This window comes from Sceloporus occidentalis, unplaced genomic scaffold (assembly GCF_023333645.1).
Source record: "Sceloporus occidentalis isolate IW3139 unplaced genomic scaffold, rSceOcc1.0.p SCAF_2, whole genome shotgun sequence".
Taxonomy (NCBI): domain Eukaryota; kingdom Metazoa; phylum Chordata; class Lepidosauria; order Squamata; family Phrynosomatidae; genus Sceloporus; species Sceloporus occidentalis.
The window spans coordinates 217,729,525-217,801,613 of record NW_028316982.1 but is presented as its reverse complement, the minus strand read 5'-3'; positions in this window follow the sequence as shown (position 1 = coordinate 217,801,613).

The window sequence follows — 72,089 nt, the reverse complement described above, 5'->3', positions numbered from 1 at the left end:
GAAACTTAAGACACTGGGAGAACCAAGGGCTAAGTAAATAATTCTCAAGATGGCTCAAGTGACTGACCCTGTCAGGATGGCTGACTGTTGATTACAAGATTGGCAGGTTGGCAGTTCGAGGCCCAGGTGCTGTGTGATAGGTTGGGCTCCTGTCACTAGTTCCAGTTTCTGCCAACCTAACAATTCAAAAGCATGAAAATACAAGTAGATAAATAGGTACCACTCCAGTAGAAATGTAAACAGTTTTCTGTGCAACCATGCTGGCCACATGATCACAGAGCAGTGTCTGACAACACTGGCTCTTCATCTTAGTAATGGAGATGAGCACCAGCTCCTTTGGTCAGATACGACTTGACAACCTTGTCAGCAGGGAATACCTTTACCTTTAGGGATGAGAAGCCTCAAACTATTTAAGATAAGACAGGAGAAGATTCCTGTGTAACCCAGTGGCCACATCTTTCAGTATAGGTCATGGTATAATTTCAGAAATGTAGGAAATAATCTCTATTTGAGAGAACAGCTAGGAAAAAAATATGTTCTGTACCTTTATTGGGTCTCTGTTTTTAATGAAGTTGGTGTCAGGGAGCATTGAATTTTAGGAAATTCAGGGGACAGGGACAGAATCTTTGGATTCATGTAGGTTGAACACTATGCAAACTTTGAGTAACAAAGCACTGGAGGACTTTTCATTTATTTTATTGTTGCTCTTTGTCTCCCTTAAAGAAAAAACACCACTCTTAAATGAGCTAGCATTTTTCCATGTTCATTATGGCAAGGGAAAAAGTAGCTTCTCCTATGGGCCATATTCAGAAGTGGTATTTTATTTTATTTTGAGCATTTATACCCACCTTCAGTCAAGACTTCCAGAGCAGCTTAGAAATGGTTAATATGACAATTCTTTGCCCTCAGGCTTACAATCTAAAAAGACATGAAGCACAAGGAAAGGGGGATGCCAGTGGGGAAGAAGATAAAGTTCAGCAGATGCTGTCCTTCTCTCTTAGAAGCCACAGTAGTGGCAGCAGGTATGGAGGTAGGGCCATTCCCAAACTACTGGAATCAGGGCATAATAGTGCTGTGTATGGCTGTCATTCACTCCCTCCTTTTGTTCCTTGAACTACCTAAAAGTTTCAAAAAGCAAAAATAATGACTGTGTAATTTAAAATTAATTCATTTATTGTAAGTAACAATTACAACCTGAGCTCCAGTGAGCTCAAGACACCATACATGAGTCTCTTCCTCCATACCAAATTTTTAAAACAGTCCTGTAGGGCTGGTAAAACTGACTGGCCCAAGGAAATCACATCAGTTCATGGCTGAGTTGAAGCAAGAATTCCCAAGCACTAGGCCATATTTTAACCCAGGGGTCGGCAACCTACGGCCCGCGGGCCAGATCCGGCCCAGCGAGGCCTTGGGATCGGCCCCAGCCTGGTCCTACCGCCGATTGCTGCCCCTGCCGCAGCTTCCGCCCCGCTCCGGGTGCCATTTTGAGTTTGGCCCCCCAGTTGTCTGAAGGACAGCAACCCGGCCCCTGGCTCAAAAAGTTTGCCTACCCCAACCATTACCCCATACAGTCTGCTTCCTAATATATAAAGAATCAAAGGATATTAACCTTCAATATTTAGTCTTTTCCCCCTCACAATAGATGGTTGTCCCACTCGGCTTTACTTAAAGTTTTTTTTTTAATCACCATATTTTATTGCTTAAACCAATGGTCCCCAAACTGTGCCCTTTAAGAGATTTTGGACTTCGGCTCACAGAAGTCTCAGCCATGTTGGCCAATAGTCTGGGATTCTGGGAGATGAAGTTGAAAATCCCTTGAAGATTCCTGACTTAAACTATTTACAAATACACCACCATTAGCTGTGTGTGTGTGTGTGTGTGTGTGTGTGTGTGTGTGGATCCATCCATGATAAAAGCTTTTATTAATTTAAAAGAGGTATGCTATTGTTGTGATTCCACTACTGTGAATGGCTATAACACTATAGTTTTGTCTCCACTTGTTATCCTCCTGGTGCCTGGGATTTGAGAAAAGAATGTTAATGTTCTTTTAATGGCTGTCCATGACCCCTGAATGGGAAGCTTGCCTGGGGTCTTAGCATCACTGCAGGGTGGAGTTTTAGATGAGTGCTTGGCATATTTGTATGAGAAACAACAATTTAGCCATTTTGATTTAACTGAGACAGAGATTGAGGGTTGAAAATGCCTAGGCTGAACTGTGGCATGCTATATAAATACCCTTCTTGCAATATGGCACAGATTTGATGTCTGCTTTTCAAACTGTTTTTGCCTTCTTTACTAGGACTTGTTTATGTATATTTGTAAATCAAGAACATTTAAATTGGGGTCATGGGTTGGGAGAAAGAGGAATGACCATTTGCCCTGTATTAATTCCTTGGCAGTTCCCATTCAACCTGCCATTAGCTGAAGGAAAATGCTCAAGAGATTTTAATAAGTCTGTCAACCAATAACAGAAATCTTAGGCATTAATGGTGTAAGTTTAAATCAATTAAAATAAATATGCAAGTGAATAAAAACAGTTGTTCTGAAGAAGTAAGTGTATGGTGTATGTCTTCCTTGCCACTACACAACGGTGGCAGCATATGCCTTCAATCTGACTCCAACTTACAACAATAGCATTTACATTTCTATACCACTTCATAGTGAACTCAGCACTGTCTAAATAGTTTACAGTATGTATGAAGAGAGATCTTGTAGCATCTTTGAGACTAAGGACCTGTCCAGACCGGTCTGAAAGGCTGGCCTGAGGGCAGAGTTGGGGCATAGCGTCCTGATGATTCCTCTGACTCCACTCCCCCCCCAGGCACCCTGACTGTGAGTGCTGCTCCAGACAGTGCATGGTGTCATAGCATGCCTTGTCACTGCACTCAGATGATGCAGCGCCGAAGGAGCACCATATAACCATGCTACCATGGCTATGGTGCCCTTTTGAGGGCACAAAAAGGAGCCACTTTAGACTGAGGGAGAGTGAACCTCCCCAGGGGAACAAGTGGATTGGTATGGCTGAGCAATAATTCAAACCCATGTCTCTCAGAATCCTCGTCCAACAATCAAACTACAATTCCACATTGGTTTGCTACCCCCATGCCTAAATGCATTTGTTAATTTCACAATCCCATGTTGAGTAGATCAATCAATTCAACACATATATTAACAGATATGGATGTTGCATTTATATATGCTTGAAACAGATGGACCAAAAGGTTCAGCTTCTGGCTGCTTTGGGGATGAGGTGGCATGCAAACAATGCATGCCCCCAACATGACCAAAAGCTGCTCTTAGATAGTGATGGGACGATTATTCGTCATGCTTTGCTAACACACGAATTGTGGATTTCTCATCCCTTTTAATTGCCTTCTGTATGAGCCCAGAAATTTGCCATCTAAAGACCTAGGTGTGAGAATTTACATATGGTGAACTTGTAAATGAAGTAATAGGATAGGAAATATCCTTTGAAGTTTGTTCTTCCAAACATCAGTGCTTTACGACATAATTGCAACCTCCTTATTTGTCAAAGCTGTGTGCAGGGGGATAACAGGATTCTTCGGCTTTCGTTGGGACAGCTGGTTTCTTGCATAATTTACATTTAGGATTGTGTTGTTTATACCCATTTCAGATTTTTTGAATGCTGAATTTAATCTTGCACTAACTAATTTACTCCTGTGGTGCATGCATAAGATTAATGCATAGAAGTATAGTCTCTGGAAGCAAGTTTAATACGTAGAATTATAGACCCTTAAGGCAACAGTAGGACTCTGGAGACCAGGGTCTGAATTTTAAGCTGATGGATTTTTATTTGATGGCCCTTGGGGGCCCTTCCAGCTCTAGGATTCTATGTATTCCTTCATGGCAGAAGGGGGTTGGCCTGGATGGCCCTTGGGGACCCTTCCAATTCTAGGATTCTCTGTATTAATGCATGGCAGAAGGAGGTTGGATTGGATGGCTGATGAGGGACTCTTCCAGTTCTAGGATTCTCTGTATTCCTGCATAGGAAAAGGGGGTTGGACTGGATGGCCCTTGGGAGCCCTTCATACCTAAGATTCTCTGTATTCCTGCTCCTCCTCTGGTGCCTTGGTTGAGATATGCCACAGGACCAGAGATAGATTATCTGGATCAAGAGTTGCAGAGATTACAAAATTTGTGTGTGTGTGCGCGCGCGCACGCACTCACACGCAAGCACCTTCAGAAAACCCATCAATTTAGGGGGGGGAGCTGTAAATTTCCTAGGGTTTTCTTAAATGAGGAATCCTCAAATTTTATTTTCCCAGTTCCTTCAGCTAAAAGCTAGCCTACAACACCTAGTATTCTCTGGCAGTCTCCCATCTAGGTGTTAACCAGGACTGACTGATCCTGCATGGCTTCCAAACTCCAGATGTTGTTGGACTGCAACTCCCACCATTTCTCAGCATTGGCTACACCAGCTAGGGGCTGCTTGCAGTCCAATGAGTTCAATGCATTATAGTATGTGCTGGAGAAAGAAGGGTAGAGAAAGAAAATTGCATCTTGGAAAATTTTTGGGCTACAGTTCCCACAGTCTTCCCTTCTGGCTATAGAATTTGTAGACAAAACTGATCTCAGCTCTCTTCTTCATTCTGTCCTCTTCATAAACTACACCAAGCTACATCCCCCTCCCCATCCCTTGTGTGACAGTTTCTGTTATAGCTTGGCTAATTTGAATCTAGTCATTGCAAAAAGAACTAACAACACACAGTCTGAACACCTTATTGGCAAGACAGCTTTACCTTCACTAATGTGTGAAAAGTAACATCTGCTTGCACCCCTGGGGTTTTATTGCACTGATGTTTGGAAGAACAAGCTTCAAATGAAATTTCTCACCCCTGATTGGAATGGCTGATTGCTGACCATTGTGAGAGACAAGACATTGTAATTATCTGACATTTTTTAGGTGGGGTTTGTATGTAGAGAACAGGCAGATTTAGGCTAGTGACAGCCAATCAGGAGTCAGCTGGCGACAGCTGATAGAATGTTGGCTGGTTGGAGATAAAGGTTTGTGTTACTGACAGTTCAGGCCAGATAGGGATTTGGTTTCAGACCAAGAAGGTTCTGCTACATCCAGAGAGAGACAGATAAAGTTAGAGTCCAGAAGGACGGGACTTGGGACACATACAGGACTCTGGGAAAGGGAGTTGCTGTAGTATAATATCCTGCGGGATATTGTTACCTGTACAGAACTAAGGTGGGGTACAGACCGCCCAAAAAGGATGGTCCAGATGGACCTGCACAGCCGTGACATGCTCGCGCCACTGGAGATAGTTTGCGGTGGCGCTAAAAGGAGCCGCTTTTCAGTGCTCCTTTTATTTCTGCATAGCCATGCCACGCAATTTGGTTGCTGTGGCGCAGCTACGCGGAAAAGAGGTGGCTCCTGGCCACCTCTTTCTGATGATCTGTATCCCACCGGTCATAAGGACTGAGTGGGTCCTGGATAGAAGTAACTATTGATCTCTGGAGAGAGAGTTATAAAGTAAATTGTAACTGTAACAAAGTGAAACCAAGAAAATAAGACTGTGAAGTAGGAAATGTATAAAACATCTCAACAAGTGAAACATTGTCAAACCACTGTTTAAATAAAGTTTTTGTTGTTGTTCAGGGAACTATCATCGGGAATTTGAATATTTACCATGCTACTTATAATTCAAATGGATTTGAAAAGTCAAACAAAAGTGACAGGAACACAGGTTAAATAAATTAGCAGTCATAAGCAAGTCATTTTGACATAAGTTGGTGGCAGTGGAGGGATAAAAAGGCCCAGGGTGCTGCCATCAAAAGAAACTAAGTGGGGGTAATTCAAGTGATCGTTATGGGGGGGGGGGAGTAATTTTATTGCCCAGCATTCTTCAGATACGAGAAGAATTATTCTGTCATTTCACAACACTACTGTGAGGCTGCATGAGGCAGCCTGAGGCCACTGAAAAAAGAAGAGGCAAAAATCTGGTCCCTGCTGGCAGCCCATTTAGGACCATGATGCTGGCCCACTTTCAGAGTGGGCTGTCTGGTTGCTGCAGTCTCCGACCAATCATGGCTGGAGCAGCCAGAGACCACTCCAAGCCACTTGTCTGCTTTGCCCCACAGTGGTCAAGTGTAGTTGGAACTAACTATTGGTTTTAGGCCTATACACTGGCAAGAAATATTTTCTACATAAACAGTTTTCTTTTCTGTGCTGATATATTATTCACCATATAAAATGCTGTTTCATGGACTGGATGTTATTTTCAGGGGGGTTGAGAGAGAGAGAGGGAGGGAAATCTTCATCTGTGCAGCATTCTCCGTTTTGTATTTGTTTGTTGCTTTGAAAATGGAAAATAATTTGATTTATTATTGAATTTGTGGAAGAGCACTGTGTGAAGGACAAGGTGGAAATATTTCAGCTAATAAAAGTCACGGGGACAGTTTATTTCAAAGACACAGTTATACAATAATTATTCACTATATAGTAGTTTTGTATTACAGGTCCCCAGAGTGGAGGGGTTACATTTGCCATCAACTAAAGAAAAATAGGTTTTTTAGGCACGGTACAGACAGCACCAAAGGGGTGGTCTGTCAGTGGCCTAATTCCCTCTGGAGGGAAGCTGCAGCCGCCACACTGCACGGCTTCCCTCCAGAGTAAAAAGAACCCAGAAAAAATGGGCTCTTTTTGCGCCACAGGGCAGACGTCACGAGTGTGCCAATGGTGTACTTGTGACGTAAGCAACGCGTGGCACAGTGCGGATGCCGCATGGCACTTATGTCATAATGGCAGCACCTGTGTACACGGGACACCACCGTTTTTATGCCGCCCACATGTACAGGGTTAGGAACTGTGCTGTTGCTGCACGGTCCCTAACCCAAGTATCATTGCTGCCACACCACAAAGGGCCCATCTGTCTCAGACCTTAATCATGTAACATTATATTATTGATTTTTTTAAATTAAATTTTATTTTCTTGATTATGTTGTAGAATATAAAATTATGTATGATAATACTATCACTCCTACTTTTTAATATATTGTTTTAACAAAAAAGCAGTGCTGATCCAAAGACCTATATGGTTCATTATCCTTAATCAATAATTGAATTAATGATTTCTTAAGAAAATAAGAAGTAGCTCATGCAGTGGCTCGGTGGTTAAGATGCTGATTCAGTTGATTGCAAGATCAGCAGGTCAGCAGTTTGAGATCCAAGTGTTGCATGACAGAGTGAGCTCTCATCACTAATTCCAGATTTCTGTCAACCTAGCAGTTCAAAAGCATGTAAAAATGCAAGTAGATAAATAGGTACCACTTCAGTGGGAATCTAGCAGTATTCTGTGTAGTCATGCTTTGACAATGCTGGCTCCCTTGGCTTAGTAACAGAGACAAGCATCAGCTCCTACAGTTGGATATGACTTGACAGCCTTTACCTTTACCTTTAAGGAAATTATGTTTCATCATTCTTTTATTATTTCTATCCATTGTTTTTATTGGGGCACCCTTTTTTGGTCCACAGGTGCCCATTTTTGGTCCGCAGCATTGCCACAGAAACCAAATTGGGCGGCAATGCCGTGAACCAAACAAGGAGCCACCTTTTTGGGACGTTGTAAGGGTTGCATCACAGCCCTTATGACATTGCTTCCTGTGCATGATGTGTGGGCGCTGTGAAGCCCACACATCATGCACAGACACCCTGTGTGAGCCAGGTGTCGCTGTAATGGTGCTGCTCATACATTGTAGGGCTCGGCAGCATCTGTTTGGTGCACACTGCCAAGCCCTACCGTCGCCGCCAGGACATTGCATCCTGGTGGTCTGTACTGGGCCTCTATATCTTGTTTTTAATATAGATCATTTTGGATTTATTTAATCTTCCATTTAGGAATTGTTTGAAGTAAATATCTCCTTAAATTCTAGATAAAGAGGTATATGAGGTGTGATGCAGCATGAGAAAAATTCAGGTATGATACAAATATGAAGCTTCTGAAGCTACAGATTTTGGTCTGAGTTATTGCTCAATAGAACAGTCTGGAATGACAGTAAATAGGTTATGGTTACTTCTTCAGTTAACTACACACTGATAATGATGGGATTACTGCATAATTCATAAATTTCCCCAGGTTCAAATCCACCTTGTTTCCCGATAGTGTTGAAAATCTCAGAAGTCCATGTTTTATCAGTCCATCCCTGGCTTATTAAGCATCTTTTCTATAACTAGGTCATGGAAAATCATTCTTGTGAACACACAAACATAAACATTTTCTGCTATTGTATCAGGGAAAAATACCAGCAGATTATGCAAGCTCAACTCTTTACCTTCCCATTTTTCTTCCAGTAGACAGAATCAAATGTAACAATTTATGTTTTAAAAATGTTTTGCTTTAGAGGAGTGGAAAGGCTTTGGTCTTGCTATTTAGCATTAGATGAGAAAGGACATTTCCTCCCTTGTAACACATTTATTTTAAAAAATGTAAGTTGTTTTCATTGCTGAAAATATACTGCAGAAATACAGAATAGATTATCTCTGGATTACCTATATACTTCAGAAAGTCTTCTTTGTTTGATAGAAATGGCCAAATTTTTTAATGTATTTGGAAATAATCCTCAAAAGTGCAAAGTTTTAAGATAGCCATGAGATATGAGTCCGTAATGGCCCATACTGAAAGGCACTGGTGGGTGATCTCATTGACTAATAAAGGAGGAGAGGTGAGAGAACCTACACACACACATACACACACACCTAAGGAAATACAGTGTTGAAAGACTGATGGGCTACAGACTTATTATAGCTTCAATTAATGCTGTCATATTACACATATCAGTGTGATCTATAATCAGTGGATAATATTATATTCCTGTGCTAACATAAGGTGGGTATCATATTGCTGTTTCATTTAGGGTTGAACTGAAGTGGCCCCTCCAGTCCTGTAGGTCTATCACCAAAGAGGTACACGAAAGAGGTAACTGAATAAAATCTAGTCTTTGATGTCTTCCATGTCTGCAATAGATACTTTCTCACATAATGGTTATTAAAACTTGAGTCAGCTTTGGCTTTTTCATAACATAAATAACCATGCTAACCAGTACTTTCCAGTCACAAGAACTTTTCATTCAAAAGTGTAATCCATTCTTTCAAATTAAAATTCTACAAAATGGATTCTACAAAATGTTGCTATGATTATCAAAGTGGAATCATATCATTATCACTGTGGAGTGTGAAAGGGCAATGGTACCCAAAATTTTACCCTTGGGACCCCCTCTTTACATCTATGTGTGGACATCACCCTACACACACACACTTAACATAGTAAATGAATAAAAACATTGTGCTTATTTAGTGTGCATATTTTCAGTTGCACATTCACATATATTCATATTTTAACATTTTGTAAGGAAATAACCATTCAAATTAGAAAAGTTGTATTTAAATAAATTCAATATTTAACTTAATGCTTGTGTAAATTTGCACATTAAAATGTTTGGGAAAAGGAGGAAGAGGAGGAGGAGGAGGAGGAGAGAGGGGATCAGGGTCTCCAGGTCTCATACCACTCTTCAGCAACTCGTGCACCCACTAGGGATTGTGCCAGATCATTTGAGAACTATTGTGAAAGGGCTGAAGGATGAGACTAGGGAGATTATCACACATGTGTTTTTGCCCAATCTGGGTACGGGCTAGGCATAGGCTTGAATGGATGAAAACAGATCTTATTGCATGCCTTTTTGCCCAACTCAGCTGCATCATGTATTCGATCCAGACTCCTGGCATACTTTTCAAACCTACAATACTTTTCTGTCCTTTGAAAAGTATTCCAGAAGTCTGGATAGGTACGTGATGCTGCTGAATCAGGCAAAAAGGCATGCAATAAGATCCATTTTCATCCATTCAAGCCCATGGCTAGTCCATACCCAGATTGAGCAAATACAGATGTGTGATAATCTCCTAGGGGGAAAAAAAAGTTTTTGCCCTTGTTTCAGCCTGCCTTTTTTTAGGTGGTATTGAAGAAAAATGGTATACTGTGAAGCAGGAAGCACAATTACCACTGCTGACAAGGCCAGATAAAGCTAGCAAAAATAAATAAAAAGTCAAAGGTTTTTGTGCATCTTCATTGCATATGTTTGTTAAAGTTTTAATGAAAGCAAATTTCCTGACAAGCTTTCAATCAGCTCTTGCTTAATAGCACTGAAGAAAAGTTTTAAAGTACTTACTATGTGGATAAATTTGTATTACAGAGTTTAGATTCCTAATTTCTTCCAAAGGAACAGTACTATATTTTAGCAAAACCATCTGTCCAATATCATAGAATCAATTTTGTTTTCTTCATTCTGTATATATTAACAAAACACTTCTTGTTGGAGGGTTTTTTTTAAAAAAATCTTCATATGTTGTATATTCTAGGGATTAAAACTGCCTTAAGTTTCTTGGAAAGAAAAGGACTGCATCCACATGGCAGAAATAATCCAATTTGACAGCACTTTAACTGCCATGGCTGAATGCTAGGGTGTGGATTTGGCTATCTTTATATTTCTGCTACTAGTTCTGATCTTTCCAAATTGCTCATACAGTGTGATTCACTTTTCAAAGGGGGTTGGGTGACAACAGAATTGGAAGAGTTGGGGGAGTGAAAGGAACAGGAAGAAGAAGGGGAAAAAAACCAAAGAGAAAATGAGGATGAAGGTGCAGGAAAACTTTCAATCTAATTTTCCAAGTGCCTAGCACTGTGTGAAGAGTAATAAACACACTAAAGGATTAGAATGGGCTTAAATGAGATTTGCTTCTTAGAAGACAGAGTATGACAAATAAATGTGCCTGATGATATCAAAGAAGCTTTGCTATTTCCCGGCCACAGGCTAACAGACTTAACCATGCAAAACAAATCTGTACCTAGTAGGCCCATGAACAAATCAAGATTGAACTGGAAGACCAAAAGAATAAGTCCAAAACACACTGCATAAATAATCCAGTTTAAAACCACTTTAGCTGCCCTGTCTCAGTGCTAGGGAATTCTGGGAACTGTAGTTTTGTGAGACATTTAGCCTTCTCTGTCTGAGAGCTCTGGTGCTGCAACAAACTACAGTTCCTGGGATTCCCTAGCACTGGACCAGGGCAGTTAAAGCAGGGACGTAGCCAGGATTTTAGGAAGGGGGGGGCAGACTAAGTGCCACCATTATAATGGGGCTTGGGTGCGGCGGCGCAGCAGCACACACCATTCATTTTTCTAATGGAAGGGGGGGTCCGGACCCCAAGAACCCCCCTCCCCCCTTGGCTACATCCCTGCTTAAGTGGTCTCAAACTGGATTATTTATGCAGTGGTGTTTAGGACCTAAATCATGCTTTCAGACTTAACATCAAATGACATGACTTATTAGAAAATAAAATAATTCTTGGCAAATGGAATGCAGCAGGAAAAGAGAAAAGCCACACTACATGTTACTCTCACTCAAGGAAGCCACAGCCCTGGGTTTGCAAGACCTTAGCAGGGCTGCTAATAACAGAATTTCTTGGTTGTTTCCCATTTATAGAATCACTATAAGCTAAAGCCAACTTGATGACAATTACCAGTAAAGACATGGAGAAGGAGGGATTAGCTCCTAAATTAATTTTTGGCTCCAAACTAATGATTCCTCTATTACAAAATCATTTAAGAATGTGATCCAATGAAGCAAGGTGTAAGTGGAAAGCAGAATGGGGAGGAGATGGGTGTAGAGGGGAAATGGAAGGAAGGAATGAGAGATGAAGATGAAGAAAACTTTTCATATAATTATTCAAATAGAGGAGAACTAAAGAGAGTTGCAATGCATCTTCATATTTCCCCCAGAAAGATGTATAGGCCAAACAGGTGATGAAGGTTTCTAGTGGTTTTCTATTACCTTCTCTCTCTCATGCCCTAATCCCAAACACAGCCAAGATAAAGTACATCAATTAGCCTGTCTAAAAAAATGCTTCTTCTTTTTAAAAACTTTTTAGGCTTTATTTTATTTTCTGAATTTGCCAGAAGAGAAGCCATCAACTCTAATAAATTAAAATGTTTTAAAAACAATCAATTAACTCAAGTACTAGCTTCAGAGTCAGTCAGGAAATCTAGTGAGTTAAGAAGAAAATCCCTAATCAGTCAATCACAAAATGACAAGTTACGGTAGACCTGAAACAGATGGGCCAAATGTTGTGGTTTCTTGTTACGTTCAGGGCATAGTATTTAGATGATGAATGCCCCAAACATGGGCAGAAATCATGCTGATATCACAGATTCCCAAAAGACCTGGGCCAAAAAGGAGCAGAAAAATCCATTCTTTTTGGGCAGCACAGATTCTCTCTATCAAAAATGTGTATTTTTGTGTATAGTACTCATATCCATGTTATATCCCTTTTCATTGGTTACTTTTCTCAGTGCCTTTTGTATAAACCTTTTTCACACGTGACTGACTGAAACATAAATAGCATATTGATTGCAAAACTGTGTTTATAAAAAATATATTTCCATATAACAAAAAAGGAAACTACAGCTATTAAAGTTTTTTATTATTATTCACTACACAGTTAAGCTGGCTCAAATTACTCTCTTGTGGTGCAAACACTTAAAGGTCATTTACTGAATGTAAAGCTATGATTTTACAGAACTCTTGCTGTTTTTTTTTTATCTGAAGCAACATTGACTTCTGAGCAATGGTGTTATTTTCTAAAGTATATATATATATATATATATATATATATATATAACACTGATCATATACACTACACATATATTTATCAGTCTAACATAGGCCCAGTACAGACCTACCCAAAAGTGCAGTCTGCCGGCGCCTAGTTTTCCGCCAGGGGGAAAACGCAGCAGACAAACCGTGTGGTTTCCCACCGTCGGAAAAAGAACCCACAAAAAGTGGGTTGTTTTTCTGCCTCGGTAGCAGTATAACAAGTGCGCCACTGACACATTCAATACGTAACTGCCGTGTGGTGCCATGCGGATGCCACGCGGCACTTACGTAACAATGGCAGCACCATCTGTACAGGCGCTGCCATTTTGATGACCTCGTCACATGCTAGGGTTCAGGCACATGTGGGTGGAGAGCCCTTGGCCAACCCCTAGCACTTGACGAGGGTGCCCCATAGGCCCATCTGTACAGGGCCATAAATCATGAAAGGCTATGGAATGCCCTTAATGACTTGAGAGTGTCAACACATCTGATAGTCCTGATGAGGAATCTGTACTCAGGACAAGAGGTTACTGTCAGAACAGAACATGGAGAAACAGAATAGTTCCCAATTGGCAAAGGGGTCGGACAAAGCTGTATCATTTCATCCTATCTGTTCAACTTGTATGCAGAACATATTATAAGAAAAGCAGGCTAGGACACAGAAGAAGGAGGAGTGAAAATAGAAGGAAGGAATATTAACAATCTACGATATGCAGATGACACCATAGTACTAGCAGAAAACCTCACAGACCTGGAACACCTACTAAGGAAGATCAAAGAAGAAAGTGCTAATGAAGGCTTAATGTTGAACATAAAGAAAACCAAAATAATGACCACCAAGGACCTTCACAAGTTCAGCCTAGACAATGAAGAAATAGAAATAGTAAAACAATTCCCATACCTGGGATCAAACATTGATAGAAATGGGGACTGCAGTCAGAAAATCAGAAGAAGATTAAGAATGGGGAGGGTGGCTATGAAAGAAATAGAAAAGATTCTGTAATGGAAAGATATACAACTGAACACAAAAGTGAGAATCATACAGGCCATTGTATTTCCTATTACCATGTATGGATGTGAGAGCTGAACCATTAAGAAAGAAGATAGGAAGTAAATCAATTTATTTGAGATGTGGTGCTGGAGAAGAGTGCTGAAGATCCCATGGACTGCCAAAATGACAAACAAATGGGTCTTAGAGCAGATCAAACCAGAAACCTCCCCAGAAGCCAAGATGACCAAACTGAGGTTGTCATACTTCAGACACATCATGAGAAGGAAAGTTTCATTGGAAAAGACAATAATGCTGGGAAAGGTGGAGAGAAGTAGGAAGACAGGAGGGCCACATACCAGATGGATGGAATCTATTAAGGAGGCCACAAGTATGGGTTTGCAGGAATTAAGCAGATCAGTGGAGGGCAGAGGGTCTTGGAGATGTCTCATCGATAGGGTTGCCATGAGTCAAGACTGATACGAGGGCAGTTAACAACAAAATATATTTGAATATACTTGTACAATGAATAGAAACATATTTGAAAACAGAACTTGTTCACAGCCCTCTTTCTTCTGAGGTAGTAAATAAATATTATTGTTGTTGTGCTATTATTATTGTAGTTTTTAAAAATTACTTTGTTCTCTTAGGTTTCAGACTGGTAATCTGGTGACTTCCATTTCCTCCTTACCTTACATTTTTATTAACATCATTTTACCAAAGCTATGTGTAGGCCATAGAAGGAAGATGGAAAAAAACCCTCTAATGTTGAATTTTCAAATCTATAGATCTATTCTATTGTAGATTCAGCTTGGAGATAATATTTCCCATACTAATTACCCTTGCATATACTAATTACCTTGCATATATACTCCAAGAAGGCCTAGTAATAACTTTGATTATGCCTTTGTTAATGTTTGGCTGATGCCCTATTTTTAGCAATTCCTGGACTCACTTTAGGGTATTGGTCCTATATATAAATATATCATCCTATTTAAAGGTAAATATATGGTCCTATATATAGACTAGCACAATTAAAAATGATAATTTTGGAGGCCCGAAAGCTTTCTTTTCTAGTGTACAGTACTTGCAATTTAGGATCTGCCATTGGATTCCAGTGATAATCCCACCTCTTAAAGACAGCAGGAACATGAAATTGGGCAGTGATACCTCAGTCTTGCATATCCCTTCTAATGCCCCATCATTTTTTCAGTTTTAGGAATTCAGTAAAAACTTTTGTTTATTGCATTTTAATGGATGTTAAAATGAAATTAATTCTAGCCTCTGATATGATTTATGGACATTTCTTTCTTCCCTTAAGTGTTTAAATTTGTTTCTGTACTGAGATATTTTAAAGCTGTGTAATGAGAACATTTTGGAAAGACAATTAATAAATACTTAAACAAACAAATAAAATCATTTGTAACACAGTGGCTGGGAGAGGAGTGAAGGAAAGCTTCAGTAATTTCTATGAACAATAGAAATTCCCGTGATCACCTGTTCTTACAATTTGTTAAGCAAGTTCCTCAGACCTAGTTATAATCCTATCCAACCCTAGAGCCACACTAACACAGGTGAATTGGGTGTGTGAGCATGGGAGAGAAATCCTGTCCGGCTTGGAAGAGAACCTAGCTATTGAGTAGCATACCACCCATCTGGACTAATTTAGCAAGGGCAATCTCAATTAATCCTCTGTTATTGCATTTTTCAGCATCTTTTAAAATGTCCCACTTTCTCTCACATTCAGCTTAGTTCAATTGCTGCAGTCTAAGGGTCAGTCTATAGCCACCCCTTTTAGTGCCAGATCAGGGCTGCGGCAACCCACATTCCTTTGGTGTTGCATCATGTAGAATCATAGAATCATAGATTGGAAGAGACCGCAAGGGCCCCCTGCCATGCAGGAAATCTCAATCAAAGCATCCCCGACAGATGGCCATCCAGCCTCTGCTGAAAGACCTCTAAGGACGGGGACTCCACCACTCTCTGAGAGAGTGTATTCCACTGTCAAACAGCCTTTACTGTCAGGAAGTTCCTCCTAATGTTTAAGTGGAATCTCTTTTCCTGTAGTTTGCCTAATAATAATAATAATAATAATAATAATAATAATAAGATTTATTTATATGTCGCCCAATCACTGGTGTTTGCATCCATTGTTCTGGGTCCTAGTCTCTGGTTTCCAGACCCTTCACCATTTTAATCACCCTCTTTTGGACATGCTCCAGTTTCTCAACATCCTTTTTAAATTGTGGTGCCAAGAACACAATATTCCAGGTGGGGCCTGATGTGGAGTGGCACACAGTGTCACACCGACCTGGGGCAGAGTTGGGCATGCATCATGTGGATACCATACCCTGACACCACCCCCAGGCTGGTATTAATGGCCAGTTTGTCAAGTCCCTAAGTTCAAAGTGATAGTTTGCATTCAGTTAATTTAATTTGAGCCAATAGGCTCAACCAAAAGTAAACTGCTGCAACCTCTCCTAGCTTGTGTGCCCTTCCTCAGTAGTAAATTTTGCCATCTTGAACACACACTGATCTTGCTTGGCCACAAATGTTCCTGTTATCATCTGTGAAATGTTGGAGTGCATATGATGGCCATTACACCCCATCACATTTGCAGTCTGAAGTCCGAAATAGATGAAATCCAAAGAAATGTAAAGTCTGAAATAGATGAAATCCAAGGAAACCAGACATTGAAATACAGTTGTTGCTACTGAAACCCACCCACATGTCCTGTTTCTGCTTCAGCCAACAGTGTGTCACAAAAGATAAGGAAAATGTTGCCATTTACCTGGCTGTTACTGAATGTTTATTGCCAAATAGGAGGAGAACTTTTGGGTATCAAGTATCTTGATTTTTTTTATTTACTTCAAACAAATAAATCTCTTGGACTAACCCTACTAATTTTTTTTAAATGACACATGCAGTTGAATGTCTAATGTTTATAACACATCTTCTTGTGATAAAGACCAGCCACTTCAACTGAAAAACCCTAGGACAGTTTAAATTTCTTTTAAAGTTATTTCATATATCATTGTTCATTTAGCATTGACACCAGAAACCAGGCTTTCAACATGTGTGTATTGTTTTCCATTCAGTCTTTGCATTTTTATCACTGGTCTTTACAGACTAGGCAAGGATGATCAAAATGTGAGAGAGCTATTGCTTGGGGAGCAAACAATGATGTTGGAGTAGTGGAACTGAGTATGGGAAATGACAGAGTTAGGAAGCACAGTGGCAAGACATATAGGAGAACTTCAATTAGAATAGCATAATAAGGTTGCTTATGGTTTTGTGTTATTTTCTTTTAAAAAAAGATGTTACTTCTTGATATTCCAGTCTGAAAAGTGTCAGTTTTTGAACTGTTAGATTAAGCTCCATGACCTGTAGGTCAATTCAGTGGGAGATTCTACATTCCAAAGCAAGGATGTCCCATCCCCAATATAATTTTCTAGAGACCTGCTGAAGTTTCTGGTATTCAGATTTAAATATCAGCATAAAGTTGCATCAAGGGCAGTACACTTGCTGTAGAGGTACAGTATGACACTGGTTTGAGTCAGCAAAGGCAACACAATTGGTCTCCTTCTCTGCAGTGCTTCTTTGATGCAGTTGACCATGTTCAGCATCTTGCTTACCCATATCCATTGCAGAATTTTTCACATTTCTATTTTAGCTCCATCCCTTTGTTAGCAAAAGCAATTTTATACACAATGTACTCTTATTATACACTTGAGCAGATTGTTTTGAAGTGGGGTCTCCCCCCCCCCCCAAATTACTCATATTATTTATAACTTGCCTATACCTTAAACCAACAATAGGCGAACCCTTATATTCCTTTCCCATCCCTTTCCTTACTGCACATTTGTGGGTAAGTATTTGCTTAATTGTGTTTTTATCTGAGGTATGAGAAACTGTGCCAGGTTGTTAGACATGGAAGACTGCTTAATACCAGTTTTGTCCCCACTGGGGTCTCTAAAGACTTGGTTGCCAGGAAACACAGAGCCAAAGGTACCTCAACAGGCACTAACAGGGTATGGTCACATTCAGTAGAACTCTCCAGATCTTTAATTGCTCAGAGAAGTCAGTGATCATCTGTTTATCTATTCCCATCTATGCAGCAGTTGCTTGCTGCACCCCCACACTTTATTCTTTCAGCCACATGAAGCATTTATACTGCTCTGTTGAGCATGTTTAGAACTCATTCATTCCTTCCTATTGTCCTGCATTAATTTATGCAGTGCATCCAATTAATATGCACCCTATTAAAATTCTTCAAAGTAAAACTCTTGCACTTTCTTTGAACTTTATTTGATATTCCAAGCTCAATTAAAAAAAAATGCATGAGCTTGAATGAATTCTTCCCCCTTGACCAAATGCTGCTTCCTGCAGACATTTGAATACTGTATATTGGAAGCATCCATGGATTTTTTTTTTGACAGCTTGAGTACATTTCCAGATGGTGTGTAATCACCATTCCTTTTTAAATCTGTTTTTATAATGGTGATAATTAAGAATTATTTTCTAAGACTGAATAGACGATACATGCAAATCGCTAATTGGTCAAGAAAGTAGTTGGCAACAAAGGTGTTAGCTGAAATCTATTTTGGTAGTACAGGAAAGGAGTATTCTGGAAGATGTAGCTAAAACAGAATCCTACTAATTAGTCATTTTGAAGGCCAAAACCTTCTGCTTTATATGAGCAATGACATGAGAAACACAATTATTTTGTTTGTTAAATCAATCATCTGTTAAAATTCAAAATCTGCAAAACATTAGTTTTCCTGGTAATTTGACACGCAGGTATGCTGTTGTGATAGCCTGTGCACAAAAGATACCTCAGAATAATAAAGTCCTATAATCTATGCTTCTGAGAATTTAGTATATGTTCTGCCAATTGACAAGACCAATGATTGAAGCCTTGTCTTTCTGCCAGACTTTCAAAGTATTGATGCCAAACTTCACATTTATTCCAAAGGTCTCCATGCTATGAATGACATAGCTGTCACCACACATTATAGTTAATTGTGCAACGTCATTCCTATCTACTTAATCAATTAATATGGTTCACTTGCTATGTAAATAGCTGCAATTGGAGAACACACATGCACAACACATAGTCATTATCATTGTCATCAAAGTTTGAGCTTTGAAAGACTTCTTGTATGGGACACCACATAAACAGAAAACAACCAGAAGGATATCTTGTTTAGCATTAGAAGGAGCAAGAATGTTACTAGAAGTTGTGTGTCCAAACGGTGACTAAAATGGTGAAAGGTCTGGGAACCATGTTGTATGAAGAATGACTTGGGGAGCTGTGGAGGTTTAGTCAGTAGAAGAGAAGGTTAGGAGATGATATGATAGCCCTGTATAAATATTTGTAGGGATGTCATATTGAGGATGAAGCAAGCTTGTTTTCTGCTGCTCCAGAGAATAGGACCCAAAACAATGGATGCAAGCTACTGGAAAAGAGATTCCACCTCAACATTAGGAGAAATTTCCTGACAGTAAGGGCTGTTCAACAGTGGAACACACCATCTCAGAGTGTAGTGGAGTCTTCAAATCAAATCAAAAGCTGCAAATCATCAAGGGACACTTTGGGAAAATAAAATGGAACACAAAGGGAACAATTAATGATTGCTAAGTAAAGAGGAAGAGGTAAAGAAAAGAATATTTAATAAGAGGATAGACCTCATAATCCATTGTCAAACGTGATATAAAACAACTGTGGAACATGAGACTATGCTAAAATATGCCAGGTAATTACCCTCAGGACAACCCCCTTAACATCTATATGGGGATGTTGCCCTTGTACGTGATGTAGTATATGAATAAAAATATTTCATTTAGTGTGCTTATTTTCGTTTGCACATTCATGTATATTTTAACAAGGAAATAACATAATTCAAATTAGAATAGCTTTATTTAAGTAAATTCAATATTTTACTCAATGCATGTGTAAATCGTGCACATTAAAAGATTTAGGAGGAGTGGTGAGGGATCAGAGCTTCATGTGGCCAGCATGACTAAATACTAGGTGCATGGTACACTGCTATCTTCCCACCAAAGTGGTACGTATTTACCCTTCCTTGAGCAAGTGTCACATCCCCCTTGGGGGTCCTGCCCCACCATTTGAGAACCACTGCTCTGTGCCACTAAAAATGTGGTCTAGATGGTTCGAAGCAATGGTTTCAGAGGTGCTGTTTCATTCTATGAGGAGAAATAATTTTCTTACAGTTCCACTAGCTAGTGTTTTGTGTGCACTCATATAGTCAGTTGGCTCCTGGTCAATTCCGACACACACACGGACAGACAGACAGACAGAAAGGCAGGCAGGCAGACACACACGGTACATATATACCATATGTATTGTTGCATGAGCCAAGATATTTTAGAACATATAGTTAGGAGAAAAAGACTTACTATAACTCATTTCAGAACAAGTGCTCACTTTCGCCGCTTTTAGAAAGGATGTGAAGATAACCATTTTCAAACTGGCCCTTTAAATTGGTTTAATGTTACTGAATATTGTGATTATTTTAACAGATTTTATAATGGTGAGGGCTTTTTAGTAATGTTTGTTTATGATTTCTTTATTTTTAATTACTTTAAATTTGTTTACATAATATTTGGTAGTCACCATCATGAATGCTTTTGTTTAGTGGAAAGGTGGCATAAAGTTATAGTACTAAATAACAAAGACAGATGCTTTGTATTTCATGCTTCCATAATAAACATGTCAATATGTTAATTATTTTGGTTAATGTGGCTGAAACATACCATCTAGCATGATCTTAATTTTGAACACTCAGTGATTTTAATAATAATAATAATAAATAATAATAAAATTTTTATTTATATACCGCCCTTCCAACAGATCAGGGCGGTTAACAACAAGTTAAAAACAATAATAAAAAACATCAATACATACAATACAAATATCCCAAATATCCCAAATTCAATAAAAAACAGAAAAGCCCCGAATTAGCCAATCCCTTGCCAGTGAAGAGGCCCATTGGACTTTAGTCGGGGAATGCAATATAGAAAAGGAAGGTCTTATATGTATTCTGGTACAAATAGGATGTTGTCTGTAGCCAAAGCAAAAAGATTATACTTCTAAAAACATAAACATAAAAAAAATATAAAATAAAGTAACATGTTGCTTCCTTTGTCTTTTATAGAAACATGTGATAATTAACTTTTTGTATAATTTTTAGTAATAAAACTACAGAATTTGCAATTAAATTAAAAATATTTTCTTCATTACTATTGGTCACAACTTTAAGTATATTTTGAATTTGAAAATGCAGTGTATTCAACTTAGTTTTCTTGTTCTTAATTTTCTCTTTATGTATTCCTGTATGTCTTTTATTTTGACTAGCTTCTACAATTGTAAATTGCTGTGCAATGTTGTTTTCTTTAAGAAACATATAACACATGACAGAATGTAAATCTCATTGTGTTCAATTGCACCCACTCCTAGGAGTGTATGCAGCTATTTTGTTATTTATTCATTTATAAAATTCACAAAGTTGAGCCCAAATAAAGTCCTCTTGAATTAACACGGGTTGTGTTTAAAAAGGTGGCAGCTTCGTATGGAAGCATTGAGTGCTTCAGATAGCCTGCAAATGAGTCATATAATCTCCATGTTGTATAGATGTGCAGCTCCTAGAAAAGTGCAATTCCTAGAAAAGCGCACATATAGATAGAATATTTTGGGCTGGGCCAATTTTATTGAATTTTCCTATTAACTGAATTTCTGCAACTGTTACCAATTATTGCAGCTTCTTTCCTTTCCTTCATTTTTCCCTCTTTCTTTCTCTCCCTCTTTTCCTTTCTTCCATTGCCCATCCTTCCCATGCAAATGGCAACAGCAGTAGCTGTGTTAGCAGCCTCATCACCATTTGAAATCTCCATTAAGACCTAGACCTAGCATTTTTGTGGGTCATTGTGAAGGGAGTTTGAGCAAATAAATAACTAGATAAATGGATGCCAGGAGATTAGATAGATAGATAGATAGATAGATAGATAGATAGATAGATAGATAGATGTGCACACATGCACACACACACACACACACACACACACACACACATATATATGCACATGCATACAGATATAGATAGAGCAAAAAGTGGGTGGTATTGGGGCAATGTTCCTCAGGATATCTCTCTTTTTTCTAAGGGAAGGTAGGAAATGCATTTGTAAATGGCTGTGAAAAAAAGACATATGAGAAATTTATAGCAAACTATGTTCTTTTACCTTGAATATCTCTAAAAATGTCCCAGATCTTGGCTAACATGTGTTCAGAAGGACTGGCATACCAGTCTTTGTTAATAACAAGACAGGTTGAAATAGGTAGTTCTGAAAGGATGACTGTTTTTTGCCAACAAAAGATCCTCAGATAACTTTCCTATTTCCTTTTTAATTTCTAAAGCTTATTAAATATATCAGAATTGAGTCTATAATGTTTAGGATTCCATCATACAAACACATAAACTGTAATTCTATGCACACCACCTTGGAAATATCTGATTAAACTCCATGAAACTCGTTTCCCAGTTAGGATGCACGTATGTTCAGGCTAATAAACCAATCTAAATAATGCTAGGGTTCTTAAATCCCACTGATGCAAATGCAACAAAAGTAACCTAATGCCTGGTGTGAAGGGGCTCAGGCAAGTGTCCAAGGCTGAATTACTTTGCCGGTAGGGGAGATAGTTAGATCAGCACCTGAGTTGAGCAGTACCAAACAGCTATGCCTGATTTACCTAGGAAGACACCATGGTAGTATTTTTGTGGGAAGCTTAAAGGCTAACTAAATATAGTACCTGACATTACCCAGAGTACAGGGCAAGCAAAAGAAAATAAAAATGAGGACTAGGGTTGAGGCCCCAGGTGGACTTTGTCATCATACTGGGCCTTAGCAGCGACCTGAGATGTTGGGTGCTGGCACTAGAATTAAGGCACTTTGACACCACTTTAACTGCCATGATTCTGTCCTATGGAGTCCTGGGATTTGTAGTTTAGTGAAACACCAGAGCTTTCTGACAGACCAGGCCAAACCTTGCCAAACTACAAATTGTATGATTCCACAGGATGGAGCCATAACAGTTGAAGTGGTGTGAAACTGATTTAATTCTTCATTTTAGTCTCTCTCTCTCTCTCTCTCTCTCTCTCTCTTAAAGAGTATTCTGTATATAAAAATAGCTAACAAGTACAATAAATGGAATCTAAGTAAGATGTTCCATGGGGAACAAAACATGTTTATATTGGGACCATAATTTGAGCTGAAATTCACTCTACACATTGGATATCTCATGACATTTCTAAATAACACTCAGTACCCCAAAAGCCAGGATGGTCTGTAAGTAAAGAGGCACTGAAAATAGCATTTACTGAAAAATATTTAGTATTGAGGCTTTAATTCTTTTTCCCACTCCTGCGTCTCAACCAATTCATCTTGTTTTCAGGGAATATATTAGATCTTGAATACTTTCTCCTCATTACCCAAACAACCATTATACAGCAAAAAAATATTTAATTTCTGTATGAAACAAAATTTGCCAGCACTAATGTAATCACTAATTAAATTAATCCTTAAAAGATAGAAGTCATGCTATGCATGTTATTTAAAATCAAGAATAGTTAGTTGGAGTACTCCCAAATTAATGTGCAGTGTTGTGTAATCTATTCATCTTCATATCATGGTAATACAGGATGAGAACCTAACAGAACCAATATGGTTCTATTGATTTGAAAACATTTTATTTTTAAGGATGAGTAAAATTATCATTAGTGCCAGAGTGGTGTAATGGCTTGAGCACTGGACTAAGAAATGGGGAGACCAGGGTTCGAATCCTGGCTTGACCATGGAAACCCACTGAGTGAGCTTGGATGAGTCATACTCTCACATCCTCAGAGAATGACAATGAGAAATCCCTTCTGAAGAAACATGCAAAAAAAAAAAAAAACCTCTGATAGTTTGTGCCTTAGGGTTGCCCAAAAGTCAAAAATGACTTGATGGTACACAACCACAACAAAAGTTATTAGACAAAAGATGGCCAAGGAACCCTTGGCCTGTATGGCTTCTGGTAGAAGGGTGGCTATACATGGAATAACAAAATGCATTCCTTGCCTTTAGACTGGTAGAAACAAGGCAAGTACACTCACAGACATCTGCACTGTTGCTATGGTGTTAAGGTAATGAAGAACACTAAAACTTTGTTTCCAAGACTGTTTCCAAGGGCAGCCCATTCACTGCCATAGAAGAGCTTCACATCTGCAGTAATAATGGAGATTTTTTTAATGTTTTATGAGACCTGACATTAGGCTATAGACTCCTGCCACTTAGGTCAGCACATCCTTTATTTATTTATTTATTTATTTATTTATTTATTTATTTATTTACTGTGTTTATACCCTGCTCTTCAGCCAAAAGGCTATGAGCAGCAATATTATTTAAATGGAAGTGTAGAAAAGGACAATTTTGGACCACAACTCCCTGAAGCATGCTAGCTGAGGAATTCTGCAAGTTGTAATCAAGAAAGACATCCCCTCCACCTTGTAGGCCCTGTTAAGTGTGTATATGTCATCTCTCTCTGTATGGTTCAATGTCTGAGATAGACAGACAGACCGACAGACCGACCGACCGACCGACCATCTCTGGTTTCTCCACTTGAAGAGACAAAGTAGTAGAAGAATGGGAAAATTCTGGCTGGAGTTGCTGGAGTTGTTCTGTATTACCACATCAGTATAACTATCATGTCATAGGCAATGTGGCAGGAAGGAAAAAGCCATGGGGAAGCACCTGTAAGGGAAGGATATAGGCTTTTCAGAGCTGGCAAATATTGTGTCTTTCCCTAGCACGTCTGTTTGCTCATCTCTTAAAGGAGATCCTGGAAACTGTACCCATCAGCATGGTGTATCAACAGGATACTAGGCTGAGCCTCTGGGCCATTCACACAGCATAATTATTGTGTTGTGATACCACTTTAATTGCTATGGTTCCATACAAGGGAAACTGGGATTTGCAGTTTGGGGGAGGGGATACTTGAGATTGCCACCACGGTAGAGCCTCACTAAACTGTAAACCTCAGGATTCCCTTGAGTGTAGTTAAAGTGGAGTCACAGTACTATAACTGTACAGTGTGCATGCACATTTTGAAGAGCATCTGCTAGCCAATGTAGACAATACTGGGAGAGAGGAGCAAATGTTGCACTCTAGAACATAGTAGTTTCCTATTACTTTGATAGGAGAAATTGCTGAACTAGTTAAATGTGTTTGTTTTTTATTTGTTTCAAAAGTTCAGGGTTATCATCAAACCTGTCAGCCCTCCTGTAATTACTTTGGAGAGTTTTTTCCACAGCCCAACAGTAAGATCTAATTCAGATATTATATGATAATAGCATGACTGTGTGGGAAAGGTCTGACAATGCCAGAGAATTCCCACCTGAGCCTGAGGTGTACACTGGGATATGTTAGCTTACTCTTTCAGTACAGTGAATTACAGCCATCTTTCTATTTAATGCAGTTGGAGAATTGCAGACTCCCCAGATGCTGGTTTCATGATTACAAGGAAGCAATTAGTAATGGAATCTGAATTTGTATTCCTTGAGATGGAGGAATAAAAATCCAGGGAGAGTAAATTTGATGTGCTGCATTTCAAAAGGCAGCACATCTCGAACAACAATATCTTCTAAAAAGCTTATACATTGTACTTACAACTAACTTTGCTTCACAATGGCACAGTATTTATTTATTTTTAAAAAAAATATGTTTCCAATTTTCATTAGTTTTTGGTAGTTGTTTTATTTTTATTTTTTTTTTAAAAAGCAAGTGTGTGACTTAGACAATTACATATTCATATGATACAGTGTTGTTTCAGTTTAAGTCTAATTGGAATTCATTCTATTAATTAAAACTGCCTAGCGGTTTGAAAAAGGCAAGATACCTAAAACAATTAAGGCAGCAATCCTGAGTACACTTTCTTGGGATTAGAACTCATTGAGTTCAACAGGATTTACTTCTAAGTAGATACGTGTAAAGATGCACTGCAAATGTGTTTAAAGAGACTCTTACTTGAATGAATAATATATTAAAGACAAAAGCCTCCAGCCATCAGTTCAAATTTCTGACAACTGTCTGGGCTTCTCATTGCCACTTTTGCCACTGGCTACATATGGCTCTGCTGTCTTCCAGACTCTGCTCTGTTGCCCCAATTAATCAAGAAAGACTGAGACATGGAAGCAAGTTTTTTTTCCTTGCAATGCTGGGTGAAAAAGCTTCACCTCCTCCCATCCCATCCCTGTTTCCTTGTGTATCATGTCTTATGTACATTGAAAGCTTTCATGAGGGACTCTCAAAATTGTGTGAGCCTTTGGGGGATAAAAGATAAGATAAAAATAGTTACAATAAATAAATACTGCTGAGTTTTCACATCCACTTCCATTGCTCATTCTTTAAAATAGATGGATGCCTATAGGTGACCTTGAGCAAGTTACATGTTCTCTGCCTCAGGGGAAGTCAATGGCAAACCCTCTCTGAATAAATCTTGCCAAGAAAACCTCATGATAATTTATGGTTGCAATAAGTTGGAAACAATGTGAAGGCACACAACACACACACACACATGCTCATGGAGAGGTAATTTCCAATTTTTTGCCATTAAAATTGTGCAGATCTAACTGACAAAATCCAGTTTTGATGCTTTATAGTCATTTCATGGAAGTCAGTAAGGAGTTTATCACATGGGGGAAATCCTGTGCAAAACTGGGATTTAAATTGGGGAAATAACCCCACAAAAGCAAATTGATTTTCAAATGATGTCATTGTTAAACTAATGTTAACCCGAATGGAAGGTGGAGGGAAAGTAGACCAAAACCGCTCCTTTTTTACTTTCAGAAAATCCTGAAAGTAAAAGGGAGCAGCTTTTGTTTAATTTCTTTTCTGTTTGACACAAGTTTAACAACAACATGTGTGAAAATCAACCTGCTTTTGCGGGTTTTTTCTACCTTTAAAATCCCGTATTTGCACAGGATTTCCCACATGTGATAAACTCTATAGACTTAAACTATGTATTTATTAAGCTATTAAAATATTTATATTCCACTTCGTGTCAGGAGATCTCAGGTTGGTATGCAAATAGAATCAGATGGCAACACAAGAATGATACTTTGCTGACATTGTTACATCTCTGCATTCACACAACCAAGAGGTTAAGATAATCATGGCAACATGAGAGCATGGGTTTTCACATAAAACATCTGTATAGAAGTACATTACTTCAAGGCCAGCAATTTCTGAACATCTAAAAACACCTATCTGTAGCATGACCCTCTCCTCATATTCAAAAGCAACACAACTTAGGAAAATGTGTCTTAACAAGTCTGCAAAGAAGCCAAAAGGACTGGATAATTTATGAGACCCAAGGTGGCTCACAAATTTAAATTAAAACAAAATACAGTTAAACTGTGGATAGTACAGTAGCTAAAAATAATTAAACATTGCAATTAAAAGCATTAATTTAAAACAGTTTAAGAGGCAAAATATTAAAAAATGATTAAAAAATACTTGAATTAATTGGAAGTGAACAAAGCCAGTAATTTATAAACTTCTAGAAATGTATTTTAATTACACACACACACACATATATATATATGACTGCCAGTCTGGTGTAGTGGTTTGAGTGTTGGACTATGACTGGAGACCAGGGTTCAAAACCCAGCACAGCTATCTAAACCCATTTGGTGACCATGGGCAAGTCACACTTTCTCAGCCTCAGAGGATGACAATGACAAACCCATTCTGAAGAAACTTACCAAGAAACCCCATCCTTAGGGTCACCGGAAGTTGGAAATGACTTGAAAGTGCACAAGAAGATGATTAGATAGATAGATAGATAGATAGATAGATAGATAGATAGATAGATGATAGATAGATAGATCCTTTGATTTCTGTTTATGACAGGAAGGTGGGCTGCAAAATGAATATACAGACAGAGAATAAATAGACCCTGTCCTGATCCACCCTTTCCCCAGCATCAGACCATTCAACCCCTTTTATCCCATTTCCAGCCTTAGACCTCTGGCACTGGAAGAGCGACAGGTGCAGATCTTTCAGTGAAATTAAGAGGGGAGAATTTCTCTGTATGAAGCACAAGCCTTGTTTTCAGTGGAATATTTATATAGTTCTGCAGTGTTCAGAATGCTGATGCACTATTCAAAACAAGCATGGGAAAGCATTATTTTTATTCTTTGCATGGGAATACATGATACTGAATTACTCACCTCAGCAAGACATTTCAATAGATAAGGGCTAATGACAGCATGGTTTTCGTGTAAGAAACTGATAAAGGGAGATAGGGGGAAAACAGACAGCCCCTTTGGAACAGCCTGCAGCCACCGCTTTCCTCGTCAGACTGGGGCCGCTGCAACTACCTGCCGCACCCCAGTCTGGCCTTTCCCCAGTGCAAAAATAAGGCCCAGAAAGCTGCTTCTTTTCGTGCCATGGAAAAAGGGCTTTGATGCTGTGGTGACACTTTTCTGAGATTTTTTGGCACAGCATGTGTAAACGCTGCACCAAAGAAGATGCATGATGCTACATGCCATGTGGTTGTGCAGGTGACATGACGCTGGCATCAGGGGTGAGTCAGGGCATCCAGCGTGTGGTCACCACACTCCCACTCCCCCCCATACCAGCATTTTGTGCCAGTCTGTTGAGCCCCTTACTCTCCTTTCCCAGTCTTCTGCACAGTAGTAATTTCTTTGAGTAAACTGTTGCTATAGAAACTTTTTGCCTGGAACCAGACCTTTGGTTATTTTGCCTGCCTATAAAAGATTTCTTGTTCTAGGGAGCAACAAGTATTGTTGGTTTCAACCAGCCATATACACATTTTTATCTATAATAAAACACCTGTTGTGTCCATTTATTGCGAGTAAAAAAATCTTATTTTATTCCAATGTACACATCTCTTAATGAGGCCTAAAAATGTTCAGAAAAATCTCTTTTCCAAGGATCAATTATTTTTGGGGCCTCAGAGGGAGAGAGCCAATCTTTCCAATGGCTTCTGAAACTCTACTCCAGAGACTTTTGGACTGCATCATATGTCTACTATGATGATAAATACTCTTAGAAGAAGAGAAATCGATTTGGCCTTCTATGTAATGGATTTCTAAAAACAGGATGTATTGACATTTTGAGTATCCTCTCTAATACAGGACAAACACTTTTGTGACCATTCTTAATGTCCATAATTATGAGTTACTCTGGGCATGATCTTGTGCAAGAGAAATTATAAGATAATTATATTCGTATACGAAGCACAAAGCATGAATATCACAATATATGAATACTGGCATGCTGTCTTCTTTCTTAAAGAGGAGATGGATCAGGAAAATCACTAATCATGGTTTTCAAGAATGTTCTTCCTTTATCTAGTCTTTTACTGTAAACAAATGATTTTTTTTCAGACAAGATAATAGTTTAGGAAAGTTCCTTTTTTGTACATAATCAAGCAATTTAGTTTTCAAAGACTGATATAATGTAATTCAGAGAATGTTTACCATCATATTACATGAAACAACTGACTTCTCAGAAATCTACTTTTCATCTCATGGACAAAATTAGAAGTGTGGAAGATACTTAATGTATCATGCTATGTGTCATCATGAGAGGCTATAATTTCATCCGTGAAATATCACCTGGCTTGCCTCCTGTGACATCACAAAATTTTGGTGCTGAAAGTTAAGGGTTGAGCCTTAACATGGCAACACTACACAAGGATAGTGCGAGTTTGTTCAATTGACTGAGTGACTGATTGATTATAATATATACAGCTAAATGGATATTATGCTAGTAGAAGTTTAAATGATCCCAGAGCATTCTTTTTGAAAGTCCAGCCACCAGATTTGCCTTTCTCTATAAGATAAGAGAGAATGCATGTGTATGCATTTGCACATGTACACAAACACACATACACACACACACACTTCATGTCACAGTTACACCAACCTCTCCTAACTAAAAAAAACCCATCCAGTTCCAAGACAAATACCCACAGACACATACACAAAGAGGACAGGTAACACTTCCCACCATTATCCCTGGTCACAAGAATGCTATCAATGCACCCCTCTTTTCTGAGTGTCTGAATATGTTTCAAATCATTCAGATGAGAAAGATGAAATAAGATATGGTAAAATTTTGTTTTATATGTTAACAGCAGCCAGATTAGTATTTGCAAGATTCTGGAAGTCGGGGAAAATTATAGATATTGATTTGTGGTGAGACAAAGTGTATGACATGATGGAATTAGATTTACTATCTCATAAATTGCAAAACCAGGGCAATTCTAAATGGAGAGAGTGTTGGGAAAAAGTTTTGAGATATATGGAGGAAAAATGGGAGAAAGTGGCGAACTGGGAGTCCAATATAGAGGAAATCTTGTGATATGACTACGAGTGGAATTTGTTCCGTCACAATGGAATGAACTAGTTTTGTTATAATGGATTGTATACTTTATAATATAAGAAAAGGTGAACAAATCCTAGTAGATAGGATACTATATAGAGGGAAGGTGGGAAGCAAAGAACAAGTTAAAGATACTGTGATTTAAGGGGGAACCTTGTAGGATGAGAGAATGAAAAGATTACAACCATACTAACAGCAAGTGATCAATTTTGGAGGTGCTGCAAACTCTTGTGTTGGTAGCAATTGTAATAAAACAAGAGCCTAAGATTTCTGTTGGTGTGAACTCAGAGGCGTGAGAGGTAGGCAAAATAGTTTCGATAATAAGGACAGAGTCACAAGAACAGACAACTGGTTAAGTAACTATGGCGGGATACAAACCGCCATATAGTACGTATTGTATACGTACTAGGGTTAGGAAGGGGCGGTGCTTCCGCACCCCCCTAACCCTAGTACGTATCCTATACGTACAAGATGGTGGCGCCCCTTCCACATGGGTGCCGCCATCTTTACATACTGGACGCATAGCGTCCGGACGTGTCATGGCGCCTATGACGTCGCGAATGCGCCAGCGGCGCTTCGCGATGTCATCAGTGCGCCGCAAGAAGAAGCTCCGAAATGGAGCTTCTTTTTTGCTCCGCGCGGGAGCCGCGCGGTTTGGCTGCTGCAGCTCCCGCGCGGAGCAAACGGCGGCGGCGGGGAAGTGCCGCAAAGCGGCGGTTTGTATCCCGTCCATGAGTGAATGAATCATCCTGGTTATTTGGGGAAAGGAAGTAGAATAATAGTAATAGGTAAATGATTGATGGGAAAATACATATAGAAGTTGGATTAGGGGAATATAGAAGTGATTGTTAATTCTGTTGGATTGATGCAATGCAATTGTGTAAAGTGAGAAAACTTCAATAAAATATATATTAAAAAAACATTCAGGATCGAGAAATATTTTCAAGAATTTAATATGGAGCTGAGAGTAGAAGCTTAACATCCATTATTCTTCCATGCCATGTATTTTTTATTGTAGCTGTTAGATACCTTTTTATCATTGTCTTCATTGCTCTAAATTACAAGTGCTTTGGTAGACAGTAGGCTTGCAAATTCAGTTAATAAATGACCCCAAGCAAAACTCTGCAATGTCCATAAAGCCAGTAATGGGGCTGTACATCCCTGGAAGCGCTGGATTGAGGCCACAGTAACTGCACATGCAGCCCTGTGGCCCCAGTCCGGTGTTTTTCAGACCAAAGAGAAGCGGCAAAATGCTAGTTCCCTTCGGCCCGGAAAAGGGGTGTCCTTGCGGCTTCATGCTACCCAGCACCCCTACCCTACAGAGGAGAAAGGGGCAGTCCATTTCTCCTCTGGATCATTGGTGCAGCCGTGTAGTGGCCACACCAATGATCTGCTGCCAGGAAAAAGCTGCCTAGAGCAGCTTCTTCTTTGTGGCGTCATAAGGTCTGCAACGCAGCCCTATGATGCCACTTCCTCTGCCTGATGTGTGGATGCTGCACATCACGCACATCATCATGGTGGCCCCCGTGTCGATGGGAGGCTGCCATGACGACAGCAGCAGCATGTTCTAGGGTTCTGGACCGTGTGGTTGCTACACGGTCTGGAACCCTAGAATAGGGGCTACCACGCCGCTTCGTGCCCGTCTGTACTGGGGGCCTATGTATGGAAGTATGGGCAAAGTCAAAGTCAAGGTTACAGAACTAAGTATATAGAATGACAAATTGCTTAAGTAGGAAGAACCTAATGCTAGAACTAATTTGGATTGGCCCTGATATTCATTTAAATTTCTGTTTTGAACTGAATAGTGAACTCTTTTATTTTCAGTGCTCTAGACTACTTGTGGAATGTAATTGGAAATACTTCTGCACTTCTCTGAAATCCAGTAGCACTTTTCTTATTTATAGGATAACATTTTGACAGCTGCAGCACTATGAACTGTCTGTATGTTTCCATTTGAGGGTTTTAGGAAGGATCAGATGAATTTTGGGAAACTTCTTGGTAAAGTCAAATATAACAATCATTATTATTGTTTAGAGAGAGCTTTGCTGACCTCTTAGATATTCTGACTTTGGTTCTGTAAGGAAGAGATTATTCCTTATAATATAGAAAACTAATACAGCAAAAGCCCTCGCTTGTACAATGCTCTGAAAAGAAATGTTCAAGTGCTATGGAGTAAGGGCAGAGCCCAAGAAAAGAAAAATATTCTGAAAGCATTCTTCGATTACAGAAAAATCAGAATTTGTGCAGTAATCCCTTCTGTGACATTAGCATGGCAAATTTAATATACATGGATTTCTTTCTCTTCTTACATGAGAATGCAAAACACTTGATTTTTAATCTCCCTACACGAATATCTTTCCATGTAAGAATGCACTTCTGCACATGTGGAGGGTACTGGGTTCACTCATTTTTCCTCCATCTGTTTCTTCTGAACAAGGTAAACCCAGCCTTAGGTTCAATTTAGGATTTCTTTTGTTTTGTTTCAGCTTTGCAAGAACATTGATAAGAGACTGATTTTTTTAAAAAAAAAAAACTAACTCACCCTCTTATTTAATGAGCACTACACACTTTTCTGTGAAACAAATAAGTTTGTCTCACTCTCTGAGAAACTATACATTGCTTCTATTTTTATGGTCATGGTTATCATTTTGGTATTATATGAACATTTGGAAAATTTCTTGGCAAATATAACTATAGCTTTCCTTACTAAGATACAATGGAAAGAGAAATGAATGAATCCTAGAACAAATCCAGCCTGAACTCTCACCAGAACCCAGGAGGACTGAGGCTGTCATATACTGGATGAATCTTAAAATGTTGTGATTCATTGAAAAAGACAACAATACTCAGTAAAGTTGAAGAAAGTAGGAAAAGAGAAAGAGCACAATGCAGCTGGATTGATTCAGTCAAAAAGTTGCAATTCTGAGGCGGGTTACAGACGGGCAAGAAGGGGTGTGCTCATGATGTCATGAAGGTATAGCCTTTAGACGGCCCTTACCTGAATGCCGCCATGAACGCGCCGCCTGCACACCCCAAGCAGGAAGAAATGGCATTAAAAAGGTGCCGCTTTTTTCAGCTTCTTTTCTATATACTGCGCATCTCCATCTGTAAGCTGCTGCTGGTACGCCAGAATTGTTACGCCGCTAATTTAAGTTGCCCATTTAAAGGCTCCGAGTCAGCTGCGTCGCATAATGAGTCGGGGTCCTGGAACATGCGCAGTTTGCACCGAGGCTCTAATTAGAGCGTCAGATGCCATGCAGATGTGGAAGCTGCAGCACAGCTGCACTCTATTTTAATGCTCGTAACCCTAACCCTAGAGCAACATGTACGCATGCGCTGCTAGAATTGTGGAAAGTTTGGAATTTAAAGTGAACCCCTACACACATTCCTGCACCATTTTCACCTAACAATAAAAAAACGCTAAAACTTTAAATATTTACATATGTACAAGGGAGGTGATGGGGGATGGCAGGGGGACAGCTGTGGCAGCGGTGGCAGCAGCGACAGCTGTGGCTGTGCATTGCAGATTCAGCAAGAGCACGGGGACCAAAGGAGAGGAGGCATCCATGATGCTGGTGACACTGGCAACGTGCAAGCGGACAAGGATGCCAATACCAGCTGATCACCAGCTGGCAGGAGGCCACCTTTGTTCTTGGGTAGGGCGGGGAAAACGTTTAAAGGGGCCTGGGCGCTTTAAATGTGCACATACGCTTTCTGCCGCCGGTGCTGACCGCCGCAGCTGCGCATCCGCCAGCCGGCAAAAGAAAAAAAAGCCGCGTTTTTGGCCACCCATGCAGAAGCTGCCTCTCTCTTTGCAGCGTCCTGCGAGGCGGCGGTATGGAAGCTGCGGGTAAGAAACGGCCCCAGGTGAGGTGTCTTCACTACCCCCAGTGTGGAAGCCCCATCCACCTTAGCCACGCCCCCAGGGCGGGCGGTCTGGAGGCTCCGTATTCAGGGGAAGACACCTTCAAGACGTCTTCCCTTGCCCGTCTGTAACCCGCCTGAGTTTGTAAGACTTGAGTAAAACAGGGCTCTTGGATGTCTCTGATTCATGAAGTTATCATGAATCAAAACTGATCTGTTGGCAAAGAGCAACAACAAGTGAGTGCTTTGCTGACTCTCTCAATTAATTGGAAATATACATATGTTTCTGTGAAGTAAGTAACTTTTATTCCATACCTGAGATTTTGAGTTGCTTCTATTTTTATGTTATTGTTATCACTGAGACACAACTTCAGTTCCTTTTGTTAATAAAATCACCTGCCAAAGAACTTAAGGCCCTCATCAGAACAGAATTCAGGGAAACATAGTGGTTCCTGATAGGCAAAGGGGTCAGGCAAGGCTGCATCCTATCACCCTACTTGTTTAACTTATTTGGTGAAAATGTTATAAGAAAAGCAGAATTAGAATCAGAAAAAGAACAAGTTAAGATAGGCAGAAACAACATTAACAACTGAAGATATGTGGACCACACCATAGTATTAGCAGAAGACATTCAGGAACTGGAGCAGTTAATAAGGAAGGTCAAATATGAAAGTGCAAAGACAGGTTTGATGCGGAACATAAAGAAAACAAAAATAATGACCACGGAAGAAATACACAAATTCAGTCTAGATGAGGAAATTGAAATAGTTAAAGAATTCCCATAACTAGGATCAAACATTGACCAGAAGGGAGGCTGCAGTCGAGAAATAATACGAAGACTAGGAATGGGAAGGGTAGCTATGAAAGAACTGGACAAGATACTGAAGAGCAAAGACATTCAACTGAGCACTAAAGTCAGAATCATTCAGGCCATTATATTCCCAATTACCATGCATGGATGTGAGAGCTGAACAGTGAAGGAAGCAGACACAAAGAAAATCAACTCATTTGAAATGTGATGCTGGAGAAGAGTACTTAGGATACCATGGACATCCAAGAAGACAAATAAATGAGTTCTTGAACAGATCAGACCAGAGTTCTCCTTAGAAGCTAAGATGATCAAATTATATTTTGGCCACATAATGAGAAGGCATGGATCACTAGAAAAAAACAATAAGAAAGAGAGGGAGACTATAAACTAGATGGATAGACTCAATCAGGGGGGGTTGTGGACAAGTGCTTGCAGGATCTGGCCAAGGCAGTGGAAGACAGGGATGCTTGGGGCCCATTCTCACTTGTGAAAAATTCTGTGTTGGAACCTGGCTCCGCTCCGCTAATGAAAGCGGTTCCAAAAGACCCCTTGTTCAGACTATGAAAAGGGACCTTGTTTGGAACCACTTTTTAAGCTGGGAACGCTTGTCGTTCCCAATGGTGGAGCCAGGGAAGGTGACAGTAAAGGAGGGGAGAGAGGCAGGCCAGGAGTATGGAGACACACACACATGTGTGTCCTCCATCCTCTGTCCTCCAGGCCTGCTGCCTCTCTCCTTCTGCCCCGGCCTCCTTCTAACGTAGGCCTACCAGGGCAGAGAAGGAGAAGGAAGTCAGGCAACGGAGAACGGCATGGAGGAGGAGGAGGAGAAAGCCAACCCGCCACTTCTGCCATAGCCACCATCTCCGAGCCCCACACCAGAAACCAGGTAGGCAGGGAGGGAGGGAAGGAGAAGGAGAAGGCAGCGGGAAAGGAAGGAAGACCCTTGGGGGTCCGTCTGTGGCCAGTGCCACGTTTGGATCGCTCAATCCAAGGGTGGCACTGTGGAGGGAGACCCTTTGTACTCGGGAGGAAGAGGGGGTGTTTTTTTTAAAAAAAGAAATAGATTAATCGATTGAACACTTTTGCAACTACTTGCCAAGCCAAGTAGTTGCAAAATCACTCAATCGCTTAATCTACCCTTTAAAAAAAAGGCAGCACTGATCGGGGGGGGGGGGGGGAAGAGAAATGATGGAGCTGTCAAAAATTCTCTGCCATTTTTCCCTCCCCTCAGGAAGAATCAGTTTTGAGCAGGCGTTCCTACAGATTTGCCTCGCTTCAGAATCAATCCTTCAGGAAACTACTGCCAAAAATTTAGTGTCAGGAAATCCTGTGTTTTTGCCATTTGCTGCAGGTTTTTCCCATTGGAATTGATCCAATGAGGATTAACATCAAATTCCAATGGGAACTAGAGGCATCAGGACCGGGACATTTTTGTAGTGAGAATGAGGCCTTGAAGATATCTCATCCACAGGGTTGCCATGAGTCAGAACCAATTCAAGGGCAGCTAACAACAACAACAAAGAACTTAAGGGCTCAGTTAGATAAGTAAAAATTAAACTAAGGAAACACCCTTTTGTCCTGGGAAAGTGGCCAAGTATGCTAATAGCAACACCCTCAGAGTTAGATAATGTCCTCAAGTCAAATGAAACAGCAAAGGTCTTTGCAAACAGACAGTTCTCAAACAAGAGTCCAAATAGCACAAACCAGAGGGCATAACCAAAGAGAGAAGTCAATGATCCAAAGTCCAGAGAGCAATGAGATGAATAAGCAGATCCAAAGGTCAAGAAGTCCAGAGAGACATGGCAACCAGCAATCCAAGGAGCAAGGTTTCCACCCATAAAAAAAGGAAGTTCAGGATCAAGTGTGCTTTCACAAGGAAACTCAGATAATCTCTCACACCAAGGCAGACATTCTGCACCTGTTTAAATTTCCAAGCTGTAGAAATCCAGCTGGGCCTGATTACCTTGGTGTTTTTGATAAAGCTTCCTCAAACAGCACAGGCCCTTCCTTTCTGCTCATTGCTGGCTGAAGAGAGGTACTGTAAGTGCTGCTATCCCTTCATGCTTATCCAGGCCTGCAGGCTCTGTTGCCAGGAGCCTCTTTGGAAGCCACAAACTCTGCTGGAGCTGGCAGAAGCAAACTAGGGTCAGGTTCAGACTCAGGCTCAGCTTCTGGCACACCACAAGTCAAAGTTGAGGCTCTGGCTCAGTTTCCTCATCCTACAGGTCCTCAGCCTGGCTGGTCATGACAACTTTCCAAATCTCTTTTGGAGGTTCTGAGTTTGCCAGTACAGTTTTCCCTTCTTATACATGAATTTTTTTATACATGGATTCAAGCATCTATGGTTTGAAAATGTTTTAAAAAAGTATAAATTTCAAATATCAAACCTTCATTTTCCATTTTTTATAAGTGACACCATTTTGTTTGTCATTATATTTAATAGGACTTGTGCATCCACGGATTTTGTTATAGATATTGGAACCAAACCCCAGTGTATAAGAAGGGTCCACTGTACTGCCATTGTTGCTACCAAACTCCATCACTTATCCCTTTCCTTCCTTGATGTTTATGCTTTAACACAGTGTTCCCAGTTTCTATTGTATTCAGAAGACTGTCACTCACCCTTTGTGTCCTTTAACATTTAACTGGGAGTGGATCAAATTCTGCATGATTTCATTTTATTTTTACTTATGGCATTGGTAAACTAATTTCTGACCATATATAATTTTATTGTATTGATTTTATGATTTTATTCTATTGAGAGGAAAATCAGCCATCACTTGGATGTTAGCAAAAGATCCTCTGAACTCAGTCAAGACTGGAAGAAAAGGCCACCTTAGGAAATGACTAGATTGCATCTGGAACTATTATCTCAGAATTTCATTCTAGGGCCTCATTCCCACTTACTGTGAATTCAATTCCTGAACTGAATCTGTGAATTGGTTCAACAGCAGAGCATGGTTCACATTATTATTTGCACCAGAGGAGGCAGGTGGGTGAGGCTGGAGAGGCAGGCCAGGGAGGATGGAGAGGCAGGCCAGGGAGGATGGAGAGGCAGGACGGAGGACGGATAGGCAGGCTGGGGAGGATAGATGGGATGGGGGAAGGCAGTGGATAAAGGCTGGGGGGGGGGGGAGAGGAGAGGGATGGAGAGAAGGCCGGGGCCATTGCAGCTGCCCTCCATCACAAGGAGCGGATTCAAATCTGCATGGTTCCCACTTGGGCTAAATCAATTTATTTCAAAATAAATCGGTTCAGCCAAAAAGAAGAGGAAAAAAATCAGTGTCTTTTTGATGCAGGTTAAGTGAGTCAAAAGCATGCCCCCCCCCCCTTCAGAATCACTTCAGCAATTCGCATTAAGTGGGAACCATGCTTGTTTAAAAGGTAGTGGGAATGAGGCCTAGGTAACTCCATAGAGTCATCTTGCACAGTGGATCTTGTTGACATTGGACCACAGAATTTATGTAAAGTTGAAGGCTTTCATGGCCGACATGCATAGTTTTTTGTGGGTTTTTCGGGCTATGTGGCCATGTTCTAGCAGAGTTTCTTCCTATGAAGAAACTCTGCTAGAACATGGCCACATAGCCCAAAAAACCCACAAAAACCCACAGAATTTATGTTTTTCTTTCAGATATGAGAGGAAGGAAATGGAAGGGAAGAAGCTGCTGTGATCTCAGCAGTGAGCTCCTAGAGACTATTATACTGTTTAGGCTACAAAATATAGCTGGTTCAAGCCTTTATATCTTGAAGTGGTTGGCAATATGACTTTACAAAAAATATGTAATGAAATATATAAAAAATTATATTAGTTGACATGACTCTGCAGTCTCCTGCACATGCCTTCTTAATGGAATGTGATCCAGGTTTCCTAAAGAGAAAGAGCATTTCTGATTAGGTTTAATATGTTGCAGTGTAGGCTTAGGATGGAAATGGAGAGACTCATATGATATCCTGCATTAAAAAGTTAAAATTTCCCATATGAAGAAAATGGGAATATATCCCATATGCCACTTCCCATTTCTTCCATAAAAGTAGCATCAGCATACTTGCTGTCTTACATGCATGTCTCACTATTCCTTTTTAGCATGCCAAAGGAATGTATTGTGCCCACTCCTGCCAAGTTGAAGTACAGCTTCAAATAGTCATTAAAATTCCATTTGGACTGCAGGGATGCCCTGTGCCTCAAATGAGGTGGTGGAAAATGGCTAAATAATTGCAGTGATGGGTAAAAATTGAAATTTAGATAACATCTTTAATGACGGGAGCTGAATGCAGTCATGCTTGAATTCTTTTTCTAAATATACAAAGAGCTGACAAGTAAACTGGCAGCTGCAATGTACTTCTATGCTGCAATCCTACCCTTATACAGAGTTCAGAAGCAACTAGTTACAAAAAAGAAGTTACTAATGAATCCTGTTTTCCAATAGTGAAAGTATAACATGTGCAACTTAATAAAGGATAACTTCACACCTATCGTTTAGTAACAATAACATTTAGTTACTTTTATAGTTATAAGGTTGTGGCCTCAGTAAATGGAAGGGGAAGTGGAATAGTACATGTCCCAGTGCTGCATTCAGATTTTTTTCAAGTAACTAAAACTATTTTTCATAATTTACAGTAATAGGAAAGTAAATACTAAATAGCCATTCTGTTATATATAGTAAATATCTAGTGTATATATTCCTATACACAAAAAAGGAGACACAAAAGATTACAGTAACTACAGGACCATTGCTCTAATTTCCCATGCCAATAAACTGATGCTCAAAATTCTGCACCAAAGATTCTAACCATATATGGAATGAAAAATTCCAGAGATGCAAGCTGGATTCAGGAAAGAAAGAAGCACTAGGGATCACATTGCAAATATATGATGGATAATGGAGTGCACCAGAGAATTCCAAAATAAAAGCTGCATGTGTTTTATTGACTACAGTAAAATGTTTGACTGCATAGATCATGAAAAGATATGGAATGAACTCAGAAATGGGACTGACACTACATGTGATTGTTCTAATGCACAACCTGTACTTAGGACAAGAGGCCGCTGTCAGAACATAATACAGAGACACAGAATGATTCCCATTCAGAAAAGGGATTAGGCATGGCTGCATCCTATCATGCTATTTATTCAGTTGGTATGCAGAAAATATCAAATGCAGAGCAGGATTATATTTAGAGGCAGAAGGAGAGAAGATTGGAGGAAGGGACATCAACAACCCAAGATATGCAGATGACACAGTGATAGGAGGGAACACCAACAAAGACCTAGAAGAGCTATTGAATGAAGTCAAGGAGAAAAGTGCCAAGGAACAGTATGTCTTCTTTACCAATTCATGGAGACTCTGGCAACAGACAGTTCACTGCCTTATTCACCAAAATCCAATATTCTTATTTATTGAGCATAACTTGTAACAATGCGACATATTTTTCACTAGACTTTCATAAGACTGCACTCGTACAATACCATATGTTAAATATAGGAAACAATGTCATAATTTACTTGTCATAATTATTTTGGCATAACTTTTGGTCACAAAAGCATAGTGCATTAATTTGAGGTGAGAGATTATCTGGCTTGCTTTCTTTTCAGACCAGGACTTATTTTATTTGTTCAGCTACTCTCTGAAGTAACATCATATATTTTGTTAGAAACAAATCATGCTGTTTTCAATGGTGTAAAATTGTAGCTTTACAGGAATTGTGGAAGCAATTGATTAGGGGAATAAGTCAATTTGTCTGTTCTGTGTTAAACAAGAAGGATAACACGATAATCTGACATAAAATAGTGTGTTGTCCATTGTCTAAAATTTTTTAAATGAGTAGCTTTAGAGCTACCACAGATTTTAGAAAGCTCATTACTAAGCTTCCTCCTCCCTCAGCTTTCTGTGAAATGGTTTGTGCCTATTCTACCCTATGCAACATTTTGTATTTTACTGGATGTAGTATATAGATCTTGGTGTAATATTAGCCTTCATTGATACAATATAAAAATGATCTGATGAAACCTTGCTGTTTGATAACAGCTGGCTGAATATCAGGTCAGTGGAAATGACCTGCTTGTCAGGACTCTAGCAAATCCACCACGCACTAATTTTGAATTGGTCACTGGGTCTGCCCAAGTGTTGTGAGGTTGCAGCAGGTAATCTGGTTTATTTGTTCTTATTAATTATGAATTGTTATTTTAAAAAATATGCAGGTGATAACCTATGGATCAAAAGGCTAGCATTGGTATGTGTTTTCTGACCCACTAAGCAATCAGCCCTGTAACTTGGAAAGCAAATGAGTTGTTTCAATGAGACTATGCCATTATATATAGCATGTGTCTGTAAGAATGGCTAATGCTTATTTCATTTTCTTCTTCTTCAGAATGAAATCCCCTGAAAAGATGGAGCCTGTTTGATTCATGCTGAATTCTCTTCCTGCCTTCTTGGAATAAATTGGGAACAATCAGCATGTCCCTTTGTAAGAGAGAAATAGATTATTTGCCCGTCTCTTATTCCTTCGGAGATCCCAGCACTTGCAACCTTCTGGTATAGCATTTCAAGGGCACACAAGAATTCTCCTTCATGTATTTCTGGGACCCAGTCACTGATTTGTTACTTCTGTCATTCTTAAATATTTACTACCTCAATGCTTTTTACTAGAGGTATGAAAATAATAAATTTAATTATGTGCTTGGATATCTTTCATATATTTAATGTCCAATATTCAGCATAGTTTTTTTTTAATTAATTTGAAAACAGAAAACAGATTAAAGCATTTAGGTAGCTAGCTGGTATCAAACAGTTGACAGCATTTATCCAGTGTTTGACAGGCTATACTGCTTTCTAGCTTCTTCTGTTTTAAATTTTGGCATATCAGCTATGCCGATAAAAGGACCTTCCATGCAAAGACCTCTGTGGTTGCATCAAAAGGTCATTAGCGACTGCCTCAGTACTGAGTTGGTGTTTTCTTTTTCTCAGTCTGTGAAATAATGTTTTCCCTTCCTTGGTGGATCTTAGTTGTTGCCTATGCTGTTTTGGATTTTGTTGGACCAGATCTGTTTTAAAAGATGCATGTGTGTGAATTAATATGTGTGTGTCTGTGTATGCAGAATCACATCTATCAAGAGACTGCAAAAACCGTGTAGCATATGGTGAAGAGCACTACAACACCAGAGCAAAGGAACCATTATACATCATGATAATATATTATTCTTAAAGCTGTCACTCTGATGATGTGTTGTCCAAATACACTGATAATATAAAGTACTGAAGAGTGGCAGTCAGGCTTCATTCAGCAGAAAGTGCAGCACAAGTACTTTACTTTAACTCATGTAGTGCCATGAAAAGTGCAAAATTAGATTGTTCATTGATTGGCTGATCATGAGGTTGTTTGAGATGATCTGCCTCTCCATGGCCACCCAATCCAATTTTGTCATCAACTTAAAATGCTACAAAAAGCCATGGTTATAAATTCAATAAAATGTAATTGCAGGAATTTCCCTGAGTGTCTTATTCAAGAACAGAAGAAATGACAGCACAGTTCATTTGGCTCAAACTGAGAAGGTGGCTTTTATACATGACTACAGGTATGCTTTGGAGTAGTGACTCTGCATAGCAGAACTGGTTTGCAACATGTTTTTGAGCCACCAAAAGCCATTAATACAGTAATTGATGAATTCAGAGGTGGAGTTAATTCCAGTTAAAAAGGGAAGTAAAAAACAAAATGAGAGCACATTTAAAATGTCCATTTATCCCCTATTTCCCCCCCCCCATCTCTTTCTCTCTCTCTCTCTCATCAGCCCAAAGATTTATACCCTAAAGGCACCAGATCCCATCTGATGTTGGAAGCTAGGCAGGATCAACTCTGGTTAGTACTTGCATTTAAGATTACCAATAAATACCAGATGCTGTAAGTGATATTCAGAGGAAGGAATGGGCAAAACCACTTCTGCATATTCCTTGCTTAACAGAACCTTATGAAATTTATGGGGTCACCATAAGTTGATAAAACACACAGATACAATTTTTCTTAATTTTAAAAGTTATTAGAATTTAGGACTAAAACTGCACTTCTTTGTCAGGCCACTTCTTAATATTTTTCTCTTGAGTTCATGAATGGCTCTGTAAATTTATTCCAAAAGAGACATGTCTCACACCAAGGGCAAACATACAGGGGCATTACTAGAGGGTATGGGGTTTCAAACCACACTAGATGACTGCTCAGAGGAAGTGTCACCCAGTGTGGCCCCCTGAGGAAACGAGTAGCCGCAGCAGCAGGAATGTGGAGCCCTGAGTCCTCCAATCCCCACTGTTATTGCCACTCATCTCCTCATGGTCCACAGTCCCTTGAGCAAATGGATGGTGAGGGGAACATGGAGGACTCAGACTTACACACATGCACCACTGCTACAGTTAATCTCTTCTATGAATTGTGGTCCCAAGGAAATTAGAGATGGTCTGAGTCTTCCACCCCCACACTGTTGCTTATCTGTTCAGGTCACCACAACCCTGGTACTGGTAACATGAGCAGATTAATCATTTAGAAATATTCACTCACACAACCTCTTTTGTTGGGTAGAGAGTGTTAAAAATGATATAAACATTCTCCTCCTTGGACAAAGCAAAAGAAAGGTTTCCTTCCTCTCAATTCCATGAGGCTTATGTGACTCTTTATGCATGCGCTTATACCTCCCAGTGTGCATGAGCCAGCACTTAGGGCGGGGGGGGGGGGGTCTCTCTGACCAAGTAACATGTCAGCCACCATGTATGTGTGTGAGTGTGTGACTTTCTGGTTGTTACTGAATGGAAAAGAGGACACCTCAGAAACTGCCTCTGGCATTGGAGTTGCCTGGCTAATTTCACAAGGAGGAGCAGAGATAGCCATTGGAGCATTGAGGGACATCACTGCAGTCAGAAGGAGGAACCACTGTCCTGGTGTGGCAATGGACTCAGCCACCATCAATCCACTACAGTTCCCTCCCTCCCTGCCTGGTCCACCTTGCTGCTTCCTCAGTGTATGGTTGTGCTGGTCTCGTGGTGAGCCAAGTTCCACTTTGCTTGTGGGGTGCATGCAGGGAGTGGAGTGGATAGGTTCCCAGAGGTGGCATCAGTGGTACCAGGTTGCTGTTGATGCTAGTGCTGCCACTACACAGCTGGGCAGGCCAGCTAGCTGTTGTGGCTCTTCAGTCCCCCCCCCCCCACTTCTTTCTTAGTGCTCTCTCTCTCTCTCTCTCTCTTCTCTCTCTCTCTCTCTCTCTCTGCCTCTCTCTGCATATGAACATATTGGCACTGAAATCCTTCAGTCCTGCTCTGGGGGACTCTCCAAATTCTGCATTTCTAGTCATCCAGATTGAAAAAAGGACATCCAGCCTTTTCTTGGATGGGCAGCCCCCTCACTTTCCTTTTGTGGGCCCCCATTGTTTGTTCCCTCTTGTCCCACCTTTCCCCTCTGAAAACCTAAAAAAGTGAAAGTGGAAGCCCATGTTTCACCTTAATGGATTTTCAAGGCTTGGGCTATGCTCCCAAGAAAATAACATGAGTCTGGGGGATCCCAAAGCAGAGAAGGAGGACAAATGGCTGAGGGGACTTTCTTGTCCTAGCCCTGCTACCAGCCACCTGGGCAAATTTGTGTGTATGTTAAATTCATGATCAGGCATACTGGGCATATTTTGACTAGTTGTAAAATATGCTCAGTACATTCACACCTTTTCCAGGTGTCTTGAACTATGAAGGCAATCTTATCTTACCATTTTGGACTTTTTTTAAAAAAAAATTAGCTGTTTAGGAGGCTGTTTCAACTGTCCTGAATTAAGGACTGGGGAGGTTTCCTTTCACTTTGCATACTGGTAAGCATGCCAGCATGGTGCAGTAGTTTGAATGTTGGACCAGGACACTGGGAGACCAGGGCTTTAATCCCCACTAGGTCATGGAAACCCACTGCATGGCCTTTGATAAATCACAACTGTTACCCTCAGGAAAAGGCAAGGGCAAACCTCCTAAGAATAAATTCTGCCAAGAAAAGACTGATGGGTTCACTTTAGGGTTGTCTTAAATCAGAAATGACTTGAAGGAGCAAAATAAAAAGATCATTTCACTTTTGGCCTTACCAAATCAATATATAAATTTGAACACAATTGTTTTGTGGTATGTATATTTTAAGGTTTTTCTCCACTATTGCATAATACCAGACTAAGACTTCTCTCAAAGAGTGAATTCCTTCCTTTCAACAGTGGGCTTGAAACATCATAACCTATCTTCTATACTGAATAATTTTAGGATAAATATTTCACATGGATTAAATAGTCCAAAATGGCAAGATGCCACATTGGATAATAACTGATGAAGGAGCCCCATATCTGAAGCTATTTTGTTAAGTTATATGGATAGTGGCACTACCTTTAGCCTATTTCTGATACAACATGTTCAACGTATTTCTAATTATCTTGTTCTCATATCTCAGTTTATCCTGTGCTATTCTTACTTCGAATAAAGTACAAGTCTGCTGGGTGTTTGGTCTGATCAGAAACTGGAAGACATAATATCTTTGACTACAATTCTGGCCAGTGACCAGGCTCTGTTATAATTTTGATGATTCCAGCCTAATTATTAGATAAAGTGAAATGACTGATTCTGGATGTCATGACTGGGGAGCATATTTGTTAATTAAGCTCAAACCCCAGCCCTACTTACCTGGATACTTAATGGGACCTCTAAGTAGGCATGTATTGTTAATGTATTATTATCACATTTTTACTGCCAAGGAGCAGGAGTGGTGACAAAAATAATGTATCTAGCCTTGGATACTTTGATCTGTTGAAGGAGCCACTATTTGCTGCTCTGCATCAGGTAGCAAAATGGTACAATCCTGAAAACAAACTGTGACAGTAAATATTTGTATTTAGCCAAGATGGAGAACTTGCTCACTTTCTTTCAAAAAATAATTCATTTACCTTTTTATACCTTTTTAAAAATTTGTGGTGTTTTGCCAAAGATAAAAGGCTATAATATGTGTAACACCTATAAATATATTATGCATAGAACAACAGTTAACATAATATGACCAGAAATAAATTAAATAATAAAAAAACAGTGCTTTATAATGATTTTAGAAAGGAATAGCTGTAGTCATGATGTAACAAACAAAAGGGAATGCAAAATAGCTGCTGTATAATTTTTAAAAGTTCTTTTTAGTATTAGGTAAAACATTTGATTGTGTATTTTAGTCATTTGTCTAAAACAACAAGAACAAAAGATATATGCATAAATTTTACCATTTTGTTGTTGTTCTTGTTGTTCTTGTTGAAATTGATCATAAGTCTAGAACATGGATTTTCAAGACAGGCTTTGCTCTGTCCCCCTTCCAGTCTTGGGAGGTGCAAAACGAATTTTCCCCCATAGGGAAATGTAAAACCAATGATTGTATTTTATATTCCTAGTCCATGCTGAAAAATTATTAAAAACTTTTATTTTGCAATAGTATTAAATTATTGTGCAGGTATAGTATGTTTGACAGCACAATAAGAATACAATTAAAAGTCTCTTGATGTGATCACATATGGCTCAGAGTTTTCATCAATATAGGATCCATTATAATGAGTAACAGAACTGCTCTCTTCAGCTTATGTTGAATCACTCATAATTCTTCAGATAGTGATTAAATGTCTTCCTTGCTTCCTGCTTGTAATGTAGCTCCAGTCTGTGACAAATGGATCTTCACCTAAAGCTTTTGAAGCTTTTCCAAAATCCCTGAAGAATTACAGAGCTATAAGACAGTGGAAAGACATTTTAAATCTAGTTGCAGGGGCAAACAATGTGTCTCTTGGAACCAATTACTACAAAAAAGTGTGACCTTCTAAATTTCTTGCCAACCAATTTACAACAAACAGAAAAAAAGGTTGTTACTAAGGACATTAATTGTCTAGAAGCAATAAACTAGCTGTACAATCCTATGGCTTATGGGAAGACACCCAGGTCTGTTAGAAAGATTGTATTGTCTCTTCCAACAGTTAAGTGAGTGGCCTGACCTCCGAACCCCGCCCCCTCCATAGTTGTAACCTCTGCAGTACTGCACAAGGGAAAAGGAAGGGTGGGTGGATCAGGGACACAGGCGTACTGAATGAGACTTTGGATCTACAGAATCCAAAGCCTTTCAGGTCCTGAAACATGATCCCAATATATATGTATGTGAGAAAGGAGATTTATACCAGCTGTAATAATAATAATAATAATAATAATAATAATAATAATGTTTATTTATATAGCACATAAATTTGCATGACACCTTATACCCATCATCAAAACAACATATAACCTGCCAATGGCATATAATCTAAAAGTAATATATATATATATAAAACACTATACAAAATTAAAATACAAAACTGTAAAAACAGATAATAAATATAGTAAAATCTAAATTATAAACAAAATTAAACTAGATTACTGAAAGCTGCCGAGAACAATAAAGTTTTTAATCCAGATTTAAAGTTACATAGAGAAGAGATAGTTCACAGATGTTTAGGGAGGCATTTCCAGGAGTATGGTGCGGCAAGTGAAAAGGGACGAACCTGAGCCAAGGAAGAAGAAACTCTTGGCTGGGTAAGAATCCCTGAGCTCCTGGGCCGCAAATCTCGAACAGGGTGGTAAGATGAAATAAGACTGAGATATGGTGGGGCTAGGTTGTGTAAAGCTTTAAACTTTAAGAGAAGCATCTTGTACCGAATCCAAAAAAGAAAGGGTTGTCAGTGAAGTGGGGTGACATGATCAAAGAGTTGAGCTAAAAAGGCAATCTTAGCAGCAGAATGTTGAATGGAAATCAGAGGACTAAGGTGGGACAATGAGAGCCCTGTCAAAAGAAGATTGCAGTAGTCAAGGTGGGAAATACCCTAAAACACAGTGGGAGGCTACAATCTCTGGGGCTGGAAGCATTTCCTCCTACTACTTTGCTTCCTCCTGCTCTAATCTTGAACTGACCTGTTAAACAGATGGAGGGCTTGGATGGCTTTGAGGCATCTGTTGAGTGTCTTCAACTGGCAAATCTGCTTCATCAGAAGAAAAAGAATCCACAAGGCAAGATGTACCTTCTTGTGATGTCACAGAAGAAGGGTCCTGGTGATGTTAAAAAGGGCAGTCCTTGGTGATGTCATCGATCATAACATATTAAACATCAACCACTGAGTATATCACTCATTCAACATTATCATCAACTAGAACAACAGAAAGTTTAACAGATAAAGATCACACACACACACATACACACATACTTTTTTTTTCAAAACATCACTCTCACTCTAGGATTCTTCCCTCTTACCCTGAGGACTGGAGAAAAGGAGGTCACTCCTGAGAGCTGGCAACTCTATTTAACAGACATGGTATGACCTTTGGGTAAATAATAAAGTTAGAAAGGTAAGATATTTTTTCCTTTGTATAGCTCTGCAATCTCAGATCATTTTCTCTTTCACAGCCAACAGTACTTCCTCTGAGGGATTCAGCTCACGTAAAAGTTGTTGTTGTTGTTTAAGTGGAACTGCAGCCAATTCCAATAGAGAAGTCAGATGGAAAATGTCAGACATCTGGCCTAGAAATGCTGACACTACTGTTTGCAAATTCTAGTCCCTTTAGTCCTTGGAAAGGATTTTCTTCCTATGCCTCTTCTTCATATAATTAATATTGTGTGCTGATTGTTTCCAGCTACCTGCGTATTCAATGCCCTTTCAGAACGGATCATAGGGATACCTTTTTCTGCTCTAAGCTTTGACAGTCCTTGAAGGGATCTATAGTGGGTGAAGAAAAAGCAGCCCTGAAATAATAAGGGATGTAATGTAACATAATTTACACAGCAATAATGATGTTGGAGGAGTTAAAGTTTTGAAGCATGTTTAACAGAAAGTAAATTATCACAAGCAGAGGTGGAGAGTTTGTTCTAATCTGGTGAAACCAATCATTTCTATCATTAATTAGAAAGCAGTGACTAATTTACATATTTTAAAACATGATGAAATATGAAAATTGAAGTGTTGTGTGGCCATTTTTGGCATCACTTGCCAATCAGACATTGTTGTATTGCTTTCTTCCTCAACATACAGTGAAGGGTTTCATGCTCTTATCTAGATTCATGATCTTGGAATATTTGCTCATTGCACAGAAGTACACAAGCTCAACACTGCACATAAAGATCAGTGGAATTGTGAATATAGAAATGAGTAAAATTATCTAGGAGTAATAAGTGTACATTTTGCGATGTTGATGATTCCAATAAGAAAAAGTGTTTTAGGTCCTGTGCAAACCGGCAGTTTGGCTTGGGTTGAGGGCAGAGATGGGGCGTAGCATCTAGATGATGGTGTGCAGTGTTATGGGGCTCCACTGGTGCTTCATCTGCATGACACAGTGTCGAAGGAGCACCGTAAAGCCACGACCCTGTGGGTATCATGCCCTTTGCAGCGTGCAAAAAGGAGCTGCTTTGGGGCAGCCAAATTTGTGGCAGCCAGATTGGGGCTGTGGCGTGTGGTTGCTGTGGTCCCAATCTGGCTGGAGGTCGCCCCTTCAGCGCTGTTTGCACAGCGTCTTAGTGTCACTAGAGACTGATTTATTGGCTAAAATCAAACCTGCCTATATAAATAAATTACCTGTTGACACTCTACATTCAAAAAAAGAAAGTACATTCAGTGCTAAAAAAAATTTCCATCAACAAAATGTGCCAAATCAATGTGACATTTCAACCTAGTATGAAACTTTATTCCTGGATGGAATATAATGTAATGGGAAAGTGTTGTGTTTTGCTTTACTTGTCACCATTTCACTGGAAAAGATGCTAGTAGTAAGGAAAATACATTTACTTATAAAGGATACAGCCAGGAAAAGTCTATCTATCGATAATAATATGGTACTGAAGCTCCTAATGGAAGAAAAGCCTACAAAGACTGCATGGCAGCATAAAAGATTTACAGTTTTGTTTTGTTTTGTTTTTATCTGCTGAATCTGCACATCAAGGAAATGACTGTGCTGGGACTGTAGCATCTCTGAAAAGTCATTTTTTTCTATTTTTATTTCTTATAATTTGAATTTTATTGGTTAATAGTTGCTGCTATAGAAAACCTAAATTAACACCAACAAAAATAGTAGGACTTCTTTGTGAAAAAGTTATATACTTGGTTTATGGGAAATATGTCATATTTTTTTCTGTTTTAGAACTTGAAATGTGAGCTACCAGTAACCCACTCAGAAATGCTCCTTCTATGGTTATTTCAAAGCAAACAAATGAACAGATGAACACTGTCTGATGTCACTGTTATGGTGCCTATCCTAGGTAATAACAGAGCTACTGTCTTTTGAATATTTTCCTTTGTATCTTCAAGGGTAGTGAACAGACATTTGGGTAGTCATGCCTAGATACCACAACCAAACCAAGTTAATCAAATATGCAATCAACACGACAAATCATTCTAGAAAATTTTGGAACCTTTTCTAACAATGCTGTTAGTTACTGATCCAATTTTGAACTGCAATGCACAATCAAAGTTATATAGTGTGTGGTGTGTGTAAAAACACCTGTTATACCAAAATACTAAGGAACTTGGAAAAGTGTACGTTAATTCAATAATGTTTGCCTCTTTTATTATTTTCTTGAGTTGATCCAACTCACTGAACTTAAGAGTAAAAAACAGTGATCTCTTAAGATTTCTTTACAAAGGAATCAGTTCAAGATCTCATTCATTCTTTCAGAGTGGGGGACACTTTTTCAAAGAAGGTAAAACAAATGAATGGCACTCAGCCGAGAAGATAAAGGGAATTGGTGGGGGGAAAACAGAGGAATTGATCACCTGCTATCATCCATTTCTCATCTATTCTCTTTGTACTCTTTGTTAGATTGGTGAGGTCATGACAATCTATTTGTAGCTTAACACTGAGATGAATAGTTTCAGGCTAAATGATTAAAAAACACTTAATATACAAGGAAAGAAATAAAAAGAGAGTTGCTTCAGATCTGGAAGACCTAGGTCAAGGAAACATACACCTCTTTTTAGCCTATGTAATCTCCATTCCACTCAATACTCTTAAAAGTAATCATGATTTGAGTATAACTAATTCAAAATTCCACTGCTGTCATGATGCCAATGGGTGGGTACTCTCTGCCAACCATTTTTTTCTTCTTTCAAGAAAATGGGAATAAAATAGGATACTACCTCACAGGGTTATTACAGCACAGACAAGCACTTTGAAGCTGAGTGATGTTAAGAGATGGGCTTTGATAATCTTACTGATTAAAAGAAAAAGAAAAAAAAATGTTTCTGACTTATAGCAACCCTTAGGTGAATCTATCATAGGGTTTTCTTCGCAAGTTTCTCCAGAGGCAGGTTTGCCATTGCCACCCTCTGAGGCTGAGATGCTGTGACTTGCTCAAGGTTACCCAGTGGGTTCCCATGGATGAGCCAGGATTTGAACCCTGATCTCCCAGTGCCCTATTCCATGACAGCATTTAATATGTCATTGTATTTAATGGGACTTGAACATCCACAGATTTTGGTATCCACGGGGGATCCTGGAACCAAGGCCCAGCAGGTACCCAGGGTCCAGAGGTATAAATACAAATAGAGGTTACAATGCATAGCTTGTATAATGTTACTTATTCTGCAAACACAACTAGAATGTTCAGCAAATGTTTACAATATTTCTTTCAAATGCTGTATCAGTTTCCCCTCTTCTTAATAGACTGCAGCTACTCCTTTGATACTGCTCTAGAGAAAGCTTGTATTTTATCTACTTGAGATAGTGTGGAATGATTTTGGCACATCCCAGACAATAAAATCCACTGGAAAACATTCAAGTCTGTTTGGAAACAATGTGTAAAGAACAGCAAAAGTGATACATTCTGTGTTATCATTCTGGCTCATGGGATTAATCTCAGAGGAGATATACAGTGGATGCTAACACTTGGGCATGAGAGAATATTCTCACAGAAACTGTCCCTTTGTGTTCATTTGCATTCCTACTGCTCCCTAAGGTAAGATTTCTTCTTCTCTGTCTGACTGGCATTCAACACTTGTTATGTACTTAGCTTTTTACACAGTGGAAGAATATGCAGAAACCACATGGGCACAATTGTATCTAAACAACTGTGTGTACTGAACATATACTAGTATATGCGCTCTAGCTGCTCCTAACTTTTAAAACAAACGATATCTGAATATAGAGTTCCTAGACTATATATTCTAGGACTTCCTTCTCTGGTACTCAGGGTAAGGGCGAATAATCTCAGGGAAAACGTGTTGGCTTGAGCAGTGCACATTTTTTTCTCATTCATTGAATTTAGTACTACTATTTTTTTTAAAACAATCTGGATAGTGCAATATGCATAAAGTAACATGTTTATACAGTATTATGTTTTATGACGTCATCACGGGCTTCCATTTTTAATAGCATCAGAGTCCTGTGACATTACAAAATAACTGGCTTCAGATTTTGACCTTAAATTATCAAGGCCTGGAATAGTCCTTACATGGCAATATGATGTGTCATAGTAGTAGAATATGGTAACCTAAAGCAGTACAGTGTTTTATAGTAGTAGAACATGGTAGTGTAAAGCAAGGGTAAGCAAAGGGAAGGAACTGGGACCATATGTTATTATTATTATTATTAACCTTTATTTATAAAGCGCTGTAAATTTACACAGCGCTGTACATACAATCTTTTAGTTAGACAGTTCCCTGCCCTCAGGCTTACAGTCTAAAAAGACACGACACAAAAGGAGAAGGGAGTAGTGGTGGGGAATGGGATCAGGTCCAGCAGATCTTCTCCACCTCCGAGGCCTGGACCAAGGCAGATGGACTGGAGGAAGGGCTTGGTTTCTTAATTAATGGTTAAAAGGAGGCTTCCTGGGTCAGAGAGGGGCTCGCCTCTGGGAATGCTTCTCTAAACAATATAGTCTTTAACTCAGTTTTGAAACTGGGTAGAGAAGTGATGAGGTGTGCATGTGGGGGAAGAAGGTTCCAGGAGTAAGGGGCAGCAAGCGAGAAGGGAGAATTCGGGAGGGGGCAGTGGCAGTCCTACACTGTGACAGGAGACCTTGACTACAAGAGCGGAGGGTGCGAGTAGGAATGTAAGGAGAAAGAAGGTCAGATAAGTAAGGAGGGGCCAATCCATGGAGGGCTTTGAAAGTCAATAACAAAAGCTCGTACCGGATGCGGAAGGGGAAGGGGAGCTAATGAAGGGAGGATAAAAGAGGAGAAACATGGTCACTTCTGCATATGGAAAGGAAAGTAATCTACATGGTTATTTGCTGTGCGTGATAATTGTCCTCCTTTTCTGTTAAACGGGTGATTAGTGTCATCACATTTTGTCAATGCTGATATTTGGGGAGTGAATCAAGGACATGGTCCCAAACAGGTAGAAAAGCAGGTGATCATGAGAGAATTATCTTACTGGTGAAGAAAAAGGAAACTCAGTGGCCTCACTCAGAAACACTACACTATGCTGTAGCAGTATGTGAACAAGTAAGATTATGGACACAGAGCAGTGCCAAATTGAAATGGCTGGAGATGCATGTAGTTCTTGCCCATTTGCACATTTTCCCACCAAAGCACAGATCTGTCAGATGCATGTCTACCCAGAAGCAAGCCTCGATGTAAAAGCTTTCCTGTCCACAAAGCACAGCTCAGGCCTTATGGGCCAAAATCATCCTGTTCAGATTACATACGTCCCGAATCCTGATTCTACTGCATACAGTCCAGATGATGTCTGGCTCATTCTTCACCAGAACTGGGATTTAACAGCCTTACACCAGTTTTAAAAATATATACCTGTTACTCTAAATCTTCCCAGAAGATCCAAAGCCCTCTGTTCCTGCACCACCATGGATGAGACACCCAGCATGTCATCTGGCGCCATGGGTCACACTTGTTCTGAGATCAGAATGAGGAACCCAACATGTGACCATCACCGGATGTGTTGTTCTGACCTCAGAAGCAAGCGAACTGCAGTTGCAGCTGATGTGCCAGGTGGCTCAGTGGGATTCCAGTGTGGACAGCCTCCATGAGATAATAGAGGGCAACGTAATGGGGGGGGGGGGGGAGATTGGAGCAACTATGGGGCCAGGATACTCCAGACTGCCATTGGAGTATCCTGGCCCATACAGACAGGGTCTCAGTTTCACACAGTTTTCCTGGTTGTAAGTCAAGGAGCTTGCACAAGATATGTCAGCTACATCCAGTCCATGTTTTACTGTTAACCCATATGTCACATTATCTCTCTCCAGTTTCACCAACAACTGAATGGTTCCACTAAGAGACCTTGGGCAAACCATACTCTCTCTACCTCAGAGGAAAGCCATAGTTACATCCCAGTAAGTATAGCAAATCTGAGACGTGTTTGAGACATGACTAAAAGGGAGGGGACACACATTTTTGCACAAAACCATCTTGTGCATCACTCCTAGTATGCCAGTTCTTCCTGCAAGGTAATGCACAATATCAATTCTGAGTCAGGCAACCACAGAAAACAGGAAGTGCAAGCCGTTTGTACCTTCTGCTCTCTTAACTTAATATCATGTCTCAGACAACTCAGAGAGAAACTTGCTGTTAATTTATACTGGATGACAGGAAACAGCCAACTAAATCCAAATGTGAACTCCCTCACCTTAGTTTTGGAGAGAATTGGATGTTGGTGTTTTTCAAGACCCAACCCATGCAAATGAAAACCACCCAGGGTGAGGGGGGTTTCCCAACAGACAATGGATCATTAATTAAAAAGAAACCCTGAGACCTTGCCATTCAACAACAGAACAATCGCAGATTAACATGCAAATCACTTCCCCTCAACCAACAGTATACTGTATATACACCACTCTTTTCCATGCCAGCATTCTCTGAAGATGCCAACCACAGCAGGATCAGCAATTTTTATTTATTTATTGGTTGCAGTCCCTTGATGTGGCGTAACATTAAAAAAACAACCAGCAGTTTTCAAAACAAAGGGCCTTACACACTATATAGCTATAGCTTTATTCCACTTTGCCATGGCTGCATGCTCTCTAGTATATCAGAGATTAAAACTGGGATACATGTGGCCAAGCAACATCAGAATATGGTCAGTAGGGAAAAGAAACAGCATGGTCTGCTTGGAAAATATTTCAATCCATGAATGCAAAATAAATAAATAAATAAATAAAAATCTGTTTTCTACACAGAAAATGCTGTTTTCTAATGTAAACATTTAATCCATAGCTTTTATGTAGAATAAAAGTATTTTCTACACAGGAATTAATATTTATACATAAAATGTTATTTTATACACAGAAGGTTCAGTACAAAACAACTACAATGTGAATTTTGCAATAAGTCACAAACTGCTAAGATTCTCATGAGTCTAGGATTCTTATTTGTCAGAATTTGTCAATGATTGAAAAACATATTTTTCAACCGTTTTTGACATATTTTCATCTGTTTTTCCATCCCTAGAATTCCATAGGAGGTTCCCATGCAGTGGAATCATAACACTACAACTGAGTAGTGGCAAAGGACCCCAGTTTTTGCAGCAAATTCTAGTTTTGCTTTGTCCCTCTGACACTTTGCATTTTATGAGTCTGTAAGTCTCCTAGAAGATCCCAATGACAGAAAATTGGCCCTTAATCAACCACAGTTGCCCACACTTACCATAAGGAACAGCTTCATCCTTGTACTACTACTACTACTACTACTACTACTACTCCTAATAATAATAATTTATATTTCCCACCTCTCCCTTCAGATTGAGGTGGGATTACAACAATAGAAACAACATTACAAGATAAAAAACTACAATTTCATATAAAATATACTCACTGAAACAGTTATGTCATTTAATTCTCAAATAGTTATAAATAGCTCATTCTGACTGCAATTCTAATTTACTTGTAGTATTTTTCACAGTATTTATTTCTAGAGAAGCATTTCTACAGATTGATCAGTTAGGTTGGTGCTAAATTTTATATATATATACATATACATACAGGATATATATATATCCTCATTGGACCACAGGACAGGAAGGGGTGGTTTAATGTCGCCCCAACTGCATTTTGTAGAGAGGCGGGATATAAATAAATTTGATTATTATTATTATCATGTTCTCCAACTATGACTTTATTACAAAATCCCTATGTTGTTATTGTTGTTGTTGTTGTTGTAAAAATCCTCTCTCCCATTAGCTTCAGTAGGAGGATTTGCCAAGGGCTGGATTTTTTGTTTGTTACATTGTTTTGGTTTTGGTATTTGCTATGTACTAGTCTTAGGCCTCATTTCAACTTACAAAAAAAGCAGTTTGTAATCTGATTCGATGGATCGATTCAACAGTGGAGCGTGGTTACCACTACATTTACCCCAATCACATTTTCCCCTGTAAAATAACCCATTTGTGGTTCACATTCATAAATGAATCGGTTCAAAATGGACTAGCTCCAGCTGGCCAAAAGGCAAATTTGAAAGGATTCAGAGCCACATCTGGTTCACACTTGCACAGAATTGATTTATCCAAAAAGATGTGGAAAACATCAGCGTCAAAAAGATGCGGGTTATATGAATTTAGCATTCCCCCCCCCCCCGATTCGCTTCAGCAAATAGAATCAAGTGGGAACCAGGGTCATTTGAACTGGTTCAAACTGATTTGCAATCCAGTTTAAAAGGTAGTGGGAATCAGCCCTTAACTTCCATGTAGGGTTGTGATTTTGTGTGTTAGAGTCATTGATGGGAAAGAGAGGATTAAACCTGCTTTGCTTTCACTATTTGTCAAAGAAATTAGAAGTGTGGGTAGAGATGTGCTTCCTTTTGAATGAGCTAAAACAACAGACACATATACATTATGTGTAATAACTGTGATAACTAGCTTAGCAGTAAATAATGGTATATGACCCCCATTCACTTGACTTATATTAATAAAAACTCATCTCTGTTTTGTTGGAGAGGTTATTCAGACAGAGGAACATACCTTCATATGTGGTTTTATTGTAACCACTTTTTATTTTTGGAAACAGATTCTCTCTATAATATCTCAAATTACAAATAAAAAATTTATTTGTGCCCTTTTTTAGTGTTTTGTCAATTTTTATTGATTATAACACAAACCTAAAATATAAAAAATTAATATTATGTTTATTGCTGTTACAAGAGTAGAGATTGTTCAGAAGTGGAAAACCAGTCAATTAAATCTGGGGGGTTGGTGGTGAAGAATATGGGACTCCTTGTTAATGGAAAAACTTTCTGACAGAATGGAATCCCCCAATGGATGTGGTATATCATTTAAAGAAAAATGGTCTCCATTTTTAAATTTTGTGAACTCCACTTTATATTTAAATCTGTTACCAGGAAACCATGTACACCTCTGGGGGGTAAGAGGAAAGATAAGTTTGTTTGAACCTTGTAATATGTTTACAGACTGTTCTAGGGTTGATCTTGTTATTTGGTTTTAATGCTTTTATGTATCTTAATCCTTTTATGTATATATTTTTAAATATTTTTTTTAAAAAAAACAGTAAATAAAAATAATGCCTCCACTGACTTCTTTGTGTTTCTTTTGTTTGTCTTACTACTTAGATGGTAAAGAAATAAAAGTACAATGCCCGCTTAAATGTATTTAAGCAATATTCTGCATGTTTACATTGTAGTAACCTACAATGGACATATTCAAATCAGAATAAACAAACTTTTCAAGGATTTGTGTTATGTTGAATCAGTCTTATGAATATTTGTACATGTGTCCCTGTCATAAACTGCCTAAAATATATTTAAAAACCACAGGGAATGAGAATATAGCAAGTCATGGTCTGAAAGTGCTTTCAAATCAGAGAAAGGATTCAGCATTAAAAAATTAGAAAATATTGACTCTTATTAAGTTCATCATGTATGAATGCTTGTATAATTCAAACATGAATGCTATGCAACTCATACTATGGCACAATACTGAAAGCATCAGGAACACTCTTATTTCACTGGTGTGTGTGTGTGGAAGCATAACATATGTAAAATTACAGACTGTACAATAGCAAATCACATAAACTGTAGGGATAAGTGAATGTGTAACCAGATTTATTTCAGGGCATGCTTACTTAATGTATACTCCACAAAATAAATCACAAAATGGTATGTACTTGTGACCCAAAAATCACATTTTCTTGAATGTCTTGCTCAAGTTAAGGTAATTTGAACAAAAAAGTGTACATTTTTAAAATGCACATATTAACAGAAAATGATGCCGCCTGACTTACCGGGCCGGCGTTGTTGCTGGAGTGGAAGGCACCCTAGTTTCTGCAACTGCGGAGGCCTGTCTTGTTCCAGCAGCCTTTGGACCAGCGGGAAGGCCCACCATTGGCTGCTGGGGTTGAAAGATGGCTCTTTTGAACTGGGTGCTGGGACTACATGTCCCAGCTTGCATTGTAAAGGGGAGGAGGCCATGATTGGCTGGCTTGGATGCCCGATCACAGCTTATTGGTAAATGGGGCCTGGGAGATGGTGCCTCCGCTCTTTCTAGGCCCCTACTGGTGGGCAGGCCTATTTAAGTCAGCATCTCATGCCATCCGGCACCATTTTAGCTTTGCTTGCCCACCCTCCCTCCCTTGGCTAGGGTGTTTTTGTCACAACTTTTTTTAGGTTGACAGCATAGGTCCTGCATCTGGTGGGCATGGTTTCCAAGGCTCCGTAGCACTGGATCGGGAGTCCATTGGATCTGGGAGCACTGAGGGCAAAAGATGTGGCCATTGCGGGGGCCACATCGAATGAACTTCTCCCAGTGACTAGGGGCTTATTGGACTATGCGACTGACCGGTGGCATATATGCGAGAGGGTGTTTCTGTTGTCCCTATGTCATCCCAATGCTTGGTCATGACCAAGCAACCTGACATCAATCAAGTGGGGTGTTGATTGATGTTTCCATATCCTGCATGGCAGGGGGTTGGACTGGATGACCCTTGTAATCTCTTCCAATTCTAAGATTCTATGACTGTAGCAGTTTGCTGAGGAATTCCCAGCTTCTGTAAGAGGTTTCACTTCCAAAAGAATAAGATAAGGACTGCTTTCCATTTCTTCATGGTTTCTGAAGATTGTATAAACATTTCTATGCACTAAAATACTGTTTTTCTGCTTTATGTAACATCTAACATGTAAGCACACACAGAGAACAAACACAGGAGGATAAAGAGATCGATCATAAAGCTGCAAATAGACCCTGTAATGCTTCTTATTTATAAATATCTACAAAACAGGGCACTGACTATCACAGTCTATCTATGCTAATGGCACAATTTGTAGCACTCTTTGAGGACAAAAATTCCTTGGATAAAAAAAAGAAATGTACTGACCCATCTTGCATGTTGGGGGGGAAATGTAGGCTGGCATTCTGTTTATGAATTACACTGGTACAAGTCTAACTCACACTGTTGGGATTTACATTCATGTTGAAAGTACAGGTCAGAAGTCTCTTCCAACCATGCAGTGGCCAAAAGCTACCCCCCCCCCCCCAAGCTGTATTTTAATCAGTGCAGCCTCACAACATGGTCATGTCCTTGTTGCTAAAGAGAGGATGACTTCAGCTGTTTTCCAATAGTTGGATGCATTGCAACAAGAATCTGGAGCCTACTGGGAAAGAGGTGAACTTGTCCCTAGACTTTTCCCCACATACTGGGAACTACTTACCTGGAGTTGTGCAAACAATCATACTGAGGGGGGAAGTAAGTATTTGCTACTATCCGTGGTATTTATGTGTTCCCTCCCACCCGATACTATGTCTGCAAGATAATAGCTTTGGGTGGTGTCATTATTTCACCTGGAAGGTAGCAGGAGGAAAAATATGCCTTTGGTGATCACCTTTGGCATCCTTTTGGTCTAGGGTACAGCTCTGAAACCTCCTCTTCTAGAGTTCTGAGGCCCAGGAGGTTGGGGAAGGAGGTTACCCTTGACGTTACCTGGGATTCAGGCTTTCACTTCTAGACACATGAGGTTTCAGTGGGAGTCCCCTGGGTTACCTTCTAATTACTGCCAGCTGGGGAGCAACCCAAGTATTTGGATTGCACTTGGGGTTATGGAGTTTTGCCTAAGGGAAGGTAGAGGAGGTTATTTAAGGGATGACACCTGGCATCAGGTTGCTCCACATTCTTGCATCATTTCCAGGCCAAAACATCTTAAATAGGTAAGGTCTAATAATGTGGCTCTTAGTTTCCTGATTCTGGTCTCATTATTTCATGGTTGGTTATCAAATGGAGATAGCCATGTTGGGAAAGCTGAACGGCATAACATGTCTCCCAATGTATGATCTCCACCCTAGCCTCTTGTTGTGACACACAAGAACCTGACAAACAGAGATCAGCATCCTTACTTTAGGCTCATCAGTGTATAGCATGTCTTAGGGACAGTACAGATGGGCGATTTGCGATGTCCTGCTGGCAAAATAGGGCTGGATGAGGCTGGGCATTTACATGCCCAGAAGCCCTAGTCTGCCAGCAAACCACCATCATGGCTTGCCCCCATCCACACGGGGTGCCATGATTACCTGAGCGTGGTGCAGCACTGGCCAGAAGGGATGCAGTCAGGTGCATGAGCGTGCCAGTCGTGCCCCTTCCAGGAAGCTGCTTTTAGCAGCTTCTTTTGGCTCCCAAGAGGGAGCGGATCATTACCACACCATTTGGTTGCTATGGTGCCACCCGTCTGCCGAGCCCCTTATTCCTTAAATATACTGTTCCACCTCTTTCTTATGACTGCCCTGCTGGAAAAAAATTGATTCACTTTGGCTGGGATCAATCTCTGCTTCAAAATGGGATGTACTGGGAGCTCATTGTGACAAAAACTTCAGTGGCTTCACTGTGATTTATTAGTGTATTTTCCCAGTCACATCACACCAAAGACATACACAATTACCTGATTTCAAAAGTAAAGTAGGGTTGCATGGAAGACCTCCACTTTGGATGGAAGACCATGAGATAATTCCAGGACCCTCCAGACAGAACCAAGGAAAAAAATCTGCCTAAAATTCTAGTGCTATAGGCAGTAAGAGCTACCAGTACTGGGGTGAATGGAACAATGGTCTGACTTATAAGTCAGCTTACTGTTTTTCCAGATTCCTGGAAACTGCCACTCATCCAGTGGGTGCCACACTACCATCTTGTTTATGACCCTACAGAGTTGTTCCTGATGTTATTGTTGCCATCTCCTCCTATCCATCTTCCATGCACAACAATTTTCAAGAGACAGTATACAAAAGGACTTTTTTTAATGCATGTTAATTTAAAATTCTTGGGGGAAGCATTTTAAGGCTACATAGACGATACACTTTGTAATTCAATGTAGTCATAGTAGAAGAGGCTTGACTATTACCAATTGTTAGGAGACAAACTCTGGGTGCCAGACATCTGCTATACCACCTTTTTTTTTTCTTCTGGAATAATTTCCAAGCATTCCTAGGTTATTTGCAAGCTGTTTATTCACTTGAAAAATACACATCCAATTTATTTATTTTGAAAGCATCCAGTTCATGATGACAACTTTCAATAATAATAATAAAAAAGCAGTAGCACTGTAAACCTTTGGAAATGTTTATGTCACTTGCTTCAGTGTTAGAGTGCAAGAGATGGACATTCATCATGAACCTTGCAGTGGAAATCAAATCCACACCTGCTGCATAGTAAAAGCAAAGCCAAATGCAGTAACAATCTCAAACAAGATTCAATAGCAATTGTGTAAGTGAAGCCAAATGCAGTATATAAAGGTGTGCTAAGAATGGATACTTGGTAGACATCAATTGCAGTCTTTTGTGTCACTTTGAAATGTTGTCTGTACAGTCTACTATGTGGGTATGAGTCCAGGAATGCTGGAAATGCAATATAGAACAAATTCACTTAGAAAATGACTTCTTTAAAATTCCTCTTAGAAATATATACTGTAAAATTGTGAGAGGTTTGAATGGGCTCCCTTCAGCTGAAATACAAAAATTCTCATATTTTTGTATTTAGAAGATTCATGCTCCTCAAGGTGGTTCACAGCAGGATAACACACACCTTAGAGTTTTTGGTGCCCTGGTTTATAACAGAGATCAATTTTTGTAATCTAGGGAAACTGGCAATTAGAGTTGTATACAAGGAGCATTTTGAAGTTTTCTATTTTGCTTGTAGAAAGTAGACAGGAATAAACATTTTACTAAAAAATCTCCAAAGAGTGAAGAAAAGATGTACTGGTTTGAAGCTGCCCCTTCTGAACCTGGATTGGGGCTGTAGCCCCAATCTGTCTTGAAGTTGCCCGAAAAAGAAGTGGCAAATAATTCCTCCTTTTTTGGGTGACAAAAAGTTGACTTTTCCTCCCATCTTGTGGCCAGAAGCTGGCCTCATGATGCTCTGGCAGCATGCGATGTGTAAATGTCATGCTGCCGGAGCATCATGAAGCCACCCCTGTCTAAACAGTTGGGCAGCTTGGAAACATGCTGCATGTAAACGCCGCACTCCCAAGGCACCTGGAAGGTGGTACAAAGGGGGAGTCTGTCTTGCCTCATAGTTCAGCTCAGTTCAGGAAACTGTTCAAGATTTCCCTATGAATTGTTTGTTGCTTGAGCATTCCTGTTTCTTTGTGGGATAAGTCCTCTCTAATTGCGATATGTCTAAAAATCTTTACCGTGATCTCACAACCTTGTGGGGAAAATGCCTTTTTAATGCCGGCTAAAATCCCAGTGTCCCCCCTATGTGATTAAAATCCATAGTGTGGTGGCATAATTCTCTTAGAGTTTTCCTTCCAGAATCCTGTGGGTGTAGCTCATCAGGAACAGTGATAACTTCTTCTCTCTCTTTTTATCTTCTCTCTCTTTTTAAAACTATTTCCCTAAAGCATTTTTTAAAAATGGTAAAAGTATTTTGTACCCTCCACAGTACACAGGAGTCATTGCTCCTGTGAAGCATTCTGGTGCTGCCACATAAAAGGAGACAGAGAATATTATGTTAAAGGTTTGCAAAGTAGATGTTTTTAGGACCCAAGTGAGGGGAACAAAACTTCATATACATCTCATAAAAAACATCATGTGCAACATTATAGTTCAACTCTAGTCAAGATGGCAGAAAAAGAGAGAAAACAAGGTTTATGGTTTGAGTGCAGGTGTACTGTACATGAGATCCAGGTGTAGCCACGGAATCCTGAAACATTAACAAATATTTGGGAGACAGTATACAAAACGCTGATCCAAAAGGAGCCATCATCTGTTCCTTAAGTTCCTTTTTTTCTAGACATCTTCCCTCACAGGCTTGGTCTATCAAGCACTAGCTTTGCTTTTCTCAAAATTAGCTCATAATCTGTCAGAAAAAAAATCTGTCAGCAAAAAATCTGTCAGCCTTGCTTTTCTCAAAATGTGATAAAAAATGAACTGAAAAAAAAATTCTACCCTTCTCCAGTCAGCACAATGTCTTTATCTAAAATACATAATTAATGTAGTTCGACACGGCTTTAACTGCTATGACTCAATGCTATGGAATTCTGAAATTTGTAGTTTTGTGAGCTATTTAGCCTTCTCTGTCGAGAGGTCTGTGCCACAACAAACTACAAATCCAAGGATTCCATGGTGTGGATCCATGATAGCTAAAGAGGTGTCAAACTATATTACAGTAGACCCTCCATATCCATGGATTCTATATCCACAGATTTACCCAATGCACAGCTTGAAAATATTACATGAAATTATAATTTCCAAAAATAGCAAACTTTGATTTTGCTATTTTATATAAGGGGCACCATTTTACTACACATTTGCATTTAAGAGGACTTGTGAATGCATGGTTATTTTGTATCCATGGGGGTCCTGGAACCAAACTCCTACAGATATCATAGACCCACTGCAATTCTGCAGTGTGACAGCAATCAAGGTTAAGCTTATCCTCCCCCCCCCCCCCCAATTCCACTGAAATCAATGGAACATGGTAGTCATCAACTCTGGCTACATTGTATTCATACTTTTAAAAGCATGGTGGTTCACTTTAGCATTTAATACCTTACTATATTTGGAGGAAAAAAGATGGTACAAAGCCGGTTGCCTAGAAGCCACCTACATTCACCCCATGTTTCCTGAAATAGGCCTCAAACTACCACAACAGGCAACAGAGCTGCAGTGAGAAAAGGAGGGTAGTGAAACTTCATAGGATGCTTTGCAATAAAATATAATTTTATCATTTAAGCTTTACAATCATTCCCATGGAGAACATTGTTAAGGCTTTTCAGTTGTTGCCATCTTATAGCAATTTTGTTACACAGTTTGTGAACGATGGATGAATTGCAACATGTAATCCATTTGTGATTAATTATGAAAGGATTCCAAGTCATTTCAAAGCAGTATAGTGCTAGTAAATGTGGATACAAAGTATGCACATCCTTTTAAATATGACTGTATGTGTAATTTACCAACTGTGAGGGAGTCACTATGCAACAAAGCATCTTAGGCTACAAAGGCAGTTGCTCTTCTATTTTCACCCTTTGAATGGCAGGGTGGAAAGTAAAACTGAGATAGAATGAAGACATTACATATTCATTGTCCTTTCAGTCAGTTCAAAATTAAATATCATAAATTTTATTTCTATGGAAAGTGAGGGAGTTCATCTCCTCCCTCCCTCCCTCCCTCCCTCCCTCCCTCCCTTCCATTTTCTTTTTCTATAGTACTGTACTTGAAATTGGTTTAGGGGAGGATGCCAAGAGACAGGACATTTTAGAACAGACTTTTTCTGACAATGGCCTTTCCCCCCTTAATACACTGACAAATGATGATGTTCATTTAGCTTGATTTAAAAAAAAAACCTCAAATTCTCTGGACCAACACTGACATAGTATAAAATATGAAAGGATATTCTGCTAACTCCCCTTATGTTTGAGGTAATGGTGCTACAAAGAGCACCACAAAATATTTTAACTAATTATGAATGGGACATGTATGTTTCAGTTCAGCCCAAAACATTTTGCAGAGCTACTAAAAACCACCAATTACAAGAAAGACACTCAAAAAAGAAACCTTATGTTCATTTTGAGCAGCAAATATTATCAAATAAAATGAGTCAAAGAGCCATTCCAATTTTCTAAGAGATAATCTTCAAAAAAAGAGGAAAAAGAAAGATAACAAAAAGGAAGCAGCAAGTATTCATAATGTATTTATAGTTCAGGGAGTTTTCTGGATTATTCATATTTCTGAAGAGAATATACAAAGCTACATTTCAGTTGACATTATGCACCTATACTTTATTATTTGTAGATTTCTTCCTAGTGAGGGTAGAAAGAATTTGAAATTGAGAAATTTTAATGTAGGAGAAATTAAAATGAAAGAGTCATCCACCCATATTACAGCAGGGAGACAGCTGTCTGGACACATTTCCAATGAGGTTTCAAATGAGGCTCTTTGCCTATGGGAAATACAGAAACTGATAGATTCCTTGAATTATTAAATATTCAGATATGTTAATAGTGGATTAAAGTAAGGATGGAAATAATATTGAAAAAATATTTTTAAAATGGACAGACAAACACATGTTTCTTGAGTTTCCTGAAAACTGAAGAGCACTGAAGAAATGAGACTTTAACTGATGAGAGTCTTTGCAGTCTGGGTCTTATTGTGCACAAAAATTGCAGATGGCATTTTTGCATGGAAAATAGCATTTTCTTTTTTTCCTCCAAATGTTCTGCAGAAACTTATATTTTCTATGAAGGAAATGCTGTTTTCTATTTTTTTAAAAAATAAAAAATACTATGTGCATGTCTTACACAGAATACATCCTGAAGATGAACCTTATTTGAAAGCTTCTGATAATGTTTTATAGAGGTAGAATTCAAAGGTATAGCCATGTCCATCTGTAAAATCAGAGATGTAGAGAGATTTTGTAGCACCTTTGAGACTAACTGAATGAAAAAAGTTGAAGCATGAGTTTTCATAGACTGAAGTCTACTTCCTCCTATGCATCTGAGTCTATGAAAGTTCATGCTGCCAACTTCTTTCTTTCAGTTAGTCTCAAAGGTGCTACACAATCTCTCTACATCTCCTATTTGAAAACTGCATGCAGTCTTCAAAGCTTTTGCTGCATCAGGAAGAAAATTGCTCAAATTACTATTTGCTTCCTATTAGAACAAAATTAGCAAAGAATTAAATTCCTAAATCAGAATTGTCATGTCTTTTTAATGACAGGTTCCCTATCCTTAACAGCTTCATGGCAGGCTGGTTCAACATGTTCCTCTTCATTTGGGGAAAACCTGTACTTATCAAATTTGGCTCGTGGAAATGGGAGATATTTGTTTTTCAGTCAATTTATCAACATTTCCACATCCTTTATTTCAGGAAAGAACTTGAGGAATTTCATTTAAATCAAATTGAAGAAAAATGAAAATAATAAGTTTCTCCATCTATATTTCCATGTGTATGTTTTAGACATATTTCCACTTGCCATCAAATGATTTATGGTCCTGATGATGCAACAATTTATGGTCCTGATGATGCAAACAATCCACCCGGAAATGCCAGTAGTAAAGTCACAATTTCATTTTTTACCAGCAGACTGCAGAAGAGAAGGAAGGAAAGGTCTTCCCTTATTTGTAGTTCAGCTGGCTCACTGCTTTGTGACTAGAAGCCTGAAATAAACCTTTGTTGGTGAACCTAAACTTTTCTTACACCTGCTTTGTCTTGTCAACATTTCTCCAATGTTGTCTCTTGCATTTGCTTTCTAGGAAAGCTGGTCTTCCTCCAATTAATTCCTTCTTTTGCTTTGCCATCTGAGACTAAGATGGTCTGTCAGATGGAGCACTTGGAAGGTACGTTATTTCCAATCTCTAAATGACAGCTAATGTTTTCATTACTTACATATTCACTCTACTGATGAAGTATTATGCAATCATAACAAATTAAACCATTGGCATATATCACTTTCACATTTGTTTGCTTTCCAACTAGCAACATGAAACAGCTTGTACTAAGAAAAAAAATATGCACACACCACAAAATATATAAGAACAAATAGCATCAAAATGAATACAACAGTGTGCAAAGACAGTTGTTTCATCTGGCATTTGCAAGCACTGGCTGAGTCTCCCTTGGGGCTTTGTCCATGCTTGCAAGGCTGTTTCAGATTGCATAATTTTCCCTGCCGCTTCCATATCTGGAAAAAGCACAGGAGATGCAAAACCAAGTGTTTCAGGAATCTGTGCAATCACTTGCTGACAATGCTTCACCTCCTATTTCTTCTTAATGCAGACAAGAGGACAATGATTTCAGTCACAGGACCTTATCACATGGGGAAAATTGGGGGTTTAAACAGCAATTATCCTGTGTAAAATGCAATATCACAATCAAGATTTTCACACACATCACTATTACGCAGGCAATAAACAGGCAATAAACAGCAACAAGTCATTTTCAGGATTTCCCTGTGAATTATTTCTTGCTGTTTATTGCCTGTTTAATAGCGATATGCATGAAAATCGTAATTATAATATAGCATTTTGAATGGGATAATCACTGTTCAAACCCCTGATTTTGCTGATTTCCATACTTGCAAACATTAGCTGAGCCAAGATTTAGATTTCATTGTTACATACAAGGACAACTGAGGCCCTTTCATTCTTCCTACAACTTGGGAAAAAGAGAAACATAACAAAGCGTTCTTCTTAGCCAAGTACCAAACAGATCTACAGCCAAGCTTCCAATTACGTCAAGAGGTATGAGCCTACTCCTTGATATCATGTGGACTGCAGGGTAGGGACTCTGCTTTTACACAGATTTCCCCTTCTCTGCCAAAAATAAATAAATAAATAAATAATTGGTCATTGTATATATTCTTGAATCTTGTGTACTGAATAATAATAAAAAAGAATTGTATAAGTTTGAATGGCTGAGATAATGCTGATAAAGCATACTACAGCCATAGTTTAACATATCTCTTATATTGTATATCTGAAAACATGCACAGAACATTTTGTACATTTCTCTTGGTCCTACCTTCATTACCTGCAGTTTGGTAAGGATGTGTGAAAGAACATTCTCAGTGGCTGCTCCCAGGCAATGGAATTCCGTCTCATGGGGAATTCTCTGATTTCTTTCTGCCAGGAGCAAGACCCCCTTTTAATAAAAAATAGATAGGTTTTTGGATGTTAGCTGGTTATTGCAAAAGAGACTTTTAAGTCTTTATAACAGGATGTGCTACATTTTATGGGTCTAAATAACCTAAAGGGACCAGATCCTGTCTGATTTTAGAAGTTCAGCAAAGTCAGCCATACTTTGATGGAAGACCATAAATAAATACCAGGTGCACCTATACTTCATGAGAAGGAAATGGCAAAACTTAAGAAAACTGTATGAAATTCATGGGGTCACCATAAGTTGACAGTGATCTGAAGGTGTGTGCATGCACACACATGCACACATACATGATACTTTTTATTTGTTTCTAAACTGTTTCAGATTAGTTTTAAATTGATTGCCATATTTTATTTTATTGCTTTTTATTATGAACTGTTTTTAGTTGCTGTGACAAGCCCTTTTAACATTTAAGTTGATTCTACCTTCCAACCTCAAAAGTACATGATCACTAACATTTGCCCTACTTTCACCCTGTTAACACTATCTTTAAGTGTATAAGGGCTAGGGTCTCAAGTGTCTTCATTAGCCTGTTTCAATATTTTAGGTAGTACAGTATGTTCTTTCCATTTTATAACAATCAATTCAGCCAGAGTCAACCACTATAAACCAAAGAGTAACCTTTATTGAGAAGCACACAGAAACAAAGTATCTTATGTGAGTTAACTTCAAACTCAGCATGGTTACATTCTAATCAACACTTGACAAGCTTTAGTAGCTCTTTATCCTACTCCCCCTAGACACACATCTCTTCTTGTACTGCCCATTGCCTGACAACCATCTATGAAGCTGGACTTCACCCAAAATAGCCAGCTCCCAAAGCCACTTGGTCACAGGTGTGTTTTGTTTTAACCTATGCTTGGGTGCCATATTGGGGGAAATGTGGTTTCAAAAAGAAAGAAATAATGTAAAGATATAAAGATCTAAACATGATTTTATTTTATTGTGCTTATTGCATATCAGTTGTGTTAATTCTGCTAATGGCTGTTAATTCATTTTCAGGTACAACTCCACTTGATGATTACTACCCTTATACCATCAATGATTGGAAATCAGGCTTTCTGAAGGATTGTGTCCTCTCACATGAATCTGTCTCTTAATATAAGCTGCAGCACATGCTATGCATGTACCATTCTTTTTGAGAGGACTTTCCCAATGACCATTTTCAAAAAAGTAGCTGTTTTAGTCTCTTGCAACACAGAAAGGAGAAAAGAAGGGGAAGAGGGGGAGAGAAAAGTGGTAGCACCTTTAAAACTAACTGGTTTTTATTTATCATGAGCTTTCTTGGATATAAACTCACTTCTTCAGATGCAGTACAGATTTATTCCTGAGACATTACTGTCATTCTACACTGCATCTGATGAAATTGGCTTATATCCATGAAAACTCATATTAAAATATAAGGCAGTTGGTGTTAAAGGTGCTGCCACGTTGCTTTTCTCCATTCCTCTCTCCTCCTTCCTTCCTTCCTTCTTTTCATTTCTCAGTGACAGTACCCATTATGGGAAATCCCATGCTCCAATGCATCTTTCCTTTTATTGAGATTAAACACATTTCTCTTTTAACAAGTGTTTGATTTTCTTATTGTTTCCTTTGATTTATTAATTATTTACTTCCGTTGTTTTTTTTGTTGCCCGCTGCCTTTCCAGCTGATGCTTATAGCTTTAAATAAATGTGTTTTGTTGATGGGATACTGACACGTTTATGCTTTTCTAATTTTGTAAACTATGGTGCTGTACAGATGGGCCCTACGGGGTGCTGTCGTTATGTGCGAGGGGTGGCGCTTCCAGACGTGACTTGCCCCTCACACGTGATGAGGGTGTCAAAATGGCGGCGCCCTGTACATATGGGCGCCACCATTTTGACATGATGGATGCCTAGCATCCGCACGTCCTGGTGCCTTTGTGACAACGCAAGTGCACCATTGGCAACTTGTGGCATCACAAAGGCACCACAAGAAGAACACGCTTTTTGCGGGTTCTTTTTGCTCTGTGATGGAGCCACACAGTTTGTCCGCTGTGGCTCCCTTGCAGAGCAAACCAGGGTAGCTGTATCCCGCCTATATTGAGTAACTCTTATTTGAAGGACAAAATGAGGTATAAATCCTGTATAGATCAAATCTTACAGAAAGGCTTTTAAACTATTCCAATGAGCTTGATTTTATCTTTCTTTGAGAAAGGAAGCTAGGGTGGTAAGTTTCACAAAACAATTGTTGTAGATTTAAATCTTTTCCACTCATTGTTCAGACTTTGTGTCAAGTTTGATTCATAGATATACATGACTATTCTTCCAGTAGTTAAATCAGAATCACTCCAAGGCATTCATATTAATACCCTCATGAACAAAAGCATGTGTGAGAAATACACAAGGTAGTGTGGTCTCCCCTACCAGCAGCATGGCTGCTAGCCATGTCCTCCCATTTGCCATGTTTTCAATATGTGGGTATGTGTAAAACAAGTGTACATGTGTAAGAAACATGCATGTAGAACACTCTAAACAGATGGAGGCTCTCATGGGCCCAAGATTCTCCCACATGTGGGGAGTCGTTTATATACTTTCTATATATGTGACTGGTTGGATGTATTACTGCGGGGCACATTGGAGCCAGACTAGCTGATGCATCTACAAATCCCTCACAGCATATGTTCAGATGACCCACTAAAATGTTAAAAGCTGCTGGAAGATATGAAATATAAAATGTATAAATCATTGGGCCAAAGCAGTTGGGTCTTGAATATACAGTTTCACTGGAGGAATATCTTCTTAATATGACATCAATATTAAAAAAAAAGGAAGAAGAAGAAAAAGTTTCAGAGGATTATATTATATCTAATAACAGCTGCGAGAATACTGATTGCCCAGAATTGGAAAGCCAAAGATTGTCTCCATATTGAAGGTTGGCTTATTAAAGTTTGAGAGATGATGGAATCGAATAGATTAAAAAAATTAATAAATAATAAATCTCTGGATATGATAGAAAAGGAATGGCATCTAATTACACAATATTTATACAAAAAATAACAAATAACAAAGATTAACTATTGTGCATGAGTGTATTATATAAGAGTGATGAGACAGTGATTATATACTTGAATGTTAAAAAAATAGTTAAGGGTCAGTTAAGCATTATAAGATAAGGAGCAGATTTAAAGAACTATGTTTGGAAATTTATAATAACTGTAATTACAATCTTGAGTTATAAATTTGTTTATAGTGGTGCTTTAACTTGTGATCAAGATATGGCCAAACAGGAAATATATACATTTTATATTGCATAACATTGTAAGATTTATGTTGTTTATTAAGAACTTTGTTCTTCCAAAGAGTGTAAAAGGCAAGTGGATAAGTTTAATACACACTGTCAAATTCATGAAAATCTGTACTATTATCATCATATTGATCCCCCCAAAAGTGATTTAAACAGCTCACAATTTAAAAGACTAATACAATAAAAGCATACAAAAATTAAGCATTAAAATAAAATTAAACTATTCATTTTATTAAAACAGTTCAAACCTCAAGTTAAAAGAATAAAATGCAATTTAAAAAAATATAAACTAGTAAAATCAATTTAGTTAAAACAATACAGCCTGTTCTTTTAAAAAAATGTTTTAAAAGACTGTCAGAATAAAAAGGGTTTAACCTGCTGATGGAAGGACAACAAGGACGGGCCACTTTTGCCTTCCTGGGGAAAGAATCCCAAAGTCTTAGGGCAGCCACTGAGAAAGCCCTCCCTCATGTCCCCACCATCCAAGCTTGCTAGTGTCAGTCTTTAATAAAGAATGGGATTCTATCATTTTCTGATAGGTGGGTTTTAGGAAGCTTTATTACTTACTATATATTAAAATTATAACCATTCAGTGGCTGAAATCCTGTTGTTATTCCTGACTAGAATAGACCCATTGAATCAGTGGGATCTACCTTTATGTTCACATGTCATACAGCAGTTGATTGAATGAAAATACTCTAGTGCAAAATGGCCATGAGGATTCCAGCCATGGTTTGATAGGAAAGACAGTAATACTATGAAATTCAAAGCTGAAGAAAAAGAAAACACATCACAATCACCTTAACTCTGGAGAGCTCATTCTATAAAATAGAATACATGGAAGAATGAGTCCTTTGATATTCTGCTCAAGTTTCCTGTTGTGTTTGATGGATTATCATAAACAATAGAGGTCAGAGTAAAGTGCCCCTCTGTCTAAAGTTTTGCAGT